At 38.1% G+C, this 71,757-nt stretch overlaps 4 protein-coding genes across 6 annotated transcripts in view; 3 read left to right on the top strand and 1 right to left on the bottom strand.

The window, feature by feature from the left end:
* LOC104453206 overlaps window positions 1-6,542 on the top strand; it is a 7,215-nt gene extending 673 nt beyond the window's left edge. The window contains exons 2-7 of the mRNA XM_010067727.3: window positions 1,964-2,021; window positions 2,288-2,368; window positions 2,480-2,515; window positions 2,657-2,896; window positions 2,972-3,113; window positions 5,490-6,542. Coding sequence (XP_010066029.2) covers window positions 1,964-2,021; window positions 2,288-2,368; window positions 2,480-2,515; window positions 2,657-2,896; window positions 2,972-3,113; window positions 5,490-5,980 — 1,048 coding nt within the window. The 3' untranslated portion in view covers window positions 5,981-6,542. The remainder of the gene's footprint in view (window positions 1-1,963; window positions 2,022-2,287; window positions 2,369-2,479; window positions 2,516-2,656; window positions 2,897-2,971; window positions 3,114-5,489) is intronic.
* A 7,808-nt stretch (window positions 6,543-14,350) lies between these two features.
* Window positions 14,351-18,052, top strand: LOC104455371 (B3 domain-containing protein Os01g0234100). 2 transcript variants are annotated; one of them, XM_039316563.1, is made up of 8 exons: window positions 14,351-14,524; window positions 14,608-14,685; window positions 14,785-14,862; window positions 15,330-15,361; window positions 15,489-15,645; window positions 15,737-15,943; window positions 16,912-17,002; window positions 17,082-18,052. In XM_039316563.1, exons 1-8 carry the CDS (start codon window positions 14,474-14,476, stop codon window positions 17,813-17,815), a joined length of 1,428 nt encoding a protein of 475 aa, XP_039172497.1. In that variant the 5' UTR covers window positions 14,351-14,473; the 3' UTR covers window positions 17,816-18,052. The 2 variants fall into 2 exon arrangements, with proteins under 2 accessions (XP_039172497.1, XP_010068473.2); XM_010070171.2 differs by having other exon boundaries at window positions 14,602-14,685.
* A 23,488-nt stretch (window positions 18,053-41,540) lies between these two features.
* LOC104454713 (B3 domain-containing protein Os06g0194400) lies at window positions 41,541-46,076 on the top strand. 2 transcript variants are annotated; one of them, XM_010069627.3, is made up of 7 exons: window positions 41,541-41,827; window positions 41,958-42,065; window positions 42,676-42,710; window positions 42,798-42,960; window positions 44,060-44,266; window positions 44,426-44,600; window positions 45,887-46,076. In XM_010069627.3, the coding sequence occupies exons 1-7, from the start codon at window positions 41,687-41,689 to the stop codon at window positions 45,895-45,897; spliced, it is 840 nt and encodes a 279-aa protein (XP_010067929.2). In that variant the 5' UTR covers window positions 41,541-41,686; the 3' UTR covers window positions 45,898-46,076. The 2 variants fall into 2 exon arrangements, with proteins under 2 accessions (XP_010067929.2, XP_018733230.2); XM_018877685.2 differs by having other exon boundaries at window positions 42,795-42,960.
* Window positions 46,077-46,193: 117 nt separating this feature from the next.
* On the bottom strand, window positions 46,194-56,240 carry LOC104453204 (prostaglandin reductase-3). The gene is made up of 18 exons (XM_010067723.3): window positions 55,440-56,240; window positions 55,020-55,193; window positions 54,751-54,932; window positions 54,440-54,545; window positions 54,217-54,293; window positions 52,973-53,060; window positions 52,433-52,622; window positions 51,443-51,569; window positions 50,692-50,772; window positions 50,451-50,552; window positions 50,214-50,309; window positions 49,960-50,034; window positions 48,984-49,103; window positions 47,966-48,094; window positions 47,385-47,462; window positions 47,125-47,211; window positions 46,739-46,825; window positions 46,194-46,611 (listed from the first exon to the last, which is right to left on the bottom strand). The coding sequence occupies exons 1-18, from the start codon at window positions 55,492-55,494 to the stop codon at window positions 46,561-46,563; spliced, it is 1,905 nt and encodes a 634-aa protein (XP_010066025.2). The 5' UTR covers window positions 55,495-56,240; the 3' UTR covers window positions 46,194-46,560.
* Between the last annotated feature and the right edge of the window lie 15,517 nt (window positions 56,241-71,757).

The following is a 71,757-nucleotide window of genomic DNA, read 5'->3' as shown; positions in this document are numbered from 1 at the left end:
TTCTACGATTTTGATTTGTTAAAGTAGGGTTGTTCGTCGAGCAAGCTTGAGTTGTTAGGATGATGGATTTATTGCAGTCTCAAGCTTTTCTTTTATCTTAAGCTTGAAGGTTGCTATTATTTGGCTTTGTATGAGGATGTAACATTTTGTGGCCTGGCGTGTCATGTCTGGAAACTTGACGTGAAATTTGGATGGAGCGAGTATTTGGATCATTTGAAACTGGAGTCTCGGTTGATGGCCAAACCAAATGTGGTGCTGTTCTTATGTTTTTTTAAGAGAGGCCAAAACTGTCTTACATCACATAAATGAGAAAAAGATGGTTATTGGCTTTTGGAATTAGGCATCACGCAGAAAGATTAGAGTTTTGGCTGAAAGTAATCTGTTCTATGGCTTTCCATTAGTCTGTATATCATCCATGTGATGGACCTGAGCAAGTCCTTAAATGGCTCAAGGGAAGTAAAAGGGGAAAGAACTCCCAAGGGATGGGACTCCCTGCTGACTCCCGTATTCCCACCTCCCCAGGAAGAAAAGCTTGGTTTTGGGGGGTGGGGGAGGGATTGGGGAGCTGAGGCATGCAGGCACTGGCACGTTAAAATAAGAAAATTCTGTCCTGTCAGCCCACCAACGGTGCATCCATTAAACAGGGGGAGGGGGTGGGGGCGGCCCTCAGTTGTAGTCTTTGACTCCTCTCTATGGTGAGGCTTCACACGTAAAGATTTAGAGTTTTGGTTGAAAGTAATCTCCCCTATAGCTTTCCATTAGTCAGTCTATCATCCATGTGATGCCCGAGTTTCTTTTGATGGTTTCAGTTGAAGAGAGTATGACGTGCACACACAAGTATCACATATTAATCATCTAGGTATAATTGTTGAATGAGGTGAAGTTCTAGAAGGGGAGATCCAGATTTTGAAAGAGCTTGATTTCAGGGGTAAAAGTTGTAAGTCAAGTAACCACTTTCCATCAGAACACTATACTCATGCTGTTCACTGAATGTAACTCTACTTTTGAAATAATTTCAATTTGTTTAATTGCGTTATTCTTCCTTTTGAGAAACTCTGGGAGAAGCTGACATGGTACGTTATGCAAAAATATGACACGCTTCAGTTTTCTATTAGTTCTTTTGGCGGAGTGATCCAATTCAAATTATATCATAAGTACTATGATCTAATTGAAAGTTTTGAAAGTAGAGTGACCTAATTGTATGTAATGCAAGAATTGAATGACCATGGAAGTAATTTACCTCAAGCTACTCTTACCATGGAAAGATGTAAACAAGGACCATTCTACTGTCTTCCTTCAAGATGATTAACTTTTGGATTGTATCATTATGGCCAAAGCATTAAGTAATTGGTATATCTCATTGGCCACCATTCTTACTCTACACGGTATGGTAGCTATTTTTAAATTCTGAAAAAGTGGATGAGGATGGGGAAGGAAGTCTAATAACCTTGCAAATGTTGCTTTTTTGCTGAAGATTGTGAGGCACAACAGTAGTCATGTGAAGGACCCTATTTGGCAATAGTATTGCTGCCTCTGTGTGTTTGTATAAAGTATATCTGCTTGCATTTGTAATTCATGTCAATGCCGTTTATGTATACTTGTCAGTTAGCACACATATGTAAATGTAGATGCATTACTCATACCTCCTGAAGAGGGCAATGGGGGAAATATGTTAGCATGAAACTTAACAACATATGGCCTTGTGCGAAGTCAGATAGTTAGCCTTCTAAACTTTCTTGAAGTGAGTTGTAATTTTTATTGGTTATTAGTACTCTAATAGCAAAAGCTTCGTTCAATGAAGTAGAGATCCCTCATCTTATTTATCTGCTTTACAAAATTGGGATTCTTGGTTGTTGGAATTGCAGAAAAATATTAGTTGAAAGAAAATGGTTTGGAATTTTCTTCTGTGCTTCCAGTTCCCATCTGGGTTATACAAAGCTTAAATAATAAGAGTTTTTCACAGGTTTGCTTCCGAGAAGGCAATGTCAATGGCATTTTTTGTTCTCAATGAGCTTCTCAAGGTTAGTTTTCATCATAGTGCAACAAATTGTGGTTGATCTGTATACTGTACAAACTTTTTTGCTGATCTTATCCTGGTATTTTGTATCTGTTGAATTTAATGTTATCTTATAAAAATTAGGGCTTGCCATGGTAGGATTCTCTTCCTTGAGTGTAGCACTATTTTTTGTTTATGTGTACATTCACTCCTACATTTTCCCCTTAAAAAAAAAAAAAAAAAAACTAAGTGACAGTAAACTGATACTATTTTGTCTTTGTGGGGATGCAGGAACTACAAATTAAGCCATGTCCAGTAGTCTTTGCAGCTTTTTCTGCCGGTTCAAAGGCCTGTATGAGCAAGGTTTTACAGGTACGTCCAGCAGTTGTCTGTCTGGATCTAGTACTTATAAATTTAAAGCGTTCACTAATGTGTTCAGTTCATGTCTCAATAAGATAAACTAAATACATGCTGTTTTAGCAGATCATCGAGAGACCGTGTGAGAGTCAGCTGAAGTGGGTATGCATAAGTTCTCTCTATTCTGACTGAGGCTTTCAAACTTCGAATATGTTTCCCCATTTCATGTCCATTTCATTTGATATCTTGTCAATATTTTTTATGATGCATATGTAGTTCTGAAAGTTATTTTCTTTCATGAAGGACAAATATGGATTGGTGAGAAACTGTGTTTCTGGGCACATATTTGATTCCGGTCCAGTAGATTTTAACAGTGATTTTGGTTCTCGGTTTACTATGCCTTCTACCATCCTAAAAAGGCCTGTACCAGCAAAAGTCGTCTCTTGGATAGTCAAAGGTGTTTCCTCTGGTCTAGATTCTCTGTATCTTACCAGATTTGAAGCCCAGCGTGCTGAGTATTGGCAAAACTTGCATTCTTCAGTTGTAAGTCAAATTGTTCAATGAGATCTGTTTTGCTTTTCGTGACTGGTTTCTGACATACATTTTCCTCATTGGTAGTGCATTGGAGCTCCATATCTCATTGTATGCTCAGAAGATGACAGCCTTGCTCCTTATCAGACGATCCTCACCTTTGCCGAGGATTTACGAAGTTCTGGTGCAGATGTTAGGCTTGTGAAGCTGCATGGCTCCACTCACAATGGTTTGTCACAAAACTGTCTTCCTTCAATATGTCACGTTATCATTAATAGTTGCTCTTGTTTTATTCATGAAAAAAAGTTCATGCTCTAGATTTGGTGGTAGGTTATACTTCCTGTATCTTTATGCTTATGCTTGAGAAAATTCCTGCTCTTGCACTGGGAACTTGTGTTGCGTGGTAGGAGGGTAAAAGCGCTGGGCCATTTCATGTAAAGAAAGTGAATTTAACCAAACTTTATGGTGAGGATTTAGGAGTTTTCCTACCAAGCCCATGACCTGACTTGCACATATAAGAAGTGGATAGAATTGATTAAACTGGTTTTTAAAAAGGTCTGACTCATTTCTCTTATTCTTTTTCCCCTTAGTTTGGGTCCCTCTCTTCTTAAATATAGAAAGGTAAGCAAGAGAGTTGGAAAGAAGCCAGCCAACCCTAGAAGCAGCTGAAGCCTGAAAGAACAGCATAACCTGCAGAGATATTTTTTAAACACCTTTTCTTGTGCTTTGCTCAGTTACAAATTACATTCAGTTGAACTTCTTCAATTAATCTGTCAAAGCTTTAAAGCCAAAAGGTGCAGCCAGAGTGGATCTATAAGCTTGAAAACAGGAAGTGCATCTTTAGAGAGAGAAATAAGAAAGGTGGAATTTTGAAAATTTTGATCTGATATATAGATGAAAAGAGCAAGATGAGTAATTTTGGATGTCAGGTTTTGTGCATGGATATTTTGTTTGTCTTTTGTTTTGGTTGGGAGAGAGGCAAATTTTTAGGTTCTCGTGGAGTAGATGCTTAAGGTGCCCCTGGATTATTTGCAATCATCAATCTTATTTTTTGTGTGGTACTATATATTTGATGGTAATGATTGGTCCTGGAGTAAATGAGCATTTACTACCGAATCGATCCTTGCTTGAGAGAGGAGAAATGTAGGTGACCTACTGCTTTGATGTGGGAAATTACTTACTGTTGACTTTACTCGAAAAGGACAAGTTGGCAGGTGTCTGTAAAAGCAAAAACTTAACTAACAATTGAGAACCGAAAATTAGAGGGGTGTCTTGGACAGGCTTTAAAGTCCACTCCAGTAAGCCACATTCCAATTTCCTGCCAAAATCAGAATTCTGAAAAATTTGGGTAGACTATAAACGTTTTAATAATTTCAGGTGTTCATGGTATATGTGGTATATGTAAAACTTACACATATAGCATTAAAATGAAAATTGAAAAGTCAAAATCCACAAGATAAAATATAAATGAAACGCCCATATAGCATTCTTAGGCCTTTCATTTCCTTGCGCTTCTGTATTTGCAGAGCCAGAACTCAATCAAGAACCAAAATCCAAACCTTATCAAAATAGGACCATAAGTATCATTAGATTGGGTTGGCTCGATTTTCAGTTTGGTCAGGTTTCCTCCCCTCTTCCATTGTACAAATAATATCACCATAATGGCATATCTACCTTCTTTTCTATATTGACGTTGCCTAATTTAAAACCTTTCTGGCCACTGAAAAAATTGTCATGGTGTTCTCCAGAATAAAAGAAAGAATGAGAATGCATTTATCTGGAGAAAGTTTCTTTTTTGAATGAACTTTATCAGGATTTTATTTCCTTTTTCTCAAATTCACTTCTCTATAGTTAATTTGCTCATTTTATTGGAAATATTTCAAATGATGCTATTGTTTTTTGTTGGCCTGATTCCAATAATAAGATGGTTCTTTAGAAAGTTGTTCACCTGCATCTTCAAGCACATTTTCTGCTTTCCCTACTAGCATAGAACTGAAAATGTCCTTTGAAATCAATCTCTTCTTGCATGCACACCCTGTACTTGGTGCTATATTGATAATTGAGAGATGAAGTTATAGAACTTGGCGAAAAATAAGTTCCTCGCGGTATGGTATTTCTCATCCATTAGGAGGTCTTTTTAGATCTAAAACATGAATTCCAGTCATAATGTTCCAACCTGGGTTCAATATCTAACAGTCCCATTGCATTCTCATGTATATGTAGATGTGTCTATATCTAGATCTTACTTTTACATACATCTATCCAAACCATAAATACATATAGACAATGTGCCTACCACATAGATAGATCCATAAATATGTACATTCATGCAGACATATGCATCATGCATATTGATATACCCCTTCAGTACTTAGCGAAATCCACTCATTCACAATGGACCCTTAATGGCTGAACATTCATTCAACATTAAACAGAGAGTACATATCATGATGTTGATACAACTGTTGTGGCCCTGAAGACCACCACATTCTTTTATCCAGCTCCTGCCAAGTGATCTGAGACCCTACTATGTTTACACGACAAGGGAGATTTTACTTTGCCTATGGCATACAGACCTTCTAAATTCTCTTCTCTGGCTTTTCAGGTCATTATAAGCATTATCCAATCCAATATCGTGCTGCCATAGCCAGTTTGTTCACAAAGGCAGCTTCCATATTTTCCCAACGAATCCAGCAACTCGAGGAAGAAAGAACTAGAATGGGGAGCAAGCGTGATGAGATCTCGGAGTTGATATGTGACCTCCAAAATGCAGCAGTGAACTCCAATCAGAGCTTAAGAAGGGTTGCCACAGGACCCAGTGACCATTTCTTCCTGCCAAGTTCAGTGAACGACAGTTACGCAGCTTCTGGGTCGTCTGACAATGGGCAAAAAGAGTCCTCGAATCTTGCACAGAATGCCCCAGAGATCAGCGCGCACAGCATATTGGGCCAGATGCTGTTCGACATTTGTGTACCCAAGAACGTGGAGGGTTGGGACATTAAGTTTTCTGGTTCTTTGAACGGACAACCATATGCTTGTGCTCGGAAGCTGTCACCATCTCATGATATCAAATCCATACGCAGATCAAGATTGTAATGGATGGTACTGTTAGGGGCCTCAGGCACATTCACTGAAAATTTTGCACGACTTTGCTGGAGATTCTGTGAGACAACTGGCGAGATCATCCGCAACAGAAAGCTAGGTGCGACATCTCGTGAAACCAAAGGTATCGTGGATATAGAGGCTGATGCTTGGTGTTTCTCTGGCATGTAAGTGTACAGAAAAAGCATGACAGAATGGATCCTACATAGACAAGTCCAATCCATGTAAGAATGATCGTGTTCCTCATCGACTATATAAGATGCATGTTATAGACGATTCTCGTCCCTAGCAATGGGTGCTGTGGGATCACTGCTGATGGTTTGAAGGAGATTCAGCTGCACTAGCGTAGATAAGATGTATAGAGGTGTTGGATGCACATATAAATAATTGTTTTCTTGTGACCAAGTATGGCTATGGATTACGGTTTTTTGAGTTATCGAGTGTGTATCGGCTGTATAGAGGTGTCGATTCACATGTGAATAACTATTTTCGGGTGACCGAGTATGCCTATGAAATACAGTTTTTCGAGTCATCGAGCGTGTATCGGCCATACAAATTTCAAGCGTGTCTGCTAATTTTCTAGAGTTTGGTGATGTGATTGTCACTTCAATTTGTGGTGTGGTTCTTCTTAATTACTCACATCTCTTTCACCTGCTTCTGGCTGAGCCAGAAATTCATCTATGTGTCTGCAATTTTTCGTTTGTTAACTTCTTCCTTGCTTAAACTTATGTCTCGGCAGCTTACAACTCATTGCTTGAACTCTTGAAGTTTTCATATGCAAATGCTGGGACTTTTAACTTATATATATGCTTTTATAATATTAAAAAAAAAAAACACTCTATAATATGGTGGGAAATAATTTTTCTTTTTCAACTTAAGTGTAAAAAAAAGCCCTGGAGGACCATGGTTTTATTTATTTGTTCATCATATGATGCTTATGTACACAAACTCTAGTTTCCGGACCAAGTCAAGATGACTAAACTCTACATAGATTGTCGACCGGAGATTCCGGACCGAGGGTTTTCTATAGGTCCTCAAGCGTCGGTTCCGGACGCGATGACAGTTGGATCCAACGAGAAATTTCCCCGACTGATTGCAAGTTTTCCTAATTTTTGTGTGATTAGACATTTCATATAGAATTTATTAAATATGTGCGTGATTACAGCCGAATATGATCGAGGATCCTCATGGAAGGGCCCGACTCTCTCGCTTGATGACAAAAATAACTTTTGTTTCTTCGATTCATTAGGAATATTTCCTATTCTTTTCCCCATCATTTTAGCCTTCCGAAGCTTTGCTTTAAGATTGTAAAGTCGGATTTTGCGCGGGATGTCTCCCCATCTGTTGCTTCCTATAAAGCCTGACCATGTACTGATAAGGCGCCTACCGATCGTCCGGGGGCTACTTTTAACGAGATAAATGCGGGAGTGCATATAGAGCACTTTTAAAATACATAATTGACAGAATTATATCATTTTCAAGGTATCATATTTTCTCGTATTATGTAAAATCAGTGTTTTCCAAATTGAATTTACTATAATATATGAGATTGCAGCGCCTCGTGCACATTTTTTTTAACTTTATCATTTTTATAGTAGATATCTTTATAAACGAAGGTAAGAAATTTTGCGGGTCTTCAACTTTCTATGTGCACCTTATTTGGGAGGAAGGAATTGAAAGTTCGGTCTTTTACAAAAGAAATCCGTTCCTCGCTTTTAGATACCATCTCCAAATTTCATGAAATCCCGTTGTAATTGCAATTTATAGAAGAAAATATGATGAAATCTGGTAAGTTCCCAAATTAATGACCTCAACAATATTATACATTACAGAACATGGTGGCTTTTACCAAATCGAAAGTCAGTCCTTATAAAATTGATGTATGTCCGCAACCGTCAACCTTGTCTTCAAATTACATATTTAACAGAACATAAAAAAATCAAATGAATAAGAAAAGACTAGGTGCATTTATTTTATGGAGAATGAATGATTTGGAAAATACTTTTCTAAATATGATTACGTGTATCACTTAAAAATTGAATGAGTGAAAATTTTTTTGATCATTTGCGGAAATGTTTAGAGAAAAATTATTGTCGCTAATAAAAATATTTTCATTAATTAATTATTTTTAAATCATTGATTTTTCACAAGACAAATAAATTATAAGGGAATGTTTGGTAACGATTTTGTTCCTGAAAACAATTTTTTATCATAAATTGTTTTTTCGATTCTATTCTTGGGAACAAATAATAAGCAAAATAACACACTTGGTGACTATCCAAAATTTCTATTTCTTGGATAAAAATGCGTTTGGTAGGATTTTTAAATTCTTTTGTTTTTTCTGTTAATATTTTAATACTTTTATTATATTTTTCTTAATTTTCTCTTCTTCCTCCTTCTTTATAGCCAATCGCCGGCCACGACGGTGGCCGGCGATCGCTAGGCGAGGTCCAATGAGCTCATCGAAGTCTCGCCGGGCTAGGGCGAAGTCCGAGGAGCTCGCCGGAGGCTCACCTAGCTCAAGTGAGCCTCGGCCTCGCCAACTAGCGAGGCCGAGTCTCGCCCAACCCAGCCCAACGAGGCTCAAGCCGACAAGCCTCGCCATGGCTCGACGTCACCGAGGGCCAACGACGCTTTGGCGAGTCGCCGGCCCTCATTTGGTCAGTCGCCGACCATAGATAAGGCCGGCGACTCGCCAAAAGGAAGTGAATAAGAGAAAATAAAAGAAAAAAAGGAGAAAAAAAAAGAACTGATTCTTAGGAATTGTTCACATGAATAAGAAACTACTTTTTCTACGTCTTGATTCTATTTCAAATCTATTTTGGAGAACAAAAAAAAAAAAAAAAAGATTTTGGCTCCCAAGAATAAAAATTTTACCAAACAATTTCTTTTTTTTTTTTTATTTCCTTCTAGGGAACAAAAGAACAAAAATAGTTGTTCCTTGAAAGGTTACCAAACAAGGCCTAAAAGTCCTATGCTATTGCCATTGCGCAACGGCCGCCGCTGTTGTCAATGGTGACCCCGTAGTGGTCGCCCTGTCGACAGTAATCCCGGTGGCAGTGGTCACTCTTTTGCTAGGACCACCTCTGTTGAGTTGTTTTTATTTTAAGGAAAAGACTACCAAAAACCCCAAACATTATCCAAAGTGACAAATTTATTCCAAACTTTTTTTTTGTGGTATGAAAAATCTCAAACCTTGCAAACCGTGACACATTTACCCCACCAATAACATTTTCAACTTATTTTTTCTGTTTTTCCTTCTTCTTCTTCTTCTTCTTCTTCTTCTTCTTCTTCTTCTTCTTCTTCTTCTTCTTCTTCTCTCTTTCCTCCGCTGGCCATGGCGGAGGGAAGCCAGCGTTCAACGAGGGTGGCCCTCGGCTGGGTCAGGGGAGGACCTCCCTCGCCAGGCCCTTGTCAGCGTTAGGCGAGAGTGGCCCTCGTCGACGTCAGGCGAGGGCCTAGCAAGGGGTGCCCTCACCCAACGCTAGCGAGGGCCTGGTGAGGGCACCCCGCCCTGGACTCGAGCGAGGGGTGCCCTCGCCGACGTCAGGCGACCCTAGCATGCCTAGGCAAGCGCAACCCTTGCCTGATACCAACGAGGGTAGCCCTCGTCGGACGCCAGCTTCTCTCCACCATGGCTGGCGGAGGGAAGAAAGAAGAAGAAAAAAAATTAAAAAGTAAAAAGACCAAAATGCCTTGAAGTTTGGAGTAAATTTATCACTTTAGGTAAAGTTTGGGGTTTTTTATGGTATTTTTCTTTTATTTTATTATAATTTTGTTATGCAATCCAAGGGGATAAATTCATCGTGTCCTCAGATCTGAATAAATTATAGATTCGACTTATCCATGCTTGAAGCATGCAGGACGCAGCATCCAACAATTGATATGCTGATTTTTATTTTATCTAAACCCGTATCCTAGTGACCATACACGTCCAAATAAGTTCCTTTCAGATAATTATTAGGGGCAAGAACTTTCTCTGTCCTATCATGAATATTTTTCCGGACAGATTATCCCGTTGGTCAATTGAGGAATTGAGAGGTTTTGTTTTGATCAATTGAGAACTAAAGGTTTTTGAAAAAGACCATATTAGATCTCTAGCTCCCCGTGTATCAGAAGTGACAAAATGGCTAAAATATTCCTAAGATGGAGTCATGCCGGATTTCTGACGCACGAATCCTACCGTGGCGAACTCGAGACCTAATTGATTCTTTTTTTAAACCATAAATTCTTAATTGATGAACAGTCACACCTTGAGTCCTATTTCTGCACTTATCCCGACACACACACACACACGTATATATATATTGCCCTCGTCCCCCTTAGATGATAATAATAAGTGTTTTTTTTTTTTTTTTATGACCCAAGAATTCCGTATAGCTGGCAACCGGCGAGTAAGCTTGAGGGGACACGTAAACAGGAGAACCCACCATCCATGGCATCTCACTTAAAACCCCAAGCGACCATGAGGAAATTCGAACTCCTCCCCTTCGTGAGGGGGAGAGAGCCCAAACCATCGCGGCCACCCAAACGGTAGTGATAATAATAAGTTTTTATATAGGATTAACTATACAATGAGGAGCTAGAATTGATTCATCTAATAATCCACAGTTTACAAACTATTTAACTTTATCGAAAGTACTAAAAAATCCTAAACCTATTGAATTTACACTGATTTAGTTTTAAACCTTTCAATTGAAGTAATTTAGTAGTGAACCCTTTCACATTAGTACAACTTTAGTCCATCGGACCAATTTAGACTAGAAATTGCTAATGTGGAAGCCGGGCATCCTACATGGTACAGTCAGCATTGAAGTGGACTTTTAAATAAGTTTTTTCATTTTTTTGGTTTTCTATTATTTTTTAATGTTTTTTCCTTTTTTCTTATTTTTCCTTTTTTTTTTCCATTCCTTTTTCTTTGAACACATCATGTATCTTCATATGAGAAGTTAAAGTTGATATGCATTAGGATCAATGCATTCATGAACTTCAAGTGGACCAAGATTTAGATCACTAAGCTTGTTATAGCTCTCAACGGGATGACACTCTGGTTGCAAACTAGGAAGCACCGACACTTTTCAAGAAGCACCGACACTCTCCAAGAGTTTTTGTTTCGTGTTGAACACTCCAATACGTGTCCGACACTCTTCGATACTCTTGGACATTCAGTCAATACGTGTTGGAAAATCCGACATTTTGTCAACTTTCCTAATACTCAAGTTGGAATTTTAACATGCGAGTTTCCTATATGTGATTTTGACACGTGAGGTCAATTTTAAAAAATTGCAATAAACGAAGAGTCAAAATGTATTTATGTGAAAAAATGAAAAATAATAGCAAAAATAATAAATGGGGAAAGAAGAAAAATCTAGTTTTCTTTTTTTCTTTTGACTTTCATTTTCCGTGATATACAATTCAACCCTCAAGTTTTTTTCTCTTCTCTTATGACACATTTGACACGCACGTCTACAATGTGAGTTGCTTGTTTTTTCTCCAAGTTTTATAGATTATTAGAATGGAATTGAATTTGTCAAATTGAAACAATGAATTATATTAATAAATGATTGATTACTATTTTTAGTGTAAATTCATTATGATTTTATTTATTTATTTTTTATTCAAAGTGAAATAATGATAAAAAATGATAATTTAAAATATATATTTAATATTATACGTGTGCCAACGTGTCGGAATTCTGTGTTTTTTGAGAAACGATGTGTCATGTCATGTTGTGTCGTGTTGCGTATCAATGTCAGTGCTACTTAGGTAGCAAATAAGTCCAAACAAAATCTCTAAATTCAAAGATAATTTCACATTGCCGCTTATCGACATCCTTTTTATAGGACTTAAGTGGCGCACTTCTCCATGAACTATTCTCATTTGAGATATAATATCATTCACCTTATACATTGGCTTTGCAGCAAAAGGAATGAGTGCAAATCGAGAGCAATGGTCGATTGACATTCATACACAATCACAAAGGGATTGAATCTAGTGGTACAATTCACTAAACAATTATATGCAAATTCTCCCAGTGACAACCGAATTTCCTAAGAATTGGGATTATCATTTATCAATGTCCTTAATAGATTTCCAAAAGACCGATTGAGAACTTCAGTTTGTCCATTCGTTTAGTGGGGAAGTACAATACTAACCTCCTTCATGGCACCCTTTTCTTCTTTCATTGCGAGCAAAGTGAGGGATAAGGAATTTTCAACTAAAGGGGCCTTAAGAGGTTCCTTACTAGGTGTCAAAGTAATTTTGTTTCCTCCATACTCAAAAAAATACATATTTCGATAACCATCATAAATAGCTTTTCTATCAAATTGCCACGGTCAACCAAGGATAATGTGACTAGCATCAATGGGTAGAACATCATATCATATCTTGTCAAAATAGATAGAATCAATGGAAAGATTGACAAGGCATCATTTGGAAATGGTTATCTCAGTACCTCTCTTCAACCAAGACAATTTGTAAGGTGTGGGATGCGCTTTCAATTGCAATTTCAGCTTGCTTGTTGTCACTTCAAAATTCACATTTTCACAATAACCTGAGTCAATAATTAATTAAAATGCCTTCTCTCGAAATGGTGCAGGCCGAGCAAAAAATATTGGTGGTGCAGCCACCTATTTCCGATGTTTTCTTCTGGAGTCATGAGAAGCTCACCGGAATTAGCATGTATTATTTGTTCATTTTCCATAGCAACTACGTCATCTTTCAATTCTTCTTCAAGCGGCTCCTCCGCATCCTCATTAGATTCATTTTCCACAAAGAAAGTTTTACTAGCCGGTCGATTCTTATTGATTCAACAATTACTAGCACGATGACCAATCTCTCTACAATAATAACAATGTATATCAGTAGTAATTGGTTGTTTTGAAACGTTGGGCTAAGCAAAGGGCTTACTAGTATGTGGTACCAATCAATATACTCAAGATACGACTTCCTATACAATGGCCAATTAACTCTTTGTCGTAGCTTCAGCAACTTTGGTGGTGCTAGTGATATTTCTAGTTGTTCAATTCGGCACGATAGAGGGTTGATTTCAAATCAAATCCAAATGACTTGATTTCAAAGCCAAAATAATGGAAACTTTTGGATCTACAACTTTTATGTTTTGAGTTTTCTCATATGAGTATTGTAGACTTGTCAATTTTGGAAGGAAGCGGACGAAATGAAATCGGACAAAATGAAGAAAATGATAAGAACTTTAGCGGTTGCTCGTCTAGGCCTCTAAGGAAATTGAAATGGCATCAACTCTTCAAGATTGATGGCTGCAACTCTTCAAGGATGCAGGCTTTAAAAGTTCCGACTTTTCAAAAATTGAGTGAAAAGTGGTCTAAACTCTTTAAGGTTCAAGGAAATTGCATTAAACAAATTTTCATTAATCAAATTGCATGTTGTACAGAGACTCGATGACCTTTTATAGCAAAACAAAAGAAAAGCAAAAGGCTATAGTCAAACCTAGAATCCAATAGTCATTATGTGCATAGAAGCTAGAAACATTTAAAAATATGAGCTATTAAATGCACGACATTTTCAATGCTTGTGGCCATCCCAAAGTGTCATGATGCAAGCTTTTATGCATGGGCAATGACAATATAAAATTCGAGGCCTTATCAATGAGGGACTTTTCGATAAGAATGCTATCGATCTTGAATGCATACTGATCTTCTTGGTTGAAAGAGTTGGTCTTGAATATGGGCTGCATCACATTTTTAGCTGTAATTTTCTTGAATTGGTGTAATTTATCAAAAATCATCCCAAGATGGATCGCACATTTAGGTAATGATTTAACTTTATGGGTCATAATTTTACTTGTGGTGGTATTAAATTGTTGCACTCATATGTGGTAGTTTGTAAGTTCTTTCCTAGTAAACTTACTTCAATGATGGAGACATTCCTTTACGGTCCTTAAACTTAAGGTCTTAATCAATGAGTAATTATTCTAACACGTCGTAATTTTCCTTAATCAATAGCATTACCATTAACAAATCATATAGACGTAACTTACTAATTTTTCAAAATCACCCAATAGTCGAACCTAATTCTCTTTCAATCAAACGACTCATGTCAAATGGGACTGCCTTGTATCGACCAAACCATAGAACCTCCCTTACAAAACCAGCTCGACTCACCCTATCTTCACCTTCATAGAAAAACTGGTTTTTTTTTTTATTTTTCTGTGATTAATTGATTTTTGTCGTTGGCAACTCCAGAAATCACTTTTTTCAAATTTTGGCTCCAAACCAAAAACTCCGGAGTACGGATATTAGTAGGTGGTAGGTCCCACTTTTAGGCGTGATGAGTAGTTTGATGGCAATTACTAATATTCTTATTATTTCAAAAGCAGAACAGGACGGTCCTCCACCTCTCCTCAGTCCTTCCCATTTTCGCCTGTCGCAGTCCCCGTCCGTGCGAGGTCCGCAGAGGCCTCTGACGCTCTTCGTGTCGTCGTGGTCTTCCCACACGGGCGAGTCTCCCATGGCGATTCGTCAGGACGAGAAGCCGCGACTTCTCCCGCCTCCTTCCAAGGTCTCTCTCTCTCTAGACGTCTGTGTTTCTTCTGTCTTGGGCTGTTTTTTTCTTTCTTTTGCTGACGTTTAGTTCAGGTTCAGCGAGGAACGGCGCTGAAGAGGAAGGAGAAGCTGCTGTCCGGAAGGCCACTGGGTGTTCAACGAACTTCCTGCAAGCAGGTGAGAAAACATGGGCACGCTCTGTTTCTTCAGTTCTTGCAGTCACTCACTTTCTTGGTTTTGTCCTTTTTTTCTGACTGACGGTTTGCTTGGGTTCAGCAAGGAACGTCGCTGAAGAGGAAGGAGAAGTTGCTCTGTAGAAAGCCACTGGGTCTTCAGGGAACTTCCAATAAGCAGGTGAGAAGCACAGACAACCTCTGTTTCTTCGGTCCGTCTCTCTGTCTCTCTCTCTATGTTAGTGCTCTGTGCCTTGCCTGCACTCCTTGTTGAAGTTTTCGATCTCTGGATTGTGATTTTAATGGCGTGCGTGAACGAGAAGTGAGGAGAAATGGAATGGGTGAGAGTGAGTGAGAGAGTGAAGGAAGAAACGGAGGGTGTTCCTGTTTGCAAGATCCAAATTTCGATGGGTTTTCTGTCCAAACATAGACACGCAGGCTTCAAATACTCTCTCTCTCTCTCTCTCTCTCTCTCTCTCTCTCTCTCTCTCTCTCTCTGTCAGAGAAGCCGTGGATCATGTTTTACGTCTCAAGCTTAACTTTGAATGAATTGCTCGACAAATTTAGCATCTCATTAGATTCTTTTAACAACATTTCGCATGCTTAAATGACTGACTTGTCATTACACATTTCCTCATTATTGATCAGGTAATCTGTTGTGGTTTGCCTAAGCTGGAAAGGTTAGTTGAGTACATTGCAGTGGCCGTGACTCCTATCTTAATTAGCTGCACTTTTAAGTTCTCTCATGACGAAGGGCAGGAAAAATCTGATTCTTTAGTGATCAAATCTGAAAATTTTCCATTTCAGTCCAAAGAGAGAGAGAGCCGCAGATGACGAATATGGTACTGCTTCTGCAAATGATGCCCTGGATCGAGCAAAAAGAATTCAGTCAACTCTATCGCCAGAGTATCCAGTCATGGTTAAGCATATGCTACCATCGCATGTTACTGGTGGATTTTGGCTGGTGAGTCTCATGCTTAACCCCGGCGCAGTTCGAGTGTCCTGAAAAAGAAAAAGCTTGAAGTGTTTAATGACCCGACAATTCTTGTTGACAGGGTCTTCCGAAGAAATTCTGCGACTTGCATTTGCCACAGCAAGATGTAACTATTACTTTAGAAGACGAAAGCAGCAAAGGATATGAAACCAAGTACCTTGGGGCAAAGATGGGCCTAAGTGGTGGCTGGAGAGGGTTTTCCATCGCTCACAATCTGCAGGAGGGCGATGCATTAGTTTTCCAATTAGTCAAGCCAACCCGTTTCAAGGTGATAATATGTAGAGCATTCTCGATTATGTATAACATCAGTTTCTTCGCTACTCCAGAATGTGTACGGTTCTGTTTTTACCGGTAGTTAATTCTTATTGCAAGGAGAGCAGTTTACAAAAAGAATTTGACATTCCGTATGTGGATGGGAGGTCTTTAGGTTTCATATTTCTGTAGGTTTTCAAGAAAATGGTTTTCTGTTTCAGTGTTCTGTTCTCCTAGACAAGCAAACAACAGCAATGCTGAGACTGCAAGCCAGTTTTGAAAGAAAGTCTATAGGGATAAGTGTACTAGAAGTCCTAAAACTTGTTATGAAAGTGCAATCAGATCCCGACATTTTCAAAAAGTGCAATTAAGTTCTAAATTTTGTCATGAAAGTGCAATCGAATCTTAAAATTTTCAAAATGTGCAAAAAGTGCAATCAAGTCCAAAAATCTATCGTAGAAATGCAATTAAGTCATAAAACTTTCAAAGTTGTTATCAATGGAAGAACTTGATTTGACCAATTTAATAAGTTTTAAAACTTGATTATATTTTTTTAAATTTTAGGATTTAATTGTACTTTTATGACAAGTTTTACAACTTAATTGCACTTTTTTAGAGTTTTAGGATTAAATTGTACTTTTTTGATAAGTTTTAGAACTTCCAATGCACTTATCTTAAGTTTATATTAGAAGAGGTGAAAAGAAGTATACTTTTCGGATGGCATGGACAGGCACTTAAGTTTGGTTAAATTGGTTTCACTAAAACGTAAAAATTTGGAAAACTTCTGTGCTAAGGTGCTATACAGATGCATCATAACATTTGGAAAAATTTGGAAAACTTCTCTGAGAGATTGATTTGTTCGGCTAGTGATGTAGTTGGTATGTAAGATGCTCTCGAGCATCCCTCTGGGTCACGATTAGCACTAATTAGTTCATTAACTAGTACATGTAAGCTGCTTGCTGATCAAATTAAACTTTGTTTCAGGTTTACATTGTGAGACGAAGCAATTTCGATGATGTGGATGGGGCTCTTGGCCTCCTTAGTTTGGACCACTGCTTAAAAACAGGGGATTCTGGTATGTTTCTGCTCCAAGAAAATTGCTAGGCTGTTGCTTTCCAATCTTTCTTTGTTCTTCACTTTCGACTGTGGATCAGAAAACGCCCGCAAGACCTGCAAAATATCGGATGATGATTATTGGAAGCCTCTCACAACGGAAGATCCTCCACAAATCTCTCAAAATGACAACTTAAGAGCCTGCAATGTGCTTGCTCTGCCTGTCATTGAACAGGCCAAGAGTGATCCTGGAGATCCTGTCTCTGAAGTCCTCGACGGAATCCGGTTCTCCGAAAAAACTCTTGACTTTAAAGACGTGAGAAGCATCGAGAACTTTGAGATAATAGCCAACGACCTAGTCATTGACTCCGAACTGTCCAACCACTTTAGACTCAAATACTACGAGCTTTGCCGGAGTCAAAAGTCGTATCTCCATGGTTGCCTCCTTGAAGGGTTGAACTACAAACTTGCTGCTGGTATAATCTCGGAGACGGTGAACTTAGCGGACGCAATTCGGGCTTCAAGGATTGTGACGTCAATGAAGGAATTCGATATCTGGAGCAAGACACTGAAGGCATTTCAGGACATGGGCATGGAAGTGGGGTTTTTGAGAGCCCGGCTTGAGCGGCTCCTGGAACTTGCGATGAGGTCAAAGAGGTACAGAGAAGCGGAGAGTGATCGGGCTCGGGCCGAGGAGGAGAGGTGCAGGCTTGAGGTGAAGCTCGCGGAAGTAAGAGAAGTTATTAGCAGGCTCGATGATGAGATTGAGAGTTTGCGCAAAGGGAGTGATGACCTTGAGATGACATTCGAAGAAGTTGCTAGCGCTCCTTGGTGATCTGTGAACCGACTCTGTTTTGGCTTTTGACATGCATTTTTTTGGAGGAGATGAAGAGATTCATCATGATTATGAAGAGTTAGACAATTTACCATCATGTTTAGTTTTGTGAACTCTAGTTTAAAAGGGAGTCTATTTGCTTAGAAATGTGTATATCAACCCATTTTGATTTGTATTGATTCTCTAAATTGGACCCTTTAGACAAATTGATAGCAATGCATCTTGATTTTGTGCAAATTTCTTGGCTGGAGAGAAGAGGTGTTGGACCTGAGCAAGTCTTTAAAAGACTTAAGGAGAAAAGACAAGTGGAAGATAGCCTAGGGGTGAGAGACTTTACTTTGTCTGGACTTTGTATTCCTCTCCTATTGGGAAGAAAAACTTGGTAGGGAGTTGGGGATGTTAGGAGCTGGGTCCCCAAGGCATTGTATTTAAATAATCCAGGCAGGCTACTGTCACTGTATATCAAATGGATGGGTGTTGGTAGACCCGGTAGGGATGGCCAAACTATCTCCTAGTTTAAGAGGAGGTAAGAAGGGATCCATGGTACATGTCCTTACTAATGAACCTTAGGCTACCCCTTGGTTACATGTAGGACTATATACCTTAAAAAATTCGACTTTAGCTTTAGTTCCAATTCTACCATGAATATATATTGTTTCATAAACATCCCATAGGTTTAATTCCCATTTTGCAATATATTTTTGGGAAAAGACCACTAAAAATTTCAAATTTTGTTGAAAGTGACAAATCTACTCTAAACTTTATTTTGTGATATGAAAAATTTCAAACTTTACCAATTGTAACACATTTATCCCCCATCAAAAGCATTTTTGTCTTTTTTTTTTTTTTTCTATTTTTCTTTTTTTTCATTTTTTCTCTTTCCTTTGTTAGCCATGGCAGAGGGAAGCTGTACTTAGGTAAGGGTGGCCCTCGTCGACGTCAGGTAAGGGTTGCCCTCACCTGGGCTGGCTAGGGCTGCCCTCATTGGCGATGGGCAACCTAGTGAGGGCAACCTTCGCCTAACAGGTGAGGGCAGCCTTCGTCTGTGTTGGGCAAGGACGGCTCTCACTCGATGCCAACGAGGGCCTAGTGAGGGCACCCCTCGTAAGACTCGGGCGAGGGTTGCCCTCACCAACATTCGGCGAGGGTGCCCTCGCTAGATTTGGCAAGGGAGGCCCTTGCTTAACCCAATCGAGGATCGCCCGACGTCGGCAAGGGTAGCCTTCACTTGAGTTCAGCTTTCCTTTGTCATAGCCGGCGGAGGAAATAAAGAAGAAAAAGAAAAAAAAAGAAAAAAACGAAAATACTCTATAGTATAGGGTAAATGTGTTATACGGATATAAGTTCATGATTTTTAATATCACGAAAAAAAAAAAAAATTTTAGTAAATGTGTCACCGTTAGTAAAGTTTAGGGTTTTTTATGTCAAAAAAATTCAGGTAAATTTATCATTTTAGGCAAAGTTTAGACTTTTCCCTATAATTTTTGCTCTATGAAAATTACTAACTTGCATCAATTCTAAAACTATCCTTATTAACCTTCCATCCAAAATTGCCTTTAGTGATTTTACGTCATTACTCTAGTTTTTTTTCCCTAAATTTCATATCTAAGAAGACATCTTTTGAAGATGAATCTTCATATTAGCCAAAATATCTTTTTGAATCGGGAAAATATCACGAAAAACTTTAAACTTTGTTCAAAGTGACAAATTTACCTCAAGCTTTTTTGTGACATGAAAAATTCTAAACTTTGCGAACCGTAACACATTTACCCCAAACTTTTTTTTTTTCGTGACACAAAACTTTGAAATTCTATCCGTGTGACACATTTACCTTAAATTATAAAGTATTTTGGTCTTTTTACTTTTTAAAATTTTTCTTTTTCTTTTTTTCTTCTTCTTCTCTCTTCCCTCATAGCTGGCGGAGGGAAGAGAGAAGAAGAAGAAAAAGAAAAAGGAAAAATAGAAAAAATAAGACGAAAATGCCATTGATGGGGTAAATGTATCACAATTTACAAAGTTTTGGATTTTTCATATCACCAAAAAAAAAAAAAAAAAAAATTAGGGTAAATTTGTCACTTTGGGCAAAATTTGGGGTTTTTTGTGATTTTTTCCCTTTTGGATCTAAAATTTGGATAAAAACTAGAATAATTAGGGTTAATGTTTTTCAATTGCTCCTAATATTAAGAGTCTTCTTTTCATCTTCTTAGGGATTTTAGATTTCGCACTCATTCTTCAATCTCTTGTACTTGGAAATGTTTTGTCTCTTTTGGTCAGAGCTCATGCTCAAAATGCTCGAATGCTTGTGCTTGGGAGTTTTCTATATCTCCATTGTCAACAAAATGTTTTAAATGGAGAGCTAAAACAAAACTTAAAGTTGAGAGTTTTTCATGATACCAAAAAAAAAAAAAAAAAAAAACAGAGAGTAAAATCGACATTGGATCTAAAGTTTGTTGTTCTTATGGGACGAAAAAAAATCAAGGTAAAATTGGAACTAAACTTAGGACTCGTTTGGTTCGGATTTGGGGAAATGGTTTTGGGAAAATGCAAATACTTTTTGGGTAAATGAGTTTTCCGAAATGCTACATTATTTAATAAATTATATTGAAAAATAGTTTTGGCATAAATGTCATTTGGTAAAATCCACATTTATAAGGGCTTTTGCTATTTTTTTTAAGTTTGAAAATTAAATCTAGTGTAGGTCGGCTATCGGCCAACTACTTAGGACGATCGTCAAATGGCTAGATATGATTGATTTGGGGCTGTTTGGTAACCGGCCAAACTATGTCTATTTCTATTCTTTTGTTATCGACAGTAGTTTTGGAATAGAATTGCGTTTGGTAAAATTTTTATTCTCGTAAACAAATTTGAACTAGAATAAAAAAAAAAAAAGTTGATTCTTTGTTTCAGGAACAATTCTAGAATAAAGTTTACCATTTTTTTTCTTTTTCCTCTTCTTTTTCTTGTTCTTCTTCCCTCTCTCTTATGCTTCAAGTGTTGCTCTTCGCCGCCATTGTCGTCTCGCCATCACCCCCACCGAATGTCGCCATCTACCATCGATCATCGGCGAGCTCTCGGGAGGCTCGCCCAACCACGGCAAGGCTTGGCGAGCTCACCGACGCCTCGGCGATGGCCGGGTAGGCCTCCCTAGTCACCGGCGAGCATCGCCTAGCTACCGCCCAAAGTGAGGCTCGACCAATAAGGGATGGCCTCGCCGAGGGCCGATGACGCTCCGGGGTTCTACTCAAAATGGGCATAATTCTTCTCAAGTTGAGAATGAATAGCTTGAAATTTTATTTTATATTTTTTAATGGAGTCAAGATTGAACTTTGAAAAAGTTCGACTCATGTAACATGTAGGCCTAACAAGTAGTTGATTTTATTGGGTACTTTTAATTTCTTGTATACATTTATAATTATTATGTTGTAAATAACTAATTAATCCTTTTTTTCAAATTGTATTACATCTTAAGAATTGAAGTTAGAAGTTAATTCAAGTTCAGACTAACATTTAACTGTCGAGGAAGTCGAGTGGAGCCAAGTTTACGTTTATTGGCTGCGTTTGGGAACAGCTTTCCCAAGTATCTTTAGACACCTAAAGGCCTTTTGGCCAAATATCAGTGTTTGGCAAAAATTTTAGAAACCCCATTGAGCCAAAGTCGGCCTTGAAGGCTTTCGGCTTTGGCTTTGCATTTGTTTCCCATTTCTACTGTTCATCGCACTGTTCAATCTTCCTCTTCGTCGAACTCTCGGATGTCGGCGGGCGAGGTGGCGACTCGCCGGCGAGGTGGCGATGGGTCGGCAACGGGTTGGAGAGAGGCCGGCAACCGTCGCCACACTCCGGCGACTGTCGCCGATCAGTCGCGCGACCCAGATTTGGGTCACGTCGGTTGCCTAGGTCACGGCGAGGTCGGTTGCCGCGACCTCCGACGACCTCCGGCGACCCACGACCTCGCCGCGACCAAGATGCGGGTCGCGGAGGTCGCGGCGACCCGGGCGACCCGGATCCGGGTCGGAGGTCGCGGCGACCCGGGCGACCCAGACCCGCCGCGACCCGCATCCTCTGCGACCTCGTGGTGACCTTCGCGGCGCGGTGGGTTGCGCGATGGCGTGGCGAGGGTCGCCGCAACCCTCGTCGGATCGCCTACCCTTCGCCGGCGCGAAGCTCGCCGGGCGGTAGCGGGCGAAGCCTTGGCCGGCGGTCACGGCGAAGCCTTGGCCAGCCAACTTTCCTTTTTTTTTTTAATAATAAAAGCATTTTACAAATTTAATTTACCCAAACATTATTTTGCACAAGTATATTTCACAATGGACTTTCACAAATAAATTTACCAAACACACTTTGCATTTTGAAAAACACATTTAACTCAAAGACTTTTGCATTTTCTCAAAGACTTTCCCCAAAAGTCTTCCCAAACGCACCCATTGAAAACTTAATAAGAGGTAAACTCGGGCTTGCGATAGACAGCTTGATTGAACTCAAAGCAGCGTACTGTGATTTATTTGAAACTTCACTCAATTTTGTTTTTCTAAAACTTAAAATAATTCTTTCATTTTTGGAATTTTTATGGAGAAACGTGCAAAGTGCTTGTTCTTTTCATAGGTCGCGTACAACTTTTGAAAATGACTCTCTAATAGTCGATACGCCCACTACACCTCACGTCAGACAATAAAGATTTTGTAATTAGTACGGTTTCCTTTTTGTTTTCTTTCTCCAGAGAAAGAGAGAGAGAGAGAAAGAGAGAGAGAGCTGTAAAGTCGTCTTCCATCAGTCCCATGACCATTCTTCACGATGACTGCACCAAGCTTCTCGTAGCTCGTCCAATGGTCTCTCTCTCCCTCTCTGTGTTGAAATTTATGATGTGATTCGTTTTCAAATGATGGTTTCTACTCACGTTTTGGTGAGGTTCAGCGTGGAAGGTCACTGAAGAAAGAGGGGAATCTTCTCCTCAGAAGGCCATCGCGTGATCTCGGAACTCGTGACGCAGAAGTGCGTTGAACTCAATCTCCATGCTCTGTTTTGTTATTTCTTCCATTTTCCTTGTGTTGCTCTTCACGTGTTTGCTTTGGCCAGTATTGATGAGTACTCGCTGCTTCTTTTTTGAAGTACGTCGAGTTCCAACTTGAACGGTTCCTGTGAAACTGTTGCTTTCTTTCCGTTTTCTTTCTATGCGCATTTTAATTCGACTCAAACCCGAGATTTGTGCATAGTAATATATTTGAAGGTCATGGGTGTTGGAACCAAAAAGAATAATGACAACTTTGGAAATTTGGAATAAGTGCACAAATTAGAGGGAGAAATTGTTCTTAAGCCCTCTTTGGTAACCTTTCAGGAAATAATTATTTATGTTATTTTATTCCTCGGAATGAAAAAAAAATAGAAATTCATTTGGTAAAATTTTTGTTTTCAGAAATAAAGATCTATTCTTTTGTTCTCAGGAATACATTTGGAACAAAATCAAGAAGTAAGAAAATTTTGTTTTTTGTTCCCAAGAACAATTTTTAGAATTAGTTCTTGTTTTTTTCTTTTCTCCACTTTTCTTCTCTTCTCTTATTCTCTTCCCCTTTCTTCTTCTTCCTTTTGGCCAGTGACGTTGAGCCACGACGAGACTCGTCAGCCCGAGCCTCGCCATGGTTGGGCAAGGCTAACCTCACATAGCCTGGGCAAGGCCGACCTTGCCCTAGCTTGGCAACGTCAAGGCTGCCCATGGCTAGCAACCGTCTACAAAGGAGTAGGAAGAAGAAGAGAAAAAAAATAAGAAAGAAGAAAAAAAAAAAGAAAAAAATTAAAAAAATTAAGAATTCTTCCAAACGCATTTATATTCCATGATTAGAAATTTTAGATAGTTACCAAACGCGTTCTCTTGTTCAAAAATTATTCTCAAGAATAGAATAAATAAAAAAACCATTTTTGATAAAAAAAATTATTCTCGAAAATAGAATCATTACCAAATATGCCATTAGAATGCTTTTTGATGGCATCCATTTACAACACTCACCTTCACGTCCTTATATAATAGCAGAATATCTACAATATAGAGGATGAACACCCTACCCACTAAAAACACATTAAATGAGCCATGAAGTCTTCTGGCAACATTAAATGAAGTAACAAACCGTCCACAAAGCTAATAAAAACACATAAACAAAGTCAATACAATGATTGCTCATCATTAATGCATTTGCAAAACAAGTGTTCATGGAAAAACTCTTTAATGACCTTTGTCTTCACGAAATGCTTGTAGCTTTTGTCTTCATCTTCATCATTTGAGTGCTAACATTTAATGTGATCTTCACATAGAGATTTTTATTCTTGAGTTACACAATCCATCATAATTCATGCATGTTGATTTCTTTTTGTCTTCATTAAAGTGGTGCAAGATGTGCACTCTGCACACTTGCATCTTGCATCAGGTGTAGCACAAGCCCTTAACCCAACTCTCACAATAGACCCACCACCACTATTAGCTACACCAGCACCTAGCCACCACACTAGCACGCAGCCATCACCATAAACCCATCACTAGTAGCCATTGCTAGTGATGAGTGGTGGGTCTGTTACAAAAGGTACTAGTGTAAGTTGAGCTTTACACCAGCATCACTTGGTGCAAGATGTGCACATTGTACACTTGCACCAGTACCAAATGCAGCACGAGCCCCTAATTCAACCCTTATAACAGACCTACCACCACCAGGCTTCACCAGCGGCTACCACTACCCACACGAGCACCACAACCACCACCACAGACCCACCACTAGAAAGTAAGTAAAAGTATAATCTAAAAAATGAAAAAGGAAAAAATGACAAGTAATAAAATCATTTCATTGATATTGAAATTAAATTTCATAAACTCGATGATAAACTAAAAAAAAAAAAAAAATCATCCATAGCAAATTATAAACAAAACAACTAACTTCTTAGCTCCACAAACCCTATCTCATCCCGTCGCATCAATCGATAATCACAACACCTCTTATTTATGCTCCTTTTGATGGACCTTTCACTTAATTCATAATCCTTGCACTTTTTCTAATTGTTAGTGCGACTTCTTTTTCAATTGTCTCAAGATGCACTGATTTTGATGGAGTTGCAACCATCCCACGTTGAAATGATTTAGAATGAGCTATAACTATCTTAAGTTGAACTAATTCAGATGGACTTGCAACTTGGTTCTTACTCTTCTTTCTTATTAGCGCAACCGATGTCTTCTTCTTTGTTAGCGCAGCTGTTAACTCTTGAGTTGGGCCTTGAGATATAAGAACCTCTAAACTTCTCCCAAGCTACAAAAAGAAAACTCAATTATTAGTAAAAAATTGCACCATAAATTAAAGTAAATGCCATCAATAAAACTTACATTAAGAATGACTGTTTCAAAACGCTTATCTGTACAAAGGCCATAACCATATAATTGCCCCTATTATTCGAAAAGGAGTGTCACTTTTAGGTACTTGTGATTTGTTGGCTTTTCTTCTCACTTGTGATTTCTTGGGCCCTTGTTTTGGCCCTTTAGCTATAGTAAGGGCTTCTTCAGCCAATTCTTCAGCTAGGCGTCTTTTAGATGGCTTTCTTGTAATTGGCCCTTGACTTGGCCTTCTTGTAGCTGGCCCTTGACTTGGCCTTCTTCTAGTTGTTCTTCTATCTAGCTCTTCAGCTTTAGTGACACATTTTGTTGGCCTTTGTGGCAACCATCCTGATGACTTTTCTGGTGGCCTTTGTGATGATCCTTTGGTGGCCTTTATGGTGACCCTTGTGATGGATCTTGTGGTGGCCCTTGAGTTGGGCCTTCTATTTGCAGTTGAGCTCCACTTTGCCCTCTTCGAATTTGAGAAAGAGGCAAATGATATTATAAATATAATAAGCCATATAATAATATAAAGGAAAACTAAATACAAATTGTTGAACGTACTGTGTGTTTTTTTCTCTGCCGTTGAAGAACAATCTACTTAACTAGCCCTTCAGTTGTTTTGGCTAATCCTTCAACTAGCCGTTTTCTACGTTCCCTTCTTTGAACAGGCCCTTTAGTTTCAAGTACAATAGGAGCTTCGGCCAATCCTTTACGTGTCATTCTCGTGATCTGACAAAGACAAAGACACTACATACAAGGCCAAATGTATCTATGTACATATTTGCAATAAACTATAAAGTAACATAAACACAAATGTCATGACTTACGAGGTTTCTTGTCGTTGATTGAAGAACAATTGACTCACTTCATCCTTTTGTTTGCCCTTCTCCAACTGTCCCTTCATTAAGCCCTTCAGCTGGCCTCAATTGTTCCTATTGCTTCCTTAATTGATCACCTTTAGTATTGTGCCATGTTATATGGCAATAAGAGCACGTCATCTTTGCACTTATTCTTTTCATCCTATACTAACCTAAGACCTCCCCTTTCGTCATTCTTCGTTTTTACTTTGGCCTTCCCATTTTCTTCTTCAATGGAAAATGTCAAGGTGCTTCACAATCCGTTGGCTCCTAGAACTTGCTACCTCTAATTAGTTGCATCATGAATTAATACGAAACAAGGTATTTCGATTTATTGTACCAATCATCAATGCAATCCTTTGTGTTGTGGCCTTTCAATTGGATGGCACGTACACAAGGAATTCCACTTAGTTGGCATGCTCTATATGAACATTTTCTCGTACCTAAATGGACAACATACTTATCGGAACCCTTTATTATCCCATATCCTTCATTCTCATTCCAAATAGGATGATAATACCTACTTGTAACCAAGTTCTCATCTAATTCTTGGCAATCCTAGGGCCATATTGCCTAGTCTATTTTGCAGCCTTGTCTCTTTATTTATGCAATCAAGTCATGAGCATAACCCGTATATCTTCAAGTATCGAGATAATTGGTTTGCATTTGGCATCTATTATTCTCCCATTGAATGCTTCACATATGTTGTTATCGATGTTATCGTACTTGAATTCTTGGTTGAAGAACACCTTATACCAATATTTCAGTTCTGTTTGGAATAATGTATCAAAATCTTCTTTTATAAATTGAAACAGTTCTTCTTTGACCATCCTAAAGTTAGCCATATCCGTACTCTTTGCTAACTGCCAGAACTACGACTGCAGCTTAACCCCTTTTGTAAGTCATTGTCCAATTTGTGTATATGTGCCTCACACACATTCGATGTTTGGCATAGGGTAACAACTCAGCTATTACCTAAACCAATCCCTGCAATAATTAAAAACAAAAAAAATGTATGCAAATAACATGTTGATATCAAAAAGTAAACAATTGAATAGATTTTAAAAAAAAAAAAAAAAAACATTATTACCTTTTGTCGGTTGCTTATGAACGCCCACCCTTCCCCATTTGTTATCTCCAGTTCAGTCATCAGAATTTTTAGGAACCACAACCAATCGTCTTTGTTCTCTACTCTCACAACAGCCAAAGCTAATGGAAACATTTGGTTATTCACATCTTTTTCAATTGCAGCTAGTAATTTCCCCTTGCACAAGCCCTTCAAAAAACAGTTGCTAATCCTATAATCCATTTACAACCAGATAAAAATTCTCGTCTGCATGCATTGAATCACACATAGAACTTATTAAACTTAGTCTCACTATCAGGAAGTGGCCTCTCAACGACCTCTACATACGCTCTATTTGAAGGATTTTGCAGTCTACACTCTCAAGCATAATTCCATAACTATCCATATTCATTGATGTACTGACCAATGAGTATCTTCATCACATTTTGCTTCAATCTTTTGCATTGATTATTGGATACATTGATGCCTACGCACTCCTTCATCAGTATCCTAAACTTAGTACTCTTCATCTTAGGCATCAGCTTGATGAGATTGAAGAAGTGCTCAGACGACCATGCATTTGTTACCATTTTATTTTCAAAATTAATGGAATAGATATGTTCCTCTTGGTAGGCTCTAATTTGGAATGATCCACTTCTTCTAACAAATACGTTGTAGAGCTTTCATGGAAAATTTTGCTGCGAACACCTACCTCTTACAAAGGTTTTAGTGTTTCTAATAAAGTTAATATTTCTTTGTGCAGTAATAGAGTTCTTCAATATAGCTTTTCTAAATTATTTTGCATCTTGAAATTTCATACCTACCGACAAAGTAGGAGAGGCAACGAATGGATCATAGGAAGGAAACTTACTTTTCCTTTTATGTACAACTCCATGATCTTCTTCAAGCTCATCTTGAGAAATAGCATTCTCGACGTTTTCTTCATAATCAGTCTCCTCGCCAGCAACACTAGCATCTACAAGACCTTCAACCCTGTTGGGAACTTTATCAGTTATTTGCAAAACTGCAAAACTATCTAACAAAAACTCAATTTGTTTTCTCATTGATTGTGCAAGCACCTCGTCGTCGTCATCACTTAAGAAATTTTCAGCAAGCAACCTCTCATCGTCATCATCACTAGATTTAGCTACTTCCTAATCTAATCCAGTGATTATGACATCACCTATGTCAGCATCACTTTAGTGAACTACATTTACGCCCCTTTCCTCCCCATCCTGTCTATCTTGCCCTCCTTCATCCCTAACTTCAGTATTAGCTTGAATACCATTTCCCATTTCTCCTACTTGGGCCTTTTCTCCATCGTCATCTTCATCATCACTATCACTATCGTATTTCACGTATATTTTTACCTCTTTGCCATGAAAATAATGGTATAGGATATCCCTAAAATCATTATCATCTTCTAAGCTTCTCAAACCATCTTTCAAGCCTTTCTTAGGAACACAATACAACGACTTTTGTACTTTACAAGGCAAATAGGTCACTATATCCCTAACAAATCTGATATAAGATACATTCTTTGTATCGACAAAGATGATACTCTCATTTCCACCCTCATACTCACACTTATCTTCCCCAATCACAAAATCTCCACTGTAGAAAACTATGACAGCAACATAATCCTTATCATAAGCCATTTCTGCACCAAGAAAAAAAAAATTACCTTTTGGGACTATATCCACAAAGGACAACATACAATTACACATAAAAGTCCACACTCTCATGGACTTTATTAACGAGAAGGGAAGAGGGAAGAGATGCACATGTCAGGCTATTTACTAGAAAAATACCCTCCACGACAAATAGAGGTCCCTACACTAACAATACACCCCTACATGATAGCCACTTCGATTATTTGCCTTCCCTTAAAATATTAACCAAAAAACAAAAATCCCTACGACAAGCACATGTCCCCACGACACTAATTTCAACATTTCTATTTTTAAAAAAATGATCAAATGTCCCAAGGACAACCAATCCAAGCCATCAAAATCGCCATTGCACATCACATTTCATATCTGACCCCTAAAAATCACCCTCACACATCACAATACCACATCCAAGCTTTAAACACACATCATAGTAGCACTGCTCTAATTCACACATCACAATAACACCACATCTTCAAGGTCAAGCCCTAATATTCCCTTCATCGAACCCTACATTTTGAGGCCGAGCCCTTAATTGCCAATTCGAACCCCCATTAGGGTTTTAGCACCACTTCTGAGCCCTAAATTTCTCGGTTGACCTCCAAATTTCCCAGTCGAGCCTCAAATTTCCCATTGAAGCCCTAATAAACGAGTTCAAGTCCTAATTTCATCACAGGGGAGGGGAGAAGAGGCCAAACATGGACAAGCGATGATGGTGATCGATGACGCCAATTGATGACCATATTTGCCGCCTTAGTAAAAGATGACGCCGAAAACTGCCACGTATGCAATTTAGCCAAATTTTCTTTTTGTTGGCGCTTAATTGATCTATTTTGTTATGATTTTGGCACTTAAGTGTCACTATCGTAATTTTTGGCACTTAAGTATCCTCCTATGTCAAGTTTTGGCACTCCAGGTGTCTCGATGTTGAAATTGTCTCGAATAACGATACCTGAACCTCAATAGGCTTAGTTTATGATGTAGAAGACTTCACAGTTGTCTATATTGGCGAAGATAAAGCATGGTCATCTCCACCGTACTATTATATTTAATAGTCTAAGAGTAGCTATCCTCTGCGATTACATCGAACTTTAGAAAATTTATTATTCATGATTCCAAAATTCTTGTACCTTCATTGAAGTTATAAAATCGATACCCCTTCAAATGATCTGAATAATATACGAAAAAAATATCGAGTGTTCTGGATTCCAACTTACTTAAAATTGAGTTATATAACCTCACTTTTGCAGGATGCCCATAATCTTAAGATGATTCACGTTAGTTTTACATCCACTCCATAACTCAAAAGAGTTAATGGAATAACTTTGGAAGAAACACAATTTTATCTGTAAAGGGTCACTTCAGAGCTTCACCTCATAGAAAACTTGGTAAATTAGTCTTGCTAATAATAATTAGCATTATGTCTATTGGGGTGTGATTATACCTTTCGACCACGCCATTTTGTTCAAGATTTTTGGGCATAGTAAACTGATTACTATCCCAAATCCTCAAATATTTGACAAATGATCATTTAAGTTATTCAGCATTACCATACTGGCTAAAATACTCACCATCATGGTTAGATTTGACAACCTTTAAAACTTATCTAAACTATTTCTTGATTTTTATTCAAAAAAATCTTGAACTTATGAAGATATTTAGACTTTTACTTAAGCAAGTATAGGAAATAATCATTAATGAATGTGTTAAAATAAAAATTTCCGCACAATATTACCTTATAAGGTCCACTAAAATAATTATGAATGACCTCCAATGAGTTAGAATTTTAGATTGCATTTTTTTTTAATTATAGTCATCCTACCTCTATAACAGTCTCCACAATGCATGAAATTGTTCTATAGGTAGAGTTTTTGGAAATAGCATTTTCAACCATATAAGTGATGTGTATATCATTAGGAGTTAAACATAATCTGTACAATCCATTGGACAAATTTCAACACCCAACTTTAATTGAATTTAATATAAGAAAAACATAAAAGTAATATTATTCTTTATTTCAAAAGAGTATCACACATGTCTAAACATGATATGAAACTAAGTTCTATTTCAAGGAAAGTACATAAAATGTGTTTATTATTATTAGATTAAAACCAGAATTTATAATTAAAATGATATCTCCTACGAACTCAACATCGACTTTATCATTGTTTCCGATGGTGAGCTATGATTTGTCATAATTGGCTTCTTTCAATTTATGAATCTCCGTATGATAAATGCAACAAATAATTTGTTCCACTATCTATCCACCAAGAATTTGACAAGGCCTTAGATACAAATTGGATTCATAAACGAATGTTAAAAAATCATTAACTATAGGCTCACGCTCAAATAACCAAGTTTTATATATTTGCCATAGTCTATCTTTATGTGATTTTTCTTTTAAAAAAGAAATAGCGTTCACCAATTCTTCTTAAAGGATTCTATTTTAAAACCTAGATTGTTAAGACGATTGGTGGTTTTATGAGTTCCTTTATGAGTATGATTTTTAGACTTTAAGTCTACCATCCTTAGGACGTAATCCCTTATCTCATCAGAATATCATACCTTATGTTGAAGAGTCCTTGTAGATGTGTCACAATGTTGGCATTAGAGGAGGCATGGTTCCAAGCCACCAAGCCTTCCATCATTTGTCTAGCGATGCAGTCAACTAACAAACCACTCTTTAATTGTTCATAAATGGATTGCTTCGTTGATAATAACAAATTCACTTGCTCTCTTCCCAAGCAACAAAATATAATATTTAGGATTTTGTATCGTTAGCATTATGATCCACCGGCTTATCCTTATAATAGCGATATGAACATTTGTCGGCTCCATCTCAAACATAAAATCATCTTTCCATTATTTAAAGTTTGAACTAGTAAGAGCTTTAATAGCTATGGAGTTATCAATTATAGATAATGTGATTAAAATAACAAGTAATGTATATAATTAGCATAATGTGAGTACTATATAAATTGAAATCACATAAGTACACATTCAAAGAGTTATATAAATCACCATATAGTCACCTTTGGTAGAATACATGATATGAAATTGTATTCTCTCCACATGATAATGATCATGATAATCTATTTCAACATTCATGAATCATCATCTTTGAGCGTATAAACCACTAGGATCAGTCACTCTTTAACCATATACTATACATGTATTCATCCATGAATTAATACACAATCACCTCTTTTGGGAGTATAACCATGCATTAGTATATGAGACATCCCACCACAATATGAAATCGATATTTCTCAAACTCAATTAAGTGTGTCACTTTAACTATCACAACCCAAGTCAATTATTGAAACTCTCTTATCCTAGGGATATAAACTTTATGTCTCACATTTACCATTTACATGTGATTTTAAACTTAATGACAAGAGTAATTTGTCACTAAAATCACATATCACATCAATTACATTACTTCATTCGTTGATACATGTCGAACCTTATACATGTTATCAATGATTCACACTTTACACATTCTTTATATGATGATATTCATGTGAGTTAGCACCTGTATTTCCAAAATCACAAAAATCTCTAAAAATATGCAAATTTAAGGTTTCATACGTGTTTTTACATCCATAAAATCATTTTACCAAGAACGCCTAAATCGGAGCTTGAACTCGCCCATACGCAGGGCCAGAGTACGCAGCGCATGTAGCACACATGCAGGCCTACTTGGATCTGTTTGAATCGCCAATCTAATCGGTCAACGGTTAACAGTCAATCGCCAATCCAACTGGTTGACTAATTCGATCGATAGAGATGAGGGTTAGGCGGGCAACTAGTCAGACTCGACTCGGGTTAATTAGGTCGAGTCGAAGGTCAACGTCAGGTCAAGTTGGCAGTCAATGGATCGAGTCACCTAATCACTAACGTCACTAAGATGTCATCCCTAACACACGCACAAGCCATCGCCGCATGTGAATGCATGTGGGAGCGCGTGGCGGCTTGTGTTTGATGCGCGCCAACTCCTAGTGGCACATGGCCACGCATGCAACCTCCCCTAAAGGCATGATACCCACCGATCTGCTTGTCTCGATGAGGTCTTTCCACTTATACGAACAAAATTAATTTTTTCTACACAACAAATCACGAAAAGGGGAAAAAACTATATGTTCAAGTTACAATTACTTTGATATCACGTGTTAGTCACGAAAGCACACCCCAAGATCTCTATAACTAGAATCAAGAATATATATGTAATAAAGTAAAAAAAATTATGTACTTGGTTTGGAATCCATCGTTCTTGATGCGAGACCGCGACAATCTAAAGCTCAAGTGCTTCTCTTATATTGCCATTTGTATCGCTGGCTCATGAGACTGTCCCTCACCTTAAGCATTTTGTAAACACTCATTATGTGAGGATAATTGTGTGTCAAGATTAGAGATTTAAACACTATTTATAAAATTTCAAGCCAAGGCCTCTCATTAGGAGTCGGGCTCAACTAAGCTCACATTAGTCAACCTCATATTAGATTAATTAAGAAATTTTCTATCTTACTTTATTAGACCAATCCCGTAAAATAATAAATTATAATATCAATTAATATAGCCCATATTAGAAAAACGCTTACAACCAATACTCACGGAATGCGTCTTCGTCAACACCCATCCCCTCTATTCTTTTGTGGCAAATTTCAATTGCCCGCCCCGAATTGCTCCTTAGACCACATTTCTGAATACAATACAATTTGTTATTGTCGTGGCTCCAAAAATGGCGACACTTCCAATATTTTCTATTCTTTGTTTCCTCTGCTGTTAGTATCTCATGACCTTCAAGCATTTGTATCTGCCTATCTTTTATTAACATGTGAAAAATCTGATCGGTTTAAGAAGTATCCACAGAAAAGTGCTGGCTATCCATTACTCTTTCTTTTGCTTGGTTTGGCCTAAGTGGCAAACACTCATATGCTTTACCACAGTTTTGCCGCTACTGCCTTTTCTTGTTGTTTTCCTCTTCTAAATCAATCGTAGAGACGAAGTGTTCCTTAGCTTTAAAATCACAATAATTTCTTCCTTGTCAATTCTTCTAATAACTACTCATATTTAGCCACATGAACTGCGAACTGAAATAAATCTATCGACACCTTAAATATTGGCCCCATTTTTAAAAACCTTCAAACTAGATCCAGGGTTGATTGACAGTTGACCAAGGTTTGACTGATAATATGCAAGGCATAAAACACATTTTAAATGTCACAAATGGGTTCTGTTAGTCAAAACGAGTCTTTTGACACCCATTATGATTTTTTAATTCAAGTTGCACATTATTGGATTAGGGATCGCAAGCATTCCGACGCAACAAAAATCGGGTCGAATGGGGAAGTTATCGCCGGTTAACTTCAGTCAAACTTTCCCTCGAAAATGTCTCAGAACCCACAACCGTACTTAGAACTCTCGGAATCAAATGGAATTTCAGACCTTTAAGTTATGGTATATAATGATTTTTTAGAACGTTAAGTCACCGAAACGATGTTTAATTTTAGACCAAGCCTTAGGCCCTGCTATGTGCTAAAACCTTAGGCCATAATTTAACTTGTCCCGCGTCCCCTTTGACTATTGGGCCTTATGTACCCGGAACACCTAAATCACATTTAACGGTATACATACAAAGGAATTTGGTTGCGGTTAGGCACATGTCAGCAACCATAAGAATACAATGTACCGATCTTCCTAATGTTTTTGGCATTTTGGACTGGATGCTATGCTGGTCAAAGATGCTCCGCCCTGTATGAATGTATTCAACAGTCATTGTAGCCATCTACCCTAAAGAAAGAACAAATTACGGTTTCTTCCAGTTTCCTTGAATTTCTGATGTCTATGAACAACTGAATCATGAAAACTAATGACTATTAATCGGTTCAGCTGATAATATAATCCAAGTCTTTGTCGACAACTTCCTCGGATAACATGTGTCATGTTAATAATTTCGTATTCTAGTCTAATGCTTCTATCAACTTGCTGTGGGAGCGTATAGAAGAAGTTATCGACTCAAATCGAATGGCTTCTCACTAATCAGTGATGAGTCCCTACAATTTCTTTTTGGGTTTTGGGCTGATGACTTGTTCAACAAATATCCAGAATTTTCAATGTCAACAAACGATGGTTTTTGTTAAGGATGTTGATGTTCCATCCAGAAGAAGTTGACTTTCCTGGCCATCTTACAGCCAAATGCTACAAGCAAAACCCTTTTATGAAGCTCTGATTCGTTTCAGAGCTTGAGGAGCGAAAATGGAGAGCAGGCTTTACAAAGCAGCAGCTGAAGGAGATGTGACTTCTTTGCTTGATTTGCTCAAAGACAATCCACTGATCCTTGATAAATGTATCATGTGGTCTTACAATGGGACCCCATTACATGTAGCAGCAATGCTTGGACATAAGAAAGTCGTTGATGAGATTCTGGATTGAAAAGTCGAGCTTGCAGGCGAGCCGGATTCTCAAAAATTGTCACCCCTGCACCTCGCTACAGCAAAAGTTTATCTTATAGTAGTAAAGAAATTGTCGAGCATCAACGCAAGTATGTGCTTCACTCGTGACAGATATGGTAGGAACCCTCTTCACATTGCAGCAGTTAAAGGCTGAATCGATGTTCTAAAGGAAGTGGTCCAAGAGAATCCTGATGCAGCACGTCATAGGATAGAGCATGGTGAGACTATACTGCATTTATGTGTGAAGCATAATAATTTGGAAGCTCTGAAGCTTTGGTGGAGAATATTGGAGATAATGAGTTCGTTAATTTGAAGAACGATGATGGTGACACTATATTGCACTTGACTATTGCAGATAAGCAAACTGAGGTAAGTAGAAATGCACTAGTTCAATCTTATAATTCTAAGCACCTATAATTGTCTTCTCTTTTGTATCTCCCTAAGCTGACCGATATAATCTCGGGTTGTCTTATCATATAGTCCCTTAACGCATCCAATTGCCGATCTAAGCGGACAATAAATTTCTTGATGTCTTGTATAGCAGTAGAAATGGACTTTTTGAATTGGAAGAATCCGGTAGCATATGACCTTTCATCACAGAGTGGAATACCTGGAAGGCACATTGACAACATAAACAATTTTTGTGAAGCCGAAGTGAGGAGCGCAAATGTTAATGCTCTCTCTACGAGTGAAATCAAACCCTTAATGATAAGAGCCTTACCTCCAAATGCAAATGATCAGAGTATCACATTCCCCGTGCAGCGAAAAGATTGGAAGAAGAATCTCAAGAAACAATATGATTGGCTCAAAAGGAAAAGAAGTGCGCTGATGGTTGTAGCATCTTTGACCGCAACAATGTCCTTCCAAGTTGGTGTAACCTCCGGGTACAGATGACAGTCCAAATCCACACACTGCAGGATTTTCCATCATGGCCGATAATTATTCGATAAGATACTGGCGTTTCTTGGCTGTTAACACAGTAGGTTTTCTTGCGTCCCTCAGCATCATCCTGTTACTCGTGTGTGGCCTCCCTTTGAGGCATAGGTTTTTCATGTAGATTCTAATGGTGCGCCTATGGTCTCTCAATAGCAGCCTTCACACCCTCTCGAGAAAACAATTCGATCTACCAGATAATAGGATTCGGAATCATCGTGTGGGTTGGCTTGATGGCTGTGCTTCTCGTGGGGCAAACGATACGCCTGATAGTGAAGACAATCCGCAGCATCAGGAAAATAGCCACACAGAGAAGATCCGCCTCAATGGTCATGCACCAAGACAGCATCTTATGAGGATGCTAGGCCATATCAATGTATATATGGTTGCCCAAGTGTCTAAGAGAATATGCAATAATGAACATAGTTGGGACTCAGTTCAGTTCTCTGTGTGCCCTATACGCGAAGCTACACAGTCTAAACTTAACAAGAGCAGAAGATTCGCAGGGTTGGCTTGCTCCTCTGTAAAACCCGGTATTATCTCCGCACCAGTAAAGAGTGAAAAGGATGCCGTGTTCTACCAGTTATGCTATCCCAGTTAAGAAGAAATTGCTTCTCAACATCTTTCGGTCTACTTTCAATTCCACTCCTTTTTCACTCGATGACAAATTCTGTGACTGCTCTTAGAGCAATTGTTCAACACCCATTCTAGACAATATGTACCGTATGTGGACTAATTGCAGGTTTTGCTTACTTGGTATGCTATTCATACTAATTTGACAAGTTTTATGAATTGTCTGCAGTTTAAAAATTTTATGTCTCGACTGCAATTTTGCTATAAGTTTTAGGGCTCTCAATGTATTTATTTCTTGTGTTTCGTCACATTTTGATGCAATGGTAATTGCTAGGATTTCGTCATTACTATCTTGGCATGAGGTGTGAAACATTGTGAACAACATCTAGTTTTATGCGTGCACGGATATCACCTAGACCTGGAACTGATTGATAGCTGTCTCAATTAAGAGACCATTTATTCACCTTAAAAAATTACAGAGCACTTCCCAACATGAGATATCATAAGGTTATTCAGATTCGAGTATCTTCAGAATCGCTGGTTTTCAGGCCAATCACTAGGACAAAGAGATACTAGGGTTTAGGGTAATGATTGACAACTTAAACAGCAACGTACAATGAAGTTACTGTTCGTGCTGCTGCATCACATCATCGCAAAAACATGGTTGTCCTCTAGTACCACCAGATATTGCAAACGGGTGATTGACATGATTAAAAGTACATAAAAAATGGATTAACATGATAAAAAAATTTAAATTAATATATTTATGAAAAATTTATCCAAAATTAATATATATATGTGATAAATTTATTTTCATCTAATTTATTTTAAATTTTACCATTAAATTACTAAATTAAATTTACACGTGATAATTCGTCAGTGTACTAGTTTGCGATTTTACTCTCCGTCCTAGTTTATAATTTTTCGTGGTGCTAGTTCAATTTAATGGAAATTAATAGAGGATAAAATTATCGTAAATGTATTAATTTTGAATTTTTGATAGTAAAAAAAATTAATTTGAGATATTAACAAAAAAAAATTGTTTTGTACGGATAGTGTCATAGAGACTACAAAAGTATCCTGATGCCTATGATCGTGGAATACAAGTAATTCATATTTATTAGGAAAGAAATAAAAAACCAGACGAAGGTTAGCCCAAACTTGATTGTTTAATTGTTTTGGAGGTCTGAAATTAAACTTGAATTTCATGGAGTCCAATGGCAAAATGACACAAATAGTGTTATAACTTTCGCATTTTGGTGTCCTGACTTTCTAAGTGATCAATTAAGTGTTGTGACTTTTTAAAAAGGTTTCATTGCCTGTAAATCTTATATGGCATTAATTTAATTTAAAATCATGCGACGTGGCTGTTGCGAAGGGATGATATCAAGAAAAAGGTTTTGTAAAAAGACCCCATTTAAGGAAGATTTAAGGTTTTATGGTTTGGTATAAGGAGTAAATTCAACCCAATTCTTGAATTTTGAGCATATTCCTATTGCCAAATAACTTCATTTGATCCAATATCTTGAGTGTTGACATTTTAGACAGGACATGTAAAATTATTTATTTTAAAATAATGTCATGTAATTTTCCAGAAACAAAAGTGGTTGATATTAGTTAAATGATCAATTTTCAAAAGTTACGATACTTAAATGATTGATTGAAAACTTATGACGCCAGAATTTACATCATACAAAAGTTGCGGCATTATTTATTTATTATTATTATTTTTGGTAAAGTAAGAATATATATTGAGTTTTTTACAAATATACAGAAAAGACGGCACCAAAACTTACACTCTAACTACAACAATAGAAAGAGTGGAAGGAGCCGAATTAAACACCACAAGGGCAACAACAGACGTGGAGCAAAAAAAGCTCACAACTGGGCAAAAGAGTCAAACACCAGCAGCTACCAAACCTCAACACAAACCAAGAAGCAGGGCGAGCAGGAGAGCCAGGACGGCTGTGGGAAAGTCACACAACTCAAGAAGCTTGAGAAGCAAGTTTACTGAATAAACACTGAGAGGTCAAAGCCCCATCCTCTGTGAAGTCTTCTATTCCTTGGAGAAGCAAGCACATTCTTGAAGGAAAGTGCTTTGTCATTCACAACCTTAATGAGGTAGTTTTTTAGAGTCGATAAGACTAATGTTTCATCACGGAAGACGATACAATTTCTCTTTTTCCAAATAAGATAACAAAGAGCTCCAAAAGAGAATCGCACCATACTATGGAAGAAGTCCTTACCCGATAAGAACTTCACCGTCCGGGTAAGGTTTTCGCTCCAGGATCTTTTCCTCCAAGGTAAGTTACACCTGGAAGCCCAAAAGTTGCGGCATTATTAGTGTTCTTTAGGAAATTAAATAATGCTTCCAAAAGTTGCGGCATTATTAGTGTTCTTTAGGAAATTAAATAATGAATGAAGAATCACCACAAGAAAACCAACTGAAGGCAACCAAATTTACTTTTGTCGCTGTAGGTTTCCCAAAGGAGACCAAACAGAGTTTCATCACCTTAGGGCAAACTTCACCATAAATCATGGTTTTGTTACCTCAAGTTAGACCCGATGATACAAATTTTAAAATTTTGTCACCTTTAACGTATCCCAAGGCAATGGAATACTTTGTTGCCTTTGGAATCATAGTGTGCTCGAGTAAGTGTTACTTGAGATGACAAACTTAAATTTTTTTCTCATCTCTTTCTTGCTTACCCTAGGGTGACAAAAACAATATTTAGGTCTCGTTTTGTTCAGCTTTGGGGGAATATTTTTAAAAAATGCAAAACTTTTGGATTAAAGATATTTTCTTAAATGCAAATAGCATTTAGGCTTTGTTTGGGAACTGCTTGCCCAAGTGTTTTTAGGAGGCTAAAGGTCTTTGGGCCAAAAATTGAGTGTTTGGCAATTTTTTTACACTTGCCTTTGTCTAAGGCAAAGCCTTCCCAGGATTGAAAGCCCAAAGCAAGTTGGGGGTTGCCTTGGGCATTCTTGGCATGCTGGCTTGGAAGGCTTGGAAGGTAATAAAAATTTTCTTCCGAAATTGTCCTTATTAATTTTTGTTTTTCCGGCTTTACCCCGACAACTGTTCATCATCTTCGTCCTTCCTTTCTCTCTACTGAGAACACGGCCAGCATCTACGCGGTCGCCGGCGAAGGGTAGGTGGTTTGGCAAAGGGCGGGCGGTGCAAGCGGTGCGACGAAGGACAAGTGATCTCGCTAAGGTCTCACGACCCTTCGACGAGGGTCACCGCGCGGAGGATGCGAGCAACCCAAATCTATGCAAATCTGGGTCGCGGCGACCAGATCGTGGGCACTGGCGACCTCCGCGGCACAGTGGGTCACACAATGGCTCGGCAAGGGTCGTGGCGACCCAGATTGCGAAATCCCGGTCACCGCGCCATGTCCTCCGCACGGTGACCCTAGCCGGATGCTGCCCTTGGCCACAACGCTTCCCTCTCGCCGAACAACCTACCCTTCACCGCGCTGCCTCCCCCTCACCGAACCGCCTACCCTTCGCCGGCGGTAACCAGCAAAGCCTTTGGCTGGCCAACTCTCCTTTTTTCCCTTTTTTTTAATAATAAAAGCATTTTGCAAATTTAATTTATCCAAACACTATTTTGCACAAAGATACTTCACAATGAACTTTCACAAGTACAATTTACCAAACACAATTTGTATTTTGAAAAACTCATTTAACTCAAGGATCTTTACATTTTTTCAAGAATTTTCTCCAAAAGTCTTTCCAAACGCATCCATAGTAAATAATTTAAAAGTGCATTGGTAGCTAACTTTGACTTAAATGCCATATAGTAAAAGTTACACCTACAAAAGACTTTTACTAAATTATTAAAAAGAAAAAAGACTTTTTTTTGGGAGTTCAACCATTAGTGGCCAAATCTGGCCACTAGAGGTCTCGGCTAAGATTACACGACCCCGGACGATAGTCGCCTAGGTAGTGCAACCTCAGGCATTGTCACCTAGGTTCACACGACCTAGGCATTGCCACTTGAGGTCGTGCAACTTAGGTGATGATCACTTGAGGTTGCACAAACCCAAGCAGTGACGCTTGAGGTTGCGTGACTCAAGCAATGATTACCTGGGGTTGCACGACCTAGGTATTGCCTGAGGTGCTCACCTGAGGTCCGCTGGCAATTGTTGGGGTTGAGTGACCCCCAGGCGGCGGTTGCCAGCATGCATGGCCCCTTAGCTGACGATCATTGGTCTCTGATCTACTTTTCCGTTCGACGATTCAAAGAAGATGAATAGTAACTAAGGGTCAAGACTTGCATTTCGAGAATGCAACTTCCCAAAGAACCTCCAAACTTGCTTTGAGCTAAAGACCCTTAAAATCATTTAGAAATGCAATTGCATTTTTCTAAAGTTGCGCAATAACACAAACTAAACGTGTTTATATTTGGCCAAAGAACTTTAGAGTTTTAAAACCCATCGTAAATGCTGAATCAAACGGGGCCTTAGTAATTTTTGGTTGAACTTAAGTGAGAAAAAAGTATTTAGTCGCCTTCAATGGTTGGACTTAATATAGTGGTTTATCGAGAAATTCTACTACAACTTTCTCTAAACACAATTTCAAAGATAGAATCGAATTTTAAGCGGGAAACCCATCTGTGTAAGCAGTGCTAATTTCTATAAGGAAGTCGGTCGCTAACCTATTTTGAGGGGTGACATCTTTGTTTAAGATTTGTCCCCATGATATCTTTTATCCCCATCATTCGATGGCAAGAAAGGCATTAAAGAAAGTGAAAAACGACAGCGACCAATTTGAACTCAAAAAGGTTCAAAAGTAACACCTCACCAGCTCTGTCGTTCGGGCGCCCAAACGCCATTTCGACTCTCTCTCTCTTTCTCTCTCTCCCCTTCTCCTTCTCCTTCTTCTCCTTCTTCTCAGACAAGCTCTCCATTTCCATTGGTTTCCCTCGACGGGAGGAGGTTTTGGAGTGTGAGGTTTCCTAAGGGGAAGAATGGGGAAAGTAGTCGGGTCGAAGAGGGACTACGAGGAGTGCCGTCGCCAGAGGATGGAAGAGAACAAGAAGAGGATGGAGGAGCTCCGCCTCAACAAGCTCGCCGCCGCCCTCACCGCCACTTCCCCCAAGTCCACCCCAGTACTCTCTCTCTCTCTCTCTCCCTCTCTGTTCGTCTTTGTTTGTGTGTTTTGGCATTGCTTCAGCAGGTGTTTTACATCTGTAGCTTCATGTGGGCTTGTGGGTGGTTCTCTTTTGTTTGTGTGGGCAGGTGAAGCAGAGCAAGATGCGGACTCCTCGAAGGCAGCCGGAGCCCTGCTCCGAGCCCGTGAGGCGCTCCAGCCGCACCGCCAACAAGCCTGCTCCTAACTACAAGGAAGTAAGATCTCTCTCTCTCTCTCTCTCTCTCTCTCTCTCGGCTCTTGTATGCAATCTTCAGCTTAAGCTGGAGGAGTTAAACCATCCCACGAAAAGGGCCTCTTTTGATGCGCACCGTGATATGCATTTTCAACTGATATGTTCAATGTGAAGATTTCAGCTTATGGTTGGAAGTTTCGGACAGTAGCTTTTGCGACATTTTGGAAAAGTATATAGGTCAACTACTGCTATGTAGCTTACAGAGGTGTCAACTTTTGAGCTCCTGTGATGAATGTGATGAGCGCGCCAATTGTTCACAGGATTCTAGAGATGGTTTGTCAGTGATTTAGAAAATCATCTGTTAAATCCGGGTATTCAAACGCCACTGTGGTAGAGACTGGTTGAAATTTTTTGCAGCAAGAGTGGCGGTCCTGCTGGTTCCATATATCGAATAATGCTTAATTATTGGAAGAAACATTATTAATTTGAAAGGGTCGAAAGGCTAAACTTTGATTGAGGGAGTGTGATAACTGAAGTAGTACAGACATGAACACGGTATTCTAATCTGTTTGTATGATGAAGGGTCCATGAAAGTTGTTGTACGGTCCTCTTACATATGGTCCTCTTTGCAGGTAATTGAAATCAACCCTTCGGAAAGAGTGAGGAGGTTAGTGACAAGAGCTCACTGGTTTTCTTCCAGTATTCGATTGTGTATTCCTGAGTGAAGTATCTAAAGTTTCTGATTTTCTAGTAGGAGCTACTCGCGAAGAGACCTGTTGAACAGGGTATATGCTTCTGATACGATAAGGACATATGCCATTGAGAGAGCAGAGCAACTTCAATCCAGCTTAGATGCAGAGTTACCAAGCTTTATCAAGCCCATGCTTCAGTCCCATGTCACAGGAGGCTTTTGGCTAGTAAGCAAATTGACCCTTTCTCTTTTCGCACTCTCCTTCAAACGTTAATATGCAGGAAATTGTCGTGCTGTATCAACTATGCTCGTGCCGCGATTTGTAAATCCTGCAGCATGTGTAGTATGCGTTAGACCGTTGCTTTGACTTGGAAAGAGTGAGGGATGAGAAACGAAATGATCTGGCGAGTTAATACGGATATATGTCCAAGTAAATTCTGAATCATCCATCCGCTTGTTTAGAATCATCTGAGAAAAGAAGAAAATCGAATAATTGATGCTTGGTCAAGTAGTGGAACTAAGTATTTTCAAGGTTTGATACAATTAGAAAAAAAGCCACCAAAAACTCTAAATTGCTCATTGTGACATATTTATTCCAAACTTTTTTCGTAATGCTAAAAATCTTAAACTTGTACCTAGATAACACATTTTCCTCCAATTATTTTGGTGACACTAAAAACCCTAAACTCATATTCATATGACACATTTTGGATACAAGTTAAGGTTTTTGGTGTAACAAGAAAAAAGTTTGGGGCAAATATGTCAAATGATATAAGTTTGGAATAAATATGTCACATGGGTTATTTGAGAGTTTTTGCATTACCAAAAAATTTTGGGGTGGAAACTTCAATTTCTTTACCAAAAAAAAAAAAAATTTTGGGGTGAATGTCTCATAGTGGTGGCTTTTGGTGGCTTTTTCTTGATATAGTTATCTGTGATTTGTCTGAAGGAAAGAAGATTTTGAATGATTCTTGGTTATGAATATAAGAGTGGAAGCGTTCAATATGCACTAGCTCTAACCACTTTGATGCAGCATGAGGCATGTTGTAATTGATCTATTTCTGTTCCTCAGCTACTTTTTTGTAGTGAATGCAGTCTTGATAAGCTGCTTCAAGTTTGTAGTAGCGAGAGACTCCACTTAACTTTGATGTGTAGTAAATTGCTATAATGACTTGTAATTAGAAAAAAGGGTACAAGCTTTGAAATTTCGGATAGGCCTCCGTGCAGCTGACTTTGCATAAAAACTGGCTAATAGTCTCTTCAAGAACCTGGTAGAGCTATTTATCAGTGCTTCTAATCGATGATTTGTCTCCCCCGTTTTCAAGAGCCTTCCATATAACTTCTGCCACAAGCATATCCCTCACCGGGATGACACTGTGACTCTCGTGGACGAGGATGGAGAAGAGTTCGAGACGAAGTATCTCATTGACAAGAATGGCCTTAGTGGCGGGTGGAGAGGTTTCTCCATTGCTCATGATCTTGTCGACGGAGATGCTCTGGTGTTTCAACTGATCCAGCCATTGACGTTTAAGGTAAGTCTTCTGAACCCCCCCGGGCATGCATGGATGAATCATAGATAGTGACCACTCAGCTCACCGTTTGCAGGGCATTTTGACCATCCATCTTGAAGTATTTTAGCACCTCAGCTTTTATGCTGGCTTTACTACAAATTAGTGCGTGCCTTTTGGCAGGTACACATCGTCAGAGCCTATGAATCAGAGGAGAAGGAAGCGGGAGTCGCTGAAGGGGAGGACGAGGAGGAAGCAGAAGATCGTGGAAAGGAGAAGAAAGCCGAAGTCCGGAAAGAGGAGAAAAGGGAAGCAGATGTCAAATACTTAACAAGAAGCGCCAAACGGATTCGAGCAAGTAAGAATACACTATTCTTTCTGACTCCTTAAAAATTGGATTGCTTTTGTTGCATCAGTTGCTTCCGAGAAGAGGGTTAAAAGAAATATAAAGAATGTGATGATTTATGAAGCATGCTATAGAGTGACAGATTGATGCTAAACAATTTTCAGTATAGCAAGTGTGCATCTAATTTTCTATAGATCACTTTCAGTTACAAGTTTTACCATCAGCAGAGCAGACATATCTACCGGAATGAGATTACCAGGAGCAATTCTTATATATCCTAAGACTGTGTTTAGCGGTCAGGATAAAATTCAGGATAGGATATTCGGCGTTTTGTGTCTACTCAACACATGATAAAATCGGATATAAAAATGATATATGCTGAATAAAATTATCTCGTAAAGAGGTGGATAAAGATTGATAGGATTTTTAATATATATAATAGGAAAGTTATTTTTCTAGAATAATAAAATTATGAAATTAATAAAATTGAAATTATACTTCAGTATAAATAATATTTGAACTATAATATAAGAAATTCAAAATATAAAAAATGAAATTTAGTTTTTTTAATTTAATCTTAGTATTATTTATATATTTGACTTTAATTCTATCTTATAATATAAATTCAATATATGAATATATATATATATAGTATATCTATTTGTATTTATTACAAATTTGAGATATTTTTGTATTTTAGATATATTAGTACAATTTGCTATTTAATAAAATTTTATTAGAGAAAGATGGAAGGAGAAAAAAAGAAATTAAAAAAAAATCAAAAAAAGAGGAAAATAAAAGAAAATAAAATAAGCAAGCAAAAGTATATTAGGTAATAGTTTGCAAGATACTTTTACTATTTGCGTTTGTGACTTTTTATATTCATTTACATTAATGTATTGTTTATACAAAAAAAAAAAAATATTATGTGAATATATCCGACTTTATTATTACGATCAATCAAATAGTAGATAGAATATAACCTAATAGTTAGTATACTGGTCTTGTTTAACTAGGCATAAAAAGCTTAAGTCTAGCGTCAGCATATAATTAAATATAAAATAGATTTATCTGCACAAGATAATATGCTAAAACATCGCCATAGATGAAAGTTGTGGAACATTCTGTTCATCCAAAAGTGAACAAAACTGCAGAGTTTATCAATCCCTCTTAGCTTCAATGAGCTAATGACTTGATCAATAGCATGCTGTGTGTAATTGCGAATGCCTCCCATCCTCAATACACGTACAATGCGCTCTTCCAGTCACAGGAATGTAATTACTTTGATGTTTTGACAGGTAGAAAGTGAACAGGAGTGCAACGCGTTCCTGGTATGCGCTCGGGCATTGATTGTCATGGGAGCAGTATGTATCAGTAGTATTCTATCTGAAATTAACAGCAACATGCTTGTGTTTTGCACCATCAAAGTTGTACAAGACGCATCTTTCATTGTGTCTGAAACATTCTAAGTTATTTTGCGGTTAATCAGGCGGTGGGGGTTATTAACATCACTAGCTTTTTGAACACCAAAAGCATTATGTAGGAAAAAGAATCAAACAGTGATCTACCATGTCATTAACGCCCAGCTGAACAAAAAACGGGGTGTTAAATGGGACACTTCAACCGATCTGTTTACATCAAAAATGATGTTTCCTTACATTGTAATCATTTGTGCGACGGTTCTGTTTATGAGAATGACCACAAAAGGGTTGTCAGAATATCTAAAGGGGTCTTACCAGCTTTTGTCGCCTGGCAAAAAGCCATGGGCAATTCATATTTATCAATTCAATTCCTTTGTAGCCTTTTGGTTTTTTCTGCTGAAGATTAACTTTCGTTTTCTCGATGTCTCTTACTGCAGTTCCCTAATAATCGCTTGGAAGGATATGCACTCTGAGTCATTATTTCAAACAGATCCCTTTGTAATTCACTTTGACAGTTATTAACGAAACAATCAAACGGCCTTGATCAGACTTCACAGTCTTGCTACTTGATCAGTGAAAGTTGGATCCATGCAAACCACCACCTGGAATAAGATTTTGTTCATATTCACAAAATTTATTGTGCATCAGGAAAAAAAAAAAAAACAAAATAATGAAATTTGCAAATGATGTGCCCAAAATATCCATAAAGTTCGCGGACAATGAACATACCTTGCCAATACTTTTACCAGAATGAAGATGCTCAACAGCATCTGCCACAGCATTGAGACCCACAAATCTTTTTGGGTCGATGGCCACCTGCACTCAGTTAGAAGATTAAGTCTTGGCGAACTTTGAAATTCGGCAGGATAGCGACTTAGGCGCAGAGATAATCATCCAACTCATTCTACAGATTTAGTTTGGCAGTGACTTTTGGTAGGGAATTGGATATCAAAATAAGGCTGAAGGAATAAGATAACAGGAAAGTAAGGGCCTTGCATTGTGCAAAAGGCACAGATATCTACAATTAATGAAATGTAAGTTCGGCATATGATCTATGATGGAAGAGTCAGGTCTCACCAGTAAAAGAAACGTTAAAAAAAGAAGAAGACCAGTACCTTGAGTTGTCCTCTGGAATAGAGTTGAAACAGTCTATCTAGATGTTCTTGCCAGAAGTGACTATATTGTACCAGGAAAAAACCAGCCTGCCAACATTGCCAATATCATATCATACACTTCAAGTAGAGAAAGGCATAAACAACTATAGAATTCACAGTCCATGCTTATTCCTGATATATAGTTGGCGCATCACCAAGAGCAAAATTATTGCAGTAGAGTACAATCACTGTCCTCTACGCAGAAGTGTTATCAAACATACCACAGTTTGGCTTTTAGACAGAAGTTTCTCACAAAGTCCAGGGTACTTATTTGGTGTCCATCCATGCTCTCCCTGATACTACAATCAAAGTAGTAATTTTGTACTGGTTAAAAATTATGTACAACTGTCAATAGTTAATACTCAAGCAAGAAGAATGTTAGAACAGTATGCAGACCACAACTACAGGAGACACTGGAGAAAAACCATACATGCATGTTGATAGAAAACATGTAGCACTTGCTACAAAGACTCCTTGCACAGTCTTCTTTATTTCCCTAGAATCTCTAACCAATATTCCCCATTATACAAAGCAAAACATCTTCATGTCTGTCTTGCGACCCTCTGCAGCACAGAAATGTGATTGCAGTAGAACTTCTACCATGCATTGCGACCACAAGACTCATACAAAAACTTCAGAAACCTAACTTTCCTTTCATTGGTATCTCACTGAAAGTGAGAGCAAGAATGTAAAAGCTCCCGCACAGCCTAATTGAGATAACTAAGTTTGACATTGGAACTGCTGGAAACTCATGATAAAAGATCGGGCCCAGATGGATGTCAACAACATAAGGAGGCAATACCTGAGAAATCATGCCAATTACAATCAATCGTCCAAATATGGCCAAAGCATTCAAGCAAAGATCAAACATTTCCCCACCAACAGACTCGTAAACTATGTCGACACCTTTTGGAAATTCCTTCTTCAAAACCTGTAAATTTGGAAAAGATAGAGAAAAAGCTCATTACATAATCTTTTATTTGAGTATCATGCATTATCTTGTAAATCTTGATAAATGAGTTCATTTTAAATGAAAGTTCACAAAAAAACTAGACCCAAGAGGAGAGAAAAAAGCAGAAACCGGTCTAGACTCCAAACATAATCCTACGAGAATTGTTACAATATAGAAAATAGTAATTAAACTGCATAAAGTTCATGAACAAGGGAAGGCTGCAGCTAGCTATTTGAGACATGGTATGAAAATACAAAAATGTCAAAGAGTAAACCAGTTACTAAGGCACACTGTTGTTCACTTCAGAGATTCCCATATGAGAAAAAACAAGGTTCTATAACACCATCACCTTTTTATCTTCTGCACCTCTTTTAAGGATAGGAAAATTGTAACATGAAAATGCAGATAATGTCAGTGGCATTCAGACGCCAGAGCCCAATGGAGGGGCAAAGACGACTTTTTGACAAAAGGCTAAAGTTATTCTTTAGACATTGAATAGGTGATAGGAATTGATTATAAATCCAGCCAAGTAGATCCATATCAAAAAGGATTTGCATGGAGGATCATGGAGTAGCACTAAATTTCAAAAATAAAATGAACATTGAAGGTAAAGAGAATTTCCAGGGTTTCAAGTGCACGTTAATTTTACACGAGTAGATATGATAGTATCTGTGCATATGTGGATGAATATGCTCATTTACTTTTACCTAATCAATATAAGTATCTACTGATACGTGTGTGACAGTGAACTTATCTAGAAATAATTTGCTGCACTACTTGAATGAATCAGGGTCTTTGATTTCTCAACCCCCACATTGTGTGCAAAAAGGAGAGTTGAACAGATGAGACAGATTTTTAGGAGACATACAGTTTTGATGTCTTCAGCTTTATAATCTATCACACGATCGACTCCCAACTCCTTCAAAAGCATGGCCTTCTCCCTCCCTCCACAGGTTGCTACTACTGTATTTCCAGCAACTTTTGCAAGCTGAAATGGTCATGATAGACAAAGTGACTCAGTAGTGTAAAATTATGTGAGCAGTTGAGGAACGTAGTTAAGCACACGCAATGTTGTGTTTAAGAAAGAACAGATTCTTCTCTTCCAGAAGAAAATGCTAACATATCAGAAACAATAATATTAAGAAGCTGCAGTGTAATTCTTCCCTTTTAGCAAACATGCGGAATCATGAATGCAAGGACACAAGGCTACATGCAAATATGCAAAAGCAACTTAAGGTAACTTTTTAATTCTTCTAACTCTACAACTGGAAAAATCAACAATGGAAAATTAGACAACTAGATAGCCAGAAGTCTGGATAACAATCGCCTAAATTTGCAGGAGGGTATAATTTTTATTGTTCTTGACTACTTGGGACAGAAGGGTAAATAAGCAAACCCCTATAGATACCGTATTATGATTAGACACATCACATTACCTGATCATGACAAGATCATACACCTACTAAAGAAAAGATTAGGAGTAACATTCAAGTAGACAAGCAAGCTTGGCAAGCATGTAGATAGAAAGCCAGTTAAGCGGACCTGTAAGAGTTAGACGTGACTGCAGGGTGTTCTTCGAAATTTTTATTTCCAACTATCCTTACTTAACGACTCCCTAATTCATGGCGTCTTCTTCAGCACCTTTCACTTTAGCAAGTTACCTTATCAATAGACTAATTGTTGGACATCAATCAATTGAAATTATGTAAAAACACTACAGATAGAGATCGTCATATCTCATTCCCTCAATACTGACCTCTGCAATCCTACTATAGTTGCAAAATCACATTGTCATAGATCTAATAATACTGATTTAATAGCATCAATCTGAATGAGAAACAGACCTGGACAGCAAATTGCCCAGTCCCTCCTGCAGCAGCTGTAACAAGAACTACTTTGCCAGATTCCATTTGTGCAGCCTAAATTTTCAACAAGAGCAAACAAATTTTAATATGGCATATGAGACATGATCAGATGTCTGAAGGTAATTATCTCGATGTACTTAGACTAGAAAAATGGCCAAAAGGAACAGCTCCAGCAAATAAAATTGCGAAAGGAAATAAAAAGCATAGTTTGCTATATTACATAAAAGTCCGACCTTTTCTAGTGCAATAGATGCTGTAAGCCCTGAAGTAAGCATGGCAACTACTTCTGGATCTGGCCTGGCCACTGAAAGGACGTGTTTTGCCGGAACCTGAGAAAGATATGATATTTATTACAATAAAACTGGAATCTCCATCTCATGAATTTGCAGTACTGAGAGGCTATGAAAGATATTAATCACAGTCAAAACCAGCCATTGACATTAAAATATCCCTATGGAATATAATTTTACCATTGTAAATTCTGCATAGCTTCCAAAAGTCATCAGTGCAGCAGGCATGCCAACTTTCAAATCCTTGACAGAATCACCAACTGCAGCGATTATCCCCACAGCCTGCCATGTCAACCGTGAAGATACCATTATGAGTATAACAAATATATGGTGCTGCTACAAGAACCACAAAACTATGCCAAGAAAATCAGCATTATTGGATATTGCAAAATGCGACAACAGAAATAGATTTTTCCCAGACCTCAAAACCAGCATCAAAAGGAAGACGGGACCCAACATCTCCCTTTCCACCTTGGAAATAACGTCCCGAGCTGAAATTCACCTGTTTAAAGCATGATTTTTTTTTATTAAAAAAGCTAGAATGCTGACTCTATATCAAGTATTCACAATCGCTCCTAATATCTAACAGTCACACAGATCTAATAGTCTGGGGCCTGTCAAATGATTATCTCTGGAGTTTTAATAAATTCTCTCTATTAAATACTGCACAAGAAACGCGCTAGCATCAGAAATACACATGGATTCTGTATAGATTTTGACATGCAAGCTGAATCCCGAGTCAAAACCTTCAAATACATAACAAACTTCTGAAGTTGAAGGGGAAAAAAGATTCTTAGTAAAAGAAAAAACCAGTTATACCAGCAAGCATCTCAAGAAATTGGAACACTAACTTTGGTGCCGAGTTATCAGTCATCTATCGACTCATAGGCTGGTTAAAAGATAACTTAGTTGGCTTGTATTAAGGGATAGTCCTATCAATTGTATATAAGCCACATTCCAAAGATCCAATTTGCTTTTTGATGTTTGCTACAGTAACAAATAGAAAAGCTAAATTTCGAGGTGAAGTTTTAAGCATAGTTTTACAAATGGATCAGCTGACACAGAACTATGCATATGTGAAGAGGATGAGAAAGATTTACCTGAAATTGAAAGAATACCAATCATAAAGGATGAGAAAAAGCTAATATTCTTAAAAGAAGCCTTGAACTTACATCACTTGCATTTACTCCAGCATATACGATTTTCACAAGGACATGCTGTGGTTCAATCAGCAACCTCAAAGGCGTTCGAATAATCCGGGTAGCATCACGGAAATTGTGAGTCAAGGTGTGAACCACGCTGAATACAAAAATTTAAAATACATCAATAGATCTTCCAATTGATAAAATGCTTATATTCCCAAACAAAATTTCTAAGTTGTAAGTACTTTGTTCCTCAGGAAGAGAAGCTTAAGAAAAAATTCCCTTCAGGATTCAATAAGAATACCAGATAATAAAACATGTTATTAACTAAAAATCTAAAATCCACTAAAGAAAATTGGAACTCAAGGATCAACATAACCAGTATAACAGCTTAAGGAGGGTGCTCTGACACCTATTAATCCAAACATATAGAAGCGGAAAACCATCAATGGATGATTCTAAAGCATACTCATTTTTTGACCAATTAATAATTGCATTGATACGGCTATTGCAGTGATATAAATGTCAAGCCCATTAAAGTGCAGTAAGTCATTGCTTACAATTACTTTAGTCCACTGTTCACGTCCACATTGAAAATTAATACACAGATCTACTCTGCAAAAGCTGACTTCCTCTTTTGTGCATGTTTAAAGTAAAACAAGATAAATAGAGGATGGGAATGAAATCATTCTTAGCAAAGATATGGTTCAAGCTGTACCCATTACCCTGGTAATCGAACCAGGAAATGAAAAGCTGTTACGATATAAAATGACATAACATGGTCAAACTGTGAAAGAAGTTTGTCTAGAAGCCTCATAGAGATGGAAGACCATCAAGCCTAAACTCATCATGGCAATTTGTCATTCCACTTATGCAAGAGCAATGATGTATTGTAGCTGATGGAGTACCTACGGGATACCTAAGCAGTCCAGGTTTACGCTATAAGAAGCTAAACACTACTCTGGTTGAACAGTTCAATTATGTACACACATACAGTAGCCCCAAATTATCTTCACTCACATTTTCTCAAAATTCTTAGGAAGTTGCAAATTCACTGGTCCTTTGTACAATAATCTTTTTGTGGAACTTGAGGATTTCACTCGGTATTTTGCCTCTTCTGCTGCACTGGGCCAATATTGCATGCCATTGCGCTTTGTAATCCATAGACATGAACCACCTTTGCTTTCATCAGTAATAAGTTCAAAAGCTCCTGGAAAGTGTAAGTGGACTAGCCATCAGAAGCGATCCCTTCTACATATGATAGCACATTTTTGGAGCAGGATCCAATGAGTCCGTCACTAATCATGTATGGCAGTTCTTTAAATTTTTCTACAAATTCTGTAGTTGTACCAGTATGCATCTCTATAGTATATCTAAATCCTAATGCAGAAACTTTAAATGCTCCAAAGTCCAGAGCAAACGGCTCATGCTCATAAAATTTGATTGCAGTAAGAGAGTGAATTTGTGTTGATCATACAAAAACTATGTCATTTTCATTCATTTTGATTTATAAGTCCGATAAGATGTAAAGCACGTGGAGAAGACTGTATATCAATGTACCTTTCACCACCATTTCCATAGGTAAAAAGCCCCCCATCAAGTCTACGAAGTCAGAATCCATCTTTAAGGTCATCTCTGTTCGAACAAACTGCATAAGTAGAGAATCTATTAAGCATCATACGCACCACAATACATTTTCTGGAGCAAAGGAAATCAGGTCAGATAAAACTGGACTACAATAAGCTAAACCAACGATCAAACAAAGGGCCAGGTCACAGGAGAAGATAGCTTGATGCACATGCAATTCTCAACATTTTTCAGTAATGATTAAGCTTCCCATTGATCTACAGCATTAGGAGTAATGAAATTTACTAAAGATAATGCACCAAACGGTCACCAAAGCATCTCCCAGTAGACCAAATGACCAGCCTGAAGGAAATGAAAAGCAAGAATCGGTAAAGAAAGAAAGACTAGCTGAGATTACTATATTATTTTACACCCTAAAGGGATCAAGTACAACTGCTAACACAGTTTATTCCCTCAAAAGACCAAGCACAATTCCATATACTAGCAATGTTATCTTGAAATTCCCTCCATAAATCAGCTCCAGCTTACAATTCTTTTCAGGCACTCCAACAGTGCTACGACTAGTTAAAAAGAAACACAGTTACATATTTTTTCAGCTTTCTGCTCCAAAAACAGGGTGTAAGGAATCAGACATATCCAACACTCAGACACAGAAACTATGTTAGGTATTCGTGGTAGAATAATGTTTCCCAATCACCATGATGAATTTATTTCATAAGGTTATTCAACATACAAAAACATAACAGGACAACAGAGTTTCTTCTGCAGTGAAGATCAACTTGCAAATTATTGGTCTTCCCCGATCTAGAACGAGTATTTGGAGAGATCAGCTCTAGATAATGACACTATTGAACATCGGAAGAAGAGTCATATACCATAGGTCCATAGAAGTTTCTGGTCATGATAATACCCCTGCTTGAAATTAAAATTAATAAAGGAGAAAATTCTGATAAATCCGAGCAAGATTCAAATTCATGAAGGCAATAGTTCCCCCCTTAACAAATCTGGAATTGTGAGCAGAAAAATGAATCCTCAATATTAAGCACTTCAGGGGAAAAAACAAACAGGAAGATGAATAATCATGTCATTATAAGTGCCTACGTCAATTGCTGATGACTTTCAAACAGCACGAGATGAGCAATCGAAAGAAACAATCTTCCTGAGTTTTGATTACACTAGTACATCGCATCACAAAACTTTCCAGTTTAATACAGCACCTCGGGGCAAAGTACATTGACGCGAATTCCTCGGCGCTTGAAGGGTGCAAGGGATCTGGTAAACAAGACGACGCCACCTGCAATGTTATCAAGTCTCTTAATAATTAAAAGGTGGTATCACCAGAGGGACACTGGTGCAGGAATTCCGTCTCTCTCTATATATATATCTGGGGAAACAGAATTGAAATTGAAAAATGAAAGGAGGCATTAACTGAGAACTAACCTTTTGAGGCAGAATAGATAGGATCAGCGTACGTAGGATAAAGACCTGCAGCAGATCCTACGTTTATTATTACACCGGGTCTCCCAGCAGATTCCATGGCCTTAACCTGTTAAGGAGTGCAGATCATTTTGTGCTACTTTCCTCACAGTAAAGCAATATCCACTAGCAATCGGAAGTGTCATTGCTCCCTCCGACCGAAAGACAAAAGAAAGAGAGAAAACAAGATGATAATCTCAGGCAAATAATCAAAAAGCTCGACTTGGTCACTGCAGCATCACCAAGCGAAGTGCTTGGAAAAATTGCGGACTTACTGCGAGGCGAGTGCAGTCGATGACGGCGACCAAATTCACGTTCAGCGCGTGCCGCCAGAATCGGGTCCCGTCGGTCTGATCCTTGTGGAAGGGCACCGGGGTAGCGATGCCGGCGCAATTGATACAGATGTCCAGTCCCCCGTAGGTCGCAACATGCTTCTCGAAGGCGTTGACGACATCCCCTGCTCACCAAACAAGACAACATCCATCACCACGATCTCCGTAAACCCGAGAATCCCAAAAAGCTCGAGACAACGAGGCAAACTCACTCGAGTTGGAGACGTCGCATTTCACGAAGATGGAGGAGGGAAATCCCAAGCTGAAGTGGAACTTGGAATTCGCTTTCTCGACGAGGGAGGCCACCTCCTTTCCCCTGTCTTCCGAGAAGTCGACCACCGTCACGAATATCCCCTTCTCCGCGAGCGCTATCGCCAGAGCCTTACCTGAAGAACACCATCCAAAGCCAAAATCCAGTCATCACTACTCAACACGTAAGCTCGCGACGAGGTCAAAACACGTCGAGCATGACGACGACATCGGCAGCAACATCAGAATCCAACGGACACGGAAGGAAGACGAAAGCTCGGAGTTGATAGTCGGACGAGACCGATCGCCGTGAATCGGCGGCGGCGGCGGCGGCGGCGGCGGCGGCGAAGGCGAGACGAGCGGGGGAGAAGAGAGGTTTTTACCGATGCCGGAAGCTCCGCCGGTGATGAGAGCGGACAGGCCGGGCTTGAGCTCCATGGGTGGTGGCGCGCGCGGTACTGCCGGCGTCCGACGATGTTTCGAAGAAGAAGAAGAAGGAAGTCAAAGTGAAATGAGAAACGTAACCGTCGCTGACGATTTGTCGTCGGATCAGAGAATATTCAGTGGTTCCAAAGCGCCACGCCAATTGCTGACGTGGGGCGCTTTTTATTTATATCCAATAATAGATCGAAACGTGTTGGATAAGGTGGGAAAAAAAAAATCTTTTTTCTCTCTCTTCATCTTCCTCCCTGACAGAGGATACCCGTGCGGCCACCATCTCCGCCCCTTCCGGTGTCACTTGGCCGCATCCAGATCTGGAACCGCGAAGCCATGGCCGCAACAGACCTGGCCAACCTTTAGATCTCGGCGACTCCCTCCTCCAGTCATCACTGAGCTTCGGAAAAGCTGAGCGCTAAACCTTCTCTCGGTCGAGCCATCAAGGCTGAGCCTTCAAAAATGATGGAACAAGTCTTGACGAGGCCATCCCTCGCCCAGATCTGGCGAGGGCCGGCCTCGTCTGTGAATCCATAACCGCGACAGATCTGGCTCCAAGGTCTGTCGAGAACACGGCCATGGCTCCAGATCTGTCATGGCTGGGCTTCACGGAAGGGAACTTGAAGGGAGGACAATGGAAGGAGACACCAGAGAGAGAGACTCCATGACCGTTCCAAGTCCCCTCTGGCTTGTGCGGTGGAGACAACCGCACCGGATTCTCAAGTGGCTGGGCAGGCGGTGGCCGGAAGGAGGAGGAGGCCGCGTCATCCATGACCGAGAAACGATTTGCAGAGGAGAGGAGAAGAGTGGGTGGTGCAGGAAGTTGAAAAAAAAATAGAAAAGATTTTCATTCTTTATTCCACCTCATCTAACACGTGTTGCTCTATTATTGGATTTAATAAAAACGTGCGTCACGTCAATTGCTGACGTAGCGATTGGAACCATCGAATATTGAGTTAATATCTTGAAAAACCCCTAACTGATACATTTGTGACAAATTTCCCCTTATTTTTTTGACTACCAAAAATCCCAACCTGGTATCTTTAACAAATTTACCATTTGTTAGTTTTAGTTAAATTTTATTGTTAAATTATAAAGTTAAATAACACGTGACAATTGACCAGGTATATCAATTTGAGATTTTATCTGTTTGTCACATTTTATAATTTTTATGATTTTTTTTGTGGTATTAATCTAATTTTTCAGAGGGTATATTAGTCACAAATTTACTAGCTTGGGGTTTTTGTGGTCGAATAAATTAGTTTGGGAGTAAATTTGTCATAAATGTACTAGTTTAGGATTTTTATAGTTAGTTGGGGTAAATTTGTCACGGGTGTATTAGGTTTAGGGTTTTTTATGGTAAAAAAAATAGTTTGGGGTAAATTTGTCACAAGTGTCTTAGGTTTGGGGTTTTTAAGATATTAACCCTTGAATATTTTCTCGATTGCGGTGGGGTCCGCCGGGGGCCGTTGTTTGGCCCAAAAAGGATGAGAAAGAAAGAGCGAGATGGCGGATCTTTTCCTTCTCGTCGTCACTCGTTCGATCGTTCGCGCTCCGACTGGAGGCAAGGGCCAGCGGCGAGGCTTTGACTTTAAAATTGTCTCGGCGGTTCGCAATTGCCGACACGTCATGGCCCACGGCTTTATATAGCCCCCACGGAGCATAGCATGCTCCCGTTCGCACCTGAAAATAAACAAACCCGCCGAATCAATGCCCCTCGTTGACCTAATGGCCACTATCTGCCACAATCTAAAGGGAAAAAAAAAGGAAAGAAAAAGAAAAAATAAGAAAAAAGGGGAAAACTATTCAAAAATCGTTTTAAAATGTCTCTATTAACATCGGTCGTGTTATGTAGGATGATCGATGTCCACATCAATAATTTTCTGAACTAACTTGTCCGGATGAACTAAATTGATATCAATGTTAAAATGTTGAAACTAAATTGGTTTAATTAAAATGTTTATGATCGAATTGGTCCCCAAACTTATATAATAAAATATTTCTCCACAGCCAAAACATAATCAAGAATCCTCGCAGCTCGAATTCTAGATTATTGAGATTTTCAATATGACAATTCTCCTAATGGGATATGCCTATGAGTAAGATTAAAAATAATCCCGAACTAAGCAATTACACATTTAAATTGAATGAGCAAAATAGGAAATTACCTAATTGACTATCACGGACAAATAGGCACCCTAGATGACCAACGATGGGATGCTCGTGGTGAAAAACCTCGTGGTGACTAGCAAGGGACGAGCTCGGCGGTGAGGGAGTGTTGGATATTTCAGTAGTTTTGAAATATTTATTAGAAATTATGATCGTCATAAAAGTCATTATTTTTGTAACGGCTATTTTAACGGTCATATATGACTTTCTAATGATTGTATAATGGTCATCTTTTTAATTATTAATTGATTTATGATGATCTCCTAACGACTCTCTTTTTTTTTTTGTTTAAATATAAATTAAATTTCAAACCACAATCTTAGTAAATACAATACGTTATCATATCTTTCATTTTCTTTTTGCTGGGTTATACACAAAAATTGTTCTGTTTCATTTTAATATTCAGTGCGGAGTATAGAGGAAGATTTGTTGTATCTTGGGAGGATAGCTGCTGAAACTTTACGCACCGAGTTACGTACTCCGATTGGCAGAATTATTCTTAAGGACAATGTTTGCACGCTTTAGAAATTTCTTTTTATTTTCTAATATTTTGTAATGTATTTTAAATAATAATTATTATTTAATGTATTCTAATACTTTTTCCAACAATCTTAAGGATAATTGCCTTATAGCTTTCAAAATTGGAATTACTGGTGCTTCCACTGACCTTGGAATTAAATAAGGATTTGGAGATGGTGAAGGACAAGTATCACATATTCATGGGTGGTTTGTCATGGGATAGTATCAAGTATTAACACGAAATAGCTTTTGGTCGTTTTGGTAAGGTTATTGAGTTTCAAGTAAGTTGTTTTTTGGAAACTCTAAATTAATGCTTGAAGAATGTAATTGCCATTTTGGCGCGCTGTTTCCACATTTTGAGGAATCATCATCACCATGTAGGTCGAGATCCTTTCATTCTAATATTTGAAATTTGGCGTCACAAGCTTGTGTGTTCTCTTTAGATTTGATTTGTTCTTGTTAGACATATTCCATGAATGTGTGCTTTTATTACACTTTTACGGAAGATGCTTACAAATTTTCAAAATTACCTATGTATAAAATCTTTAAAAATGGTATAGTGATTCCATGTGGCTACTTAAAAAGAAATAGAAAAGGAAAACCGTAAAAGAAATGGAAAGAAATCAGGCTAATATTTCTTTTATATATATTTATTTTCATTTTGGGGCTTCAATACCTATACTTTTTCCAATAGAAAGTCGGACATGTGTAGGTGTTTTCTCTCTCAAGTTTGTGATTATTTTAATAATCATCCATTTAGGATTGGAAATTGGGGTGCTCCTCTATTACTCAAAATAGTTTTCATTTGTCCTTAATTCTTCCTATTCTCTTGCTAAAATTTATTTAATGTATATTCATGAAGCCAGTTTATAACTATTTTTATCTGCTATTTAATTTTTCTTTGGCTCCATCTCTATAGAATCTTATCGAGCATGCCCATGTTGGGCTAGGTTATATATAATTGTTTTCAGTGAAACAATGGATGCTGTCATGTAGGATTTCTATGTTTTACCTTATATTATTGTGCTTATAGATTTTGAAAATATGTGTCATTTGACTTTGAAACAAAATTCTTCAGTATTCCTCACAGTGTAGTCTCGTCATTTTTGGGAATATGCTAGAGTGCATACAATCATTAGTCAGTTGGTGATGTCCATGCCAATATGCTCAAATAAGTGTAGACACGAGTTTGTGTTGGTATTTGGTGGCATATCTTTATTCATGCTTGCTTGGGAGTGCAGCGTGGGCCTCTATCTATGTATATGTTCCTACATGTGTGGGTATTTGCTGCATGACAATGTGTATGTTTGATAAATTTATGAATATATGATAATTTTCTCTCGTCCACGCACATATAGGACTTCTCTAGCATTAGAATGGTGGCAGATTCTTGCCTTCTTGACGACGTGGAATTATGCTTGATAAAAAGAGAAGGGAATGGAGACCCAATTTAGCAAGCACAAGTTGAGAGAATAATTGGGTAACAACTATTCAATTGACTAATGAAACATCCCAATATTTGCCATTAATTACTTTTCTGGCTAAATTAGCGTAATCGACAATTTAGTGAGTATGCCTTTTGCATGCTGCCTTTTGTGATATTTTTTATATTTCATGTTTCAGTCATTAAATGTTGCTTAAAGAGTTAAAGTCTACTTAGAGTTTTACATGTGTAAAATATTATTGGCATTATATTTATGACCGCTAAAGTTTTAGTCAAAACATTTTTTTTTGTCAAAATTGTCGTGATTCTATTCCTGAATTTATTAGATTCTCACTTATATTTGAAACAACCAAAAGAGGTTTATATTTTATAATAGCCACAAATTTATGGGTTAAAGATTATAAAATCTCTTTTGCAATGATCGAATTTTTCACACACAACTTTTGACAGAATTATTAAATAGTATTTTTGCATAATTAAATTGATTACATGTTTTGTATTGAGTATGAATTGTTGAGACATTTTTGGTTATTCATATATAACCTCAGAGGAAGTCTTACAGTTATTTTGTGTAATTATTAATTCATTTTGGATTTATGCTAACTTCTGAGTTTTGGTTAACATTTTTGGAGCAACATGTATTATTGACAGCAGAAAAAAAAAAATTGTGGGGGGAAATGACAATCCTGTTAACCAAAATTTGACTTGGTTGAAGTAGATGATATGATGATGTAATTATTGTAATCATTTTCCAAGCCAATATTTTGGCAAATGGAAAGGAATTGGTGGTAGACTCAAGTACTACTAGGCATATATGTGTAAACAAAATGTCTTATCCTCCTAAGCTCCAATGGGTGAAGGAGAAAAAAATATTTACTATTCTTTGGTAAATTGAAAACTATTCAAGTTCTTGAGGAAAAAAAAATCTTCTCAAACTCATATTGAAAATGAGGCTGAGTAGTTGAGAAACTCTTAGTAGATATTCTTTTGGGAAAATGACACATTTTGTGTTTATACATTATGATTGCCAAGAGGCAATAGTCATGCAAAGATAAAATTTTCAATGGTAAAAATTGACATGTCCAATTGAGGGATGACGTGGTAAAGCGGTTGCTTAATAATGGAGATGTCCATTAATTATATGAAGTCAGAAATGGATTTTGGCCAATCCTTTGACTATACATCGAGAGAAATGGACAAGCCAACTGAAGAAAATCAATAATGATAGTAACCTAACCTATGTGATTGGCGATCTCATGAATTAGGTTCATATGGGTAATAACAAGTCATTTGTTGATCTAATGCGCTATTAAAAATTATTGTTCATCCTAAGGTGAAAATAGTGTAAAATTGCAAGGAAAAAAAGGGTTGAGCTAAGCTCTTAATGAAATTCTATAGCCATTGTTGGTGGTGTATTAAATTGTAGAATACACTTGATAGAATCACCTATATAAGTGTGGAGTGGAGCCGCTCCTATGAAAATTTTTGGCAAAAATCTCTAAAGCACTTATGAATAAACTAAGTACGTGCATAGCCTATTAGTGCAAAACCGCGTTGAACAACAAAGTTCGTGGGAGTGTAATGTGATTGGTGAAAATTATAATTCACAAAAAGAAATTCTTGATTCATAGAAGTTTCAAATTTCACCAATGATTTTGTGAATTATATTTCATTCTTTCTAGGGTTGGTTCATAGCCTAACAAACACCAATTCCGATGCATTACTCTCCAATAACCTAGCATTATTTTATTTTCTTATCAAAACTTTCTAAAATATGTGGGGGATTGTTGGATGCTTCAATAGTTTTGACATATTTATTAAAAATTATGATCATCATGAAAGTCATCATTTTTGTATCGACTTTTTTAACGGTCATATAACAGCTTTCTAATGGTTGTATAACGGTCATCTAACGGCTTTATAACTTTTGATTTATTACTTCATAAACTCTTTATTATTTTAGAATGGTCATCTTTTTAATTACCAATTGATTTATGATGATCTCCTAACGACTCTCTCTTTTTCTTGTTTAAATATAAATTAAACTTCAAACCACAATCTTAGTAGATACAATATGTTCCCATATCTTTCCTTTTCTTTTTGCTGGGTTATACACAAAAGTTGTTCTGTTTCATTCTAATATTCAGTGCGGAGTATAGAGGAAGATCTGTTGTATCTTGAAAGGATAGCCGTTGAAACCTTACGTATTGAGTTACATACTTCGATGGGCGAAATTATCCTTAAGAATAATATTTGCACACCTCAGGCATTTCTTTTTATTTTCTAATCTTTTGTAATGTATTTCAAATAATTATTATTTTTATGTATTATAATACTTTTTCCAATAGGGAGCACGGTGGCGGCAAGGCCGCACGAGAAGGCTCATCAGGCACTCGGGATTTCAACCACACGGGTCGGGAAAAGCTTCGAGGCGTTGGCGAGACTGCTTTAGTACGATGGAAACTCACCCTCGCTGCTAGGACGTCTTTGGATTTCTGCTGTTCAAACCTGCAAGAATAGTTTCCAGCGCAACTTCGGCTAAGCAAATGTGGGGGCTTCGCTGGTTGCTCTGCCTGCTCTTGGAGCTTCGAAGATTAGCTATAGGTGCGGGGACAGCGGAATTCGTCAGGATAACCTGCAATGAAAGAAGAGATCTTGGCAAAGGGCTGGTTCACAGCAGATAGGGAATTGAAGAGCTGCATGTAGATGGCGCAGAGAGGCCGCTAGTTACGTTGTAGTGATCTCCGGTTGCCGCGGGAAGGATTGGTAGGTGCTGAATCGCCACCAGAATTTCCCTGGAGTCACTGGGAGTGTAGGTGAGAATTGCTGGAAGCGAAGTGCAGAAGGCTCGGACCCTTGCTGGATCGACTATGGGAGGTTATCGTGAGGGCTGGAGATTCATCGGCCCGAACTGGGAGATCCTGAGATGCAGCAACACTGGCTGCGCAAGTAAGAGTTGCAAGAGGGAAATTGGTGCTCTTCTTGTTTCGAATCAATACAAGTTGAAGTGAAATGAATAAATGTGACGTTGATGTCCTAATAATTATTTTGGCTTAATGTAATAGTAATCTACGTTTGATCTTTTTTAATTTCAGGCGGTTAGAATTTGGAGCAATAATATTTCTTGAATGATTAAGAACTGAAGTTCTATAATTTAGGTTTTTATGTTATGTCCTTTGAACTTTTTATTGTTTATTTTATTTTATGTGTCCATCTTTTGTGGATCTTTTTTTTTATAAATGGAAAACTTTCAATTTTATTATTGAGTTCACTATCATTTTACTTAACTAAAAAAAAAAAAAAAAACAAAAAAAGAGGATAATGAAATCGGCGATTCTCGAGAATCCAGGAATCAATCCTAAAACTTGTGTAACTAGATAGATTCTTGATGGATTTTTTTTTTTTTTATGGGCCTGAGTTGGCCCGTCCATCCATGTTGGGTCCAAAAGGCCCGACCCGTGAGTTGAGGGCCCATGGAGGAAGTTATTTAAAAAATAAAAAAAAATTAGAGAGGCGGTTTATAAGATTGAAGGGTTACATATCCTATCACTAACTTGCTCTTTGACTGTCTCTCGCTCTCTGATTGACGTTCGCTCTCTGACGCACGTTCTCTCTCCCGAAGAACAGTTTATCCTCTGAAGAACGGCGTGGTTTATCCCTCTTTGATTCGCAACGCCGGGGTTTAGTCTGTGGAAATAAGGTTCGTTCGTTTATGTGACGTGCCTTAGGATCGGTGATTCATGAATTTCTTGGGCTTCGCTTCCGCTACGTTTGTGATTGATTTTGTGTCGAATCACCGTTTAGGAATCCATTTCCCGAATCTCAACACAACATTGGTATCAGAGCCATCTTAATCGTGTTTCCCTATTACTGTTTACGTTGATTGATTGTTTTTTGGTTAAACGTCGTTGTTAATCGTTTTAGAGAAAGATAAGTCTCGACGCCGTACTGTTTCCCCTGTTTTTGGTTTATCCATAGATCGAATTGCGATTCTAATTGCTTAGGGTTGAAGTGCTCAGCGATACGAGAATTTTGAGTGGTCGCTCGTCGCCGGACGCCGTCGGACGCGCCGCCATGCGCGGCTGAAGAATTCGGCTCCGTAGGCGCGTGCAGAGCACGCGCGAGCGGTTTAAATTGTAGGCGCGTGCAGCGCACGCGCGCGCGGCAACCACCTGCGCGTGCAAGGCACGCGCCGGCGGACGTCATCGTGACGTCGGCCAGTGGTTGCCCAAGCACGCGCAGGGCACGTGCCGGTCGGTCGGCCCGAGCGGTTCGACCAGCCTCATCGGTCCGACCGACCCGACCCGACCCGACCCGTTTGACTCGACGACCCGTTGACCTGACCCGGTCATCCGTTGACCGAAGTTGACCTGCGTTGACCGTTGACTACCGTTGACCGTTGACCGACGACCGTTGACCATTGACACAAAAAAAAAGATTTGTTTCTTTTTCAATTATGTCTGTGTGGTTAGAGGTAATCCATTTTTTATTCTACATTTGTTGCATGTATCGGGGAAAATTATGTATTTTACATTATGTTTATTATGGATTATAAGTGATCCATTTTTAGTTCTACATTTGTTGTAGGAACTATGATGCGTTATGCACGGATACTGCATTCCCTAGAACGGAGGAAGAAAGAGCAAGACTTAAAAGGCTGATGAAAGAGTTAACTGACTATCGGTGGCATGACGGTAATTAAGTATCACACGTGGTCAGGGTCAATTAGATGATACAGGAAATCATCTGGAATGGTTATCTTATGCCGGATTTTGACAAGGTGCCGGCTTTGATGAACACTCTTCCACCTAAATGGCAAGCAGTGTTAGATCGGCTATGGGAGGTCAATGTGGTCCCGGGTTATAGGAGGCTAGTGGTAGCTTTTGTAAGAGAGTACTATAGGATTGAGTTAAACAAAACTTCAACCCTTAGATTGAGCGCCACATGGCGCAGAGTGAATGCGCGTTGGAGGCGACATGAAAGCTCTTCAAAAGTTTTTCCATGGTTGGCAAATGTGCTTTCAAATTTCTCAGATATTTTGACTGATAGATTAGAAGGGACATTCCCTATTTATTTCTTAGATTAGTTTGAGATGTTTTTTGAGTATGAATATCTCTTTCTCTGTTGATATTTTCCTCTGTGTATATTGCTTAGTGTAATGGATAGTGGTATTATGTGAAAGTATTATTATTTTATTGGATGTCAAATATTATTTGCTTTCTGTTATTGTTGACTGCTGTGGGTAGTTCATAGAAGTTTTTGTAACTTCATAGAATTTATTTTGCATAAGACAATTATATTAATAATGGTTTTAAGTTAGGATTTTTGGAGGATGATTGGAAACATAGTGACCTTTTGATTCTGAAACCTTACTTGAAATTGTTCATTGATATGATGGGTCTGTGCAAAGTGAATGCATAAATGATAGGCATTAATTATTCGTGCATATATGTCGATGTGTCGGATCGATGGTTTCAGCAACTAAGAACGTAATTGCTGATATGAACGGCAACAATTGTGAAATATTGAATATGAAGATTCAATATGTGCTGGAAAAGCAAGAAGCACTAGAAGCTCTTGACCATGTTATGGAAGATCTTGAGGATGCCGTGCGCCACCTTGAGCTAGTAGAGGACCACATAATGACATTTGAGCCGAAAATAGATATTTGCAATGCAGGTTCTAGCTCAGAAAGGGCTTTGAGCTCTAAGCACAAGCGTATTGATTCATTCAATATGTGGGAATACAAAGGATCAAGTCCTTATTGCAAGAAATCAAGAATTAACCAACACAAGAGAGGAAAATGTCCTCAAGTGAAGAAAATGTTAAGGGTGATGTGCTACAATTGTGACAAGAAAGGTCACTATGTTCGCAACTGTTGTGAGCTAAAAAAGGTAAACACCTCTTGTACATTTGAGAACTTTGCTTATGTGTCAAGTTTTGCATTATTGGCTGAATCCAATCCTTTGTGGACTGTAGATTCAAGAGCGACAGATCATGTAGTGAAGGATAGAGAATCCTTCGTGGAATTCCGACGAGTACCAACTGGAACTAAGTGGATCTATGTGGAATATAACTCCAGAGATGAAGTTAAAGGGATTGGCACCTGCCAATTGAACATGCGTGGTTGACGCATCTTGTTCCTACATGATATTCTATATGCTCCGGAAATTCGTCGAAATTTATTGTCTGTTTTGGTGTTGGTTAAGCTTGATTTTAATATGAACTTCCATAATAGAGGTGTAGATTTGTATTTGGATACAAACTTCTATGCTTGTGGTTATTTTCTGGATGGTTTCATTATATTAGATATTGACTATGTTAATGCAAATGTTTGTTATTCCCTTCTCACATCTCCTAATTCATTTGATAATGATGTGAATGTGTGGCATGCTAGACTTGGTCATATTGGTCAACAGCATATGAATAGACTAGCCAAAGAGGGCTTGTTAGGCAACATTGAAAAATGCAATTTGCTAATATGCGAGCATTACCTAATAGGGAAAACGACAATGAAATCATTTGGAAAAGGTAAAAGAGCTGAATTTCCTCTGCATTTAATCAATTCTGATGTCTGTGGTCCAATGAATGTGAGAGGAAGGCAATGGGCTGTTTATTTCATCACTTTTATAGATGATTATACTCGATTCGGATATGTCTATTTGATTTCTCATAAATCTGAAGCATTAAGTTGTTTCAAAAGGTTTATGAACTTGGAAGAAAATTAATTAGACAAGAAAATAAAAGCATTGAGATCCGATCGAGGTCGAGAATATTTATCTGATGAGTTCAGAAAATTATGTGGTGAAAAATAAATAGAAAGACAGTTGTCTATTCCATATACTTCTCAACAAAATGGTGTTGCAAAGAGAAGAAACAGAACCCTACTGGAAATGGTTAGGTCCATGATGGCGCATGCTAACTTACATATCACTTTTTGGAGTGATGCGTTGTTAAGCTTGCTGCCTATATACTTAACCGGGTGCCTTCCAAATCAGTTACTTTCACTCCATATGAGTTCTGGACAGGTAGAAAACCGGACTTAAGTTTTCTTAAGCCATGGGGTTGTGCTGCCTATACTCATGAGTCCTCTCAAAAGTTTGGGAAATTGGGTCCTAAAGTAAAGTAGAGTATTTTAATGAGATACTCCAAACACTCGAAATGGGTATGTATTCATAGGTGAGCAGGAAAGTGGGAGTATAACTGAATTTTAATCACGGGATGTCATATTCTTAGAGGATGAATTTCCTAAGAAGGGCGAAATAGGGGAAGATTACCCCTATTTGAAACCTTGGATCAAGATAATGATATTAGTGGAGTTCGTCCAAGTGGGAGTAATATGAGAAGTGATGAATTGAATACAACTCATTCTCAATTGCAACCACATGATGAGACAACGTTATCATTATCTAATCCTAGTGGGAACATAATGGGGAATGATGTGCAAAGTGTACAATCTCCCATACGGCGAACAAGTCGCCAAAGTATTCCCCGTCAACGTTTTGACATTGAAAGGGAAACTTTTATGATTGCTCCACAAGATGAGGATGAGCCAAGAAATATTAATGAGGCTCTAAATTGCCCTAGTAAGAAAAAAATGGATTTATGCAATGAAAGAGGAAATTGAGTCAATGAAGTCAAACCAAGTTTGGAATTGGTTGATCTTCCAAAAGGACGCAAAGCTATTAGGAACAAGTGGGTTCTCAAAATAAAGCGAAAATCTGATGGCTCGATAGAAAGACATAAGGCTCGCCTTGTAGCGAAGAGGTACAATCAACAGGAATGAATTGATTATGAGGAAACATTTTCTCCTGTAGTGAGATTTATCTCGATTCGCATTATTCTGGCAATAGTGGCTAGTATGGATCTTGAGTTACATCAAATGGATGTAAAGACCGATTTCCTCAATGGAGAATTAGAGGAAGAAACATATATGAAACAACATGCTGGTTTCATAGTGAAAAGCCAAGAAGAAAAGGTATGTCGACTTTTGAGGTCGATATATGGCCTTAAGCAGTCGTCAAGACAATGGTATATACGTTTTCATAATGCCATAATGGCATATGATTTTACAATGATAGATGAGGATCACTGTGTATATATTAAAAGATTCAATGATCAATTTGTGATCATATCATTATATGTTGATGATATACTAAATTGCCGGAAGCAATATGGAGTTTGTTAATACTGTCAAGAGTTGGTTGTCTTCCAACTTTGAGATGAATGATATGGGTAAGGCTGCATACATTGTTGGAGTTAAGATTTCAAGAGATCGTTCGAAGAGATCGTTATCTTTTTCGCAAGAAACATATACAATAAGGTTCTTGAACGATTTCGTATGCATGATAGTAAACCTATAGACACTCTTATTGCAAAAGGTGAAGGATTGAGCCATAGACTGTGTCCAAAGACTTCACAAGAGAAGGAACAAATGAAACATGTTCCTTATGCTAGTGATGTTGGGAGCTTGATGTATGCTATGATATGTACAAGACCTGACATATGTTTTGCAGTTGGAATGGTGAGTAGATACCAATCCAATCTAGGTCCAGCACATTGGAAGGCCGTTAAGAGAATACTAAGGTATCTAAAGGGAACTGCTGATTATACGCTGAGTTATTAAGGAAAGGATCTGCGACTCTAAGGCTATTCTGATGCTGATTGGGGAGGAGATTTAGATGAAAGAAAATCTACCTCTGGGTTTGTTTTCTTACCGAATAATGGCACCATATGTTGGAGCAGTAAGAAACAAAAGTGTATAGCCTTGTCCACGATAGAAGTTGAGTTCGTGGCATTATCAGCAGTAGTATAAGAAAGTATTTGGCTTAAGAGATTTTTGGATCATTTAGGTGTTATTGGAAGTGCTGCACATTCATTGTTGGTTAACTGTGATAGCCAAGCAGCAAAAGTGTACACCAAAGATCCAAAATATCATGGTAAGACCAAACATATAGATATCAAGTATAACTTTGTCAAGGATTTGGTTGCACGAAAAGATGTGAACTTACAGTGCATATCTACGCATAGAATAGTAGCAGATCCTATGACAAAGCCAAAACCTAGAGATGTATTTTGTGGCCATATGAAATCTCTAGGATTGCGTAGAGTCTGATGTACTGGATTGTAATTTCTCTGAAATGTTCACATTTGATGAATTTGTGTTTTTTCATCATTAATGCATATGAATTTTTGTTTGATCTTTATGCATCTTAATGCTCAGTGCATTACTTTAAGTTGAGAAAGTATGTCGGACAGATATAAGATTAGCCCTCTCACACGGGTAATCGCATCTATTTACTGTGTGATAAATAGAGATGAGACTATTTTTAAACTTATTATCTAGGTGATAATCGAGAGCTCAAGCTTAAAATATGTATGTCGCCTTAACTGAGTGTTAAGATGATGACATAATACTTACTATGTTCGAAAGTAAAATAACCCACATATTTTACTTTATCTGTCTATGATGCAAGATGTGAGTTCTGATGAATTTTGTGAAAGAGTAGATACGTGAACTCAAGTTAGACATTGGGTATGTCTGTACTATCATCTGTACGGTATTGAAGGTGTAGATATACGCTCCATGGGAAATGAGTTAACACCGTAATACGTATTTCATACTACGTATGTATGAAACGACCAATAAGAGTGGCAAAAGTTTTGATCTCAACTTTTATGTTGTGTGAGACTCTTGAGGAAAAGAGTTCCTCAATTTTAGTGCCCTCATGACTTTTACTTATTCTCAAGATTTCTATTTAGTGTTTGCTATCTTAGGATGTTGCCAATGGTCATGAGTTGATTCGATCTAATGGGACATTTCTAGAAAAGCAAGTTGAACTGAAATTGAGAGTTTGAAGAAAAGAGGAAGATCGAATTTGTAGAATCACATTGTAGTTTTGTATTCCTTTGGTTAACCAATTATGTTGTCTTTGGGATAATCATAATTGTGAATACAATATATATATATATATATATATATATATATATATATATCATTGTTTAAAAGATATCAAGAGAGATATAAATGTGATTGATCGATTTAGGGTACTGCATACTAAATCTACTCAAGATGTGATGCCCATTATGAGCTGCTATATATTCCTAACAGATGTATGGCAACGAGCTCTCAAAGTATGCTGGTCACACGGACTATTCACCAGTATGAATGTTGCAGTGAGGAAAAGAGGATTCTGTTCGGCCCACCATGTTAAGTGGGAGTCTGTGATGGATTTTCTCTGATGGGCCTAAGTAGGGACAGTCCGCCCATGTTGGTTTTGGACCACCATGTGCGAGTGGGTGATGATGGATTTTTTTTTTTTGATGGGTCTGAGTTGGCCCATCCATCTATGTTGGGTCCAAAAGGCCCGGCCCGTGAGTTGAGGGCCCATGGAGGAAGTTATTTAAAAAAAAAAAAATTAGAGAGGCGGTTTATAAGATTGAAGGGTTACGTATCCTATCACTAACTTGCTCTCTGACTGACGTTCGCTCTCTGACGCACGTTCTCTCTCCCGAAGAACAGTTTATCCTCTGAAGAACGATGTGGTTTATCCCTCTTTGATTCGCAACACCGGGGTTTAGTCTGTGGAAACAAGGTTCGTTCGTTTATGTGACGTGCCTTAGGATAAGTGATTTATGAATTTCTTGGGCTTCGCTTCCGCTACGTTTGTGATTGATTTTGTGTCGAATCACCATTTTGGGAATCCATTTCCCGAATCTCAACACAACAATTCCAAATTTCAGGGTATGTATGAATGGCTCCAAGTTCTCAAAATAAGGAACGGTTTCGAGGTTTCATCTTCCATGTTGCAATAAAGCGAGTAATTGAACAATAATATAGACAGAAGAAGAAAATAAATCGAACACTAGATTTATGTGGTTCGGTTGTAAAGACCTACGTCCACGGGGAGAGCTGCAACGAATTTCACTATAGATCAAGCGATACAAGGAGATTATACACTCAAGTCACTCAAACACTCTCTCGGTATTTTCTAAGCCCCAATTACACCCAATAACGCACACAGTATTTAGCCTCGAAATTCCTCTAGAAATAATTTCTCAATCTCACAAAGGAATTATACGCAAATCTTACCACAAGATTTAAATCGGCTACAAACACTAATCTTTTTTTGATGTAATTCACGACAAAGAAAATCCCTCCCAAGCACTTGATAATGAGATGGCGCTTCAAGAACACTTATTCATGATCAACTCTCTTCCATCCATGGCCACAAGTCTATATATATAAGTGAGACCCTTATTTTTTTGCCAACTTCTGATAGGATTCTGTTTCATATATTGCCTATTTTAACCAAAATAATCTCTATATATTTTAAACAAAATCCAAATCCAAGTGAAAGTTGGACTTTTCTATTTCAGTGGCCAAACTCTTCAACGCAGATTCAAACTTTGAGAAGTTGATCTTTAGATATTCTTTACTCAATTTCGAACGTTTGCAACATATTCAATTTAGAATATTTGGAATCTTGCATTGGGCTCAAACTTGAGACATATTTTAACATTCCAGGTGGACTCTTCCATGAAAGTGTGTTATTGTTTAGGGATAAGTGCATTAAAAGTTTCAAAACTTGTAATCAAAGTATAATTAAAATATAAAACTTGCAAAAAGTGCAATATTTAAAACTTGTCTAATTGGTACAATCGGATCCTTTCATTAACTCTGTCAAACATGATTAATAGAAAATATTAATAGAAAATATTGACATGATTTTTAAATATTTTCTCTCTTCTACATGATGATGAAGTGGCTAAAATATTAAACATAAGGTTAAAACGACATCATTTTAGTTCAAATCAGTTTTTAATGTAAATTTTATTTAAATTAAAACATAAGCTAAATGTTAAAAAATTAAGAAAAATGGAAAGCGGGTGAGAACCAACAGCCAGGGCTACAAGCCCTCGCCTTCACCGCCCCACCCTCACCAGGCCTTCCTAGTGATGGTGGGTATAGCGACAAGGGCTCTAGTTCTTACCCTCTTACCGTATTTTTTCAATCTACTAAATTTAGCATATTTTTAATTTAAGTTGAATAAAATAGTATTGAAAATATTATTTGCATCAAAACGAGTAATTTATAGGAGGGAGAAAATATTGAAAAAGTCACATCAATATTT

This window comes from Eucalyptus grandis, chromosome 7 (assembly GCF_016545825.1).
Source record: "Eucalyptus grandis isolate ANBG69807.140 chromosome 7, ASM1654582v1, whole genome shotgun sequence".
NCBI classification, from domain to species: Eukaryota; Viridiplantae; Streptophyta; class Magnoliopsida; order Myrtales; family Myrtaceae; genus Eucalyptus; species Eucalyptus grandis.
This window is presented reverse-complemented; position numbering and strand designations above follow the sequence as displayed.

Excerpts from the sequence above, each read along its gene's own strand:
- LOC104455371 (XM_010070171.2), top strand. The coding sequence starts at position 14,474 with ATGGCGATTCGTCAGGACGAGAAGCCGCGACTTCTCCCGCCTCCTTCC. Across the intron at positions 15,362-15,488 it reads GGTTTGCCTAAGCTGGAAAG|TCCAAAGAGAGAGAGAGCCG; the intron begins GTTAGTTGAGTA and ends TTTCCATTTCAG. Across the intron at positions 15,944-16,911 it reads TCAAGCCAACCCGTTTCAAG|GTTTACATTGTGAGACGAAG; the intron begins GTGATAATATGT and ends ACTTTGTTTCAG.
- LOC104454713 (XM_018877685.2), top strand. The coding sequence starts at position 41,687 with ATGGGGAAAGTAGTCGGGTCGAAGAGGGACTACGAGGAGTGCCGTCGC. Across the intron at positions 41,828-41,957 it reads CTTCCCCCAAGTCCACCCCA|GTGAAGCAGAGCAAGATGCG; the intron begins GTACTCTCTCTC and ends TTGTGTGGGCAG. Across the intron at positions 42,961-44,059 it reads TCACAGGAGGCTTTTGGCTA|AGCCTTCCATATAACTTCTG; the intron begins GTAAGCAAATTG and ends CCCGTTTTCAAG.
- LOC104453204 (XM_010067723.3), bottom strand. The coding sequence starts at position 55,494 with ATGGAGCTCAAGCCCGGCCTGTCCGCTCTCATCACCGGCGGAGCTTCC. Across the intron at positions 49,104-49,959 it reads CTGGGCAATTTGCTGTCCAG|CTTGCAAAAGTTGCTGGAAA; the intron begins GTCTGTTTCTCA and ends TGACCATTTCAG. Across the intron at positions 46,612-46,738 it reads CTGGTAAAAGTATTGGCAAG|GTGGTGGTTTGCATGGATCC; the intron begins GTATGTTCATTG and ends ATCTTATTCCAG.